We start from the raw sequence: 70,165 nt of genomic DNA on the forward strand, positions 1-70,165 counted from the left end.
ATGTAAGGTCAATTGATTTTTGACAAAGATGCCCAGAACATACACTGGGGAAAGAACAATCTGTTCAGCACATGATGCTGAGAAAACTGGATATCCTTAGGCAGAGAATAAAATTGAGCTCTTATTGTACTAGACTATTCTTGCGTTGCTATAAAGAAATATCTGAGACTGGGAATTTCTGGGTAATTTATAAAGAAAAGAGGTTTAATTGATTACAGCCTTTCAGGCTGTAGAGGAAGCATAGCGCTGGCATCATATTGGCTTCTGGTGAGGCCTGAGGAAGCTTACAATCATGAAGGGAGGCAAAGGGGGAGCTGGTGTACCAAATGATGAGAATGGGCATGGTGGTGGGGGGAGTGCCACACTCTTTTGAACAACAGGTCTCATGGGAACTCAGCCATTCATGAGGGATCTTCCCCATGATCCAATACCTCCCACCAGGTCCCACATTCTACACTGGAGGCCACATTCCAACATGAGATTTGGAGGGGATTCGCAGCCAAACCATGTTTTAAATTTTCAAGATATCACTTATTTTCCACCATATAGAAAAATTAACTCAAAATGAATTTAAGACTAAAATGTAAAGCCTGAAACTGTAAAAATCCTGGAAGAAAACATGGAGGACAGGATCCATGGCACTGGTCTTAGCAACTTTTTTTATATTAACACAAAACCGCAGGCGACAGAAGCAAAGATAGACAAATAAAATACATCAAACAAAAAAGATCTTCTGAGCAACCAGGAAAGCAATCCACAGAGTGAAGAGAAATGGGGCCTACATATCTACAAATCACATATCCGATAAGCATGTAACATCTAAAATATATAAGGCACTGAACTCAATAGCAAGAAAACAAATATCTGGATTAAAAAATGGACAAAGGACCCAAATACCAATTTCTCAAAAGAGGATGTATGAATGGCTGACAGGTATGTGAAAAGGTGCTCAACATCAGTAATCATCAGAGAAATGCAGATTAAAACCACCATGAAATAGCACCCGGCACTGGTTAGAGGGGCTGCTATAAAAATGAGGGAGGGTGACAGGTGCTGGTGAGGATGCAGACAAAGGGGACTCTAGAGCCCTGTTGATGGGAATGTAAGTCATCACAGCCATTATGGACAATGGAATGGAAGTTTCTTAAAGATTAACCATAAAATTACCATATGACCCGCCCATATCATGGTGTGTGTATACAGACCAAGGACATAAAATCAGTATGCTGCACCCTGTGTTTACTGCAGCACTGTTCACAATAGCCGAGATACGGAGTCAACCTAAGTGTCCAACAACATGAATAAAGAAAACATCAAATTTGGAAACAAAGGCTTAAATTCAGCCTTAAAAAAGAAGAAAATCTATTATTTGTGATAACATGAATGAACCTGGGAAAACTGTTATGTGAAATAAGCCAGACACACACACACACACACACACACACACACACACACACACACACAGGCCAGCAACAGATAATCTCACTTAAATCTGTGGAATCGAAAAAGGTAAGACCTGCAGAAGCAGAGAGTGGAGTGGAATGGTGCTACCAGGGGTCGAGGGCAGGGAGGCAGAGGCGCATGGAGGGGTGCTGTTGGGAGACATCGGTCAGCCGGTCAAAAACACAATGTTTCAGTTAGCCAGGGGGCAAAGGTCAAGAGACTGAGGATGCAACGTCAGGGCTACGGTTAATAACCATGTACTTGAAAATCTCCAAGACAGGAGACGATGCACCCTAAACAGAAACAATTCGTACCAGAGCTAATAAATGGACGATTTAGTTTGATTGTTGCAGAAATTATGTTTCAGACTTTATACACATATTTCAAAACATCCTGTTGCACAGGACAGATAAATGCAATTTTAAATGTCAACTAAAAGTTAATTAAATAAAAATTGTAAAAAGTAAAAAAATACATGTGGTTTAATTAATGCCAACTCATTCCCTCATTTTTTGCTATGAACCTTGCAAGGAGATGAATAATCCAAGGCTCTTGGATAAGATAAGGGCCCATCCATCTGACTCCTCTCAGCCCTAGAGGAGGAGGGAGAGTCTTTTTCCGTCCACCTGCCCCCATGCACCCACAATCAGTCCCCGCCTCCAGCCCTGACCTCTGCCCAGGGTTTCCAGGAAGGTCCAGGGCCAGTTCTCCCATGACGTGATCTGTTTCCAGGGCAGGTTCATGGGTGAGATAAAAAGACTGGGGCTGAACAGGGTGGAGGGAGCATTGGAATGGCACTCCGGGCAAAGGCAGAGGTGTGCATGGCAGTGCCTTGGCTGTCCCTGCAAGGGGCACGGGCACTGGGCACCAGAGCAGCTCAGGCCCCCAGGACGGTGCTGCCCTTTGAAGCCATGCCCCAACTTCCAGGCAACAGGTGGCTAAGGCTGCTGCAGATCTGGAGGGAGCAGGGTTATGAGCACCTGCACCTGGAGCTGCACCAGACCTTCCAGGAGCTGGGGCCCATTTTCAGGTAAAGCCCTCCCTGGCCCTGCTGGGAACACCCAGATCCCTGCCCCTGCTGCCCAGGACCCTGCCGAGCACACAGCACTGCCATTCCCAGCTGGTCCTGGGGCTCTGCATCCTTTGGAGGATAGGGAGGAAGGGCAGCACGTGCTGGTCTGTGGCTCTGCCAGTGCAGGCAATGGTGTGGAGCAAACCCCAGCTTGCTGCAGAGAGGGCAGGACTCAGAGACACTAAGGTAGAGAGGTTCCAGGGAGCCAGCAGGAGGGCTTCAGCTGTGAAGCCACTAATCCAGGAGTGGGGAGGGTGACAGCAGACTGCTGGATGGGGACTGCAGGGTGGGGCCAGGGAGGACATGACCCCATCTAGCAGAGCCTTGTGCTTGGCCCCACAGGTCTGAGTCGGGAGGACCACGCACGGTGTGGGTGATGCTGCCGGAGGATGTGGAGAGGCTGCAGCAGGTGGACAGCCTGCACCCCCGCCGGATGAGCCTGGAGCCCTGGGTGGCCTACAGACAACATCGTGGGCACAAATGTGGCGTGTTCTTGCTGTGAGGGGCGAGTCGGGAGCTGGGAGCTGGGGGAAGGGTGGGCAGCCTGGGAAGTGAGAGAGGCAGGAGCTGAATGTACGTCCGCCCTGGGCCCGTGTGGCAGGTGGTGAGAGTGAGCACCCAGCTCGGAGGACGGCCATCCCCTGGGGTCACATCTGTCCTGCAGCTGGGGAAGCCGGGCAATGGTGGAGAGATGGGCACGGGCACCTCCCCAGAGGAGAGGACACAGAGCAATGAGCCCTTCTGTGTAGGGAGAACCTGCTCTGCACCGACCTTGGCGACCGCTTTCTCTTGCGCCTGGGGACTTTCTTTCCACAGTCAGGAAACTGAGTCATCGAGAAGGGGGCTTCCACTGGCCCAGGTCACAGGCTGTGTGTGCTGAGCCTGGTGTCCACCAGGGCTGCAGCCTCCCCATAGGGCACCCTTGGCTCCTGCAGTCCTGGCAAACCTTGGTGATGGGGACAGTTCTGGCCAGGAGGCAGGTGGGGACACAGGTGGCTGGTGGCTCCGTTGCTCTCAGAAGCAAGGCATGAGGTGGGGCAGTTGATGGCACTGGGGAGATGTTTCCTGGGCCATGGAGAGGGTGGTGCCTGGTCAGGTGGGCAGGAAGAGGCTGGTGCTTGGAGTCGGTCACCTGCAGGGACATTGCCATTAGGACAGGGGAAGGACTGGACCAGGACGTCACAGTGGTGACAGCCCCCACTCCATGGCAGGAAGGAAATTCTTTTGGGAATAGTGGGGTTTAGGTAAAAGGGCACCCATGGGTGGGCGTTTTCACTGACGCTGGCCTACAGACCACATCTGGGAGGGAGTCAGGACCCGGGAAGGCAGGTCCAAGAGGCTGGGTGTGCATATGGGAAGGAAGGGGAGCTCTCCTGTGTGTGTGTGTCTTGCATCTGTGCACATGCCTGTGTGTTTCTCAGTATCTGCATTGGCACATGCATTGTGTGCGCATGCCTGTGTGCACGTGTCTGCCTGTGTGCACATGTCTGCGTGTGTGCACATGTCTGCGTGTGTGCACGTTTGCATGTGTGCATGTGTGATGTGCGGTGTGCATGTGTGATGTGTGGTATGCATCTGTGATGTGTGGTGTGATGTGTGATGTGTGGTGTGCATGTGTGATGTGTGGTGTGCATGTGTGGTGTGTGGTGTGATGTGTAATGTGTGGTGTTCACGTGTGATGTGTGGTGTTCACGTGTGATGTGTGGTGTGCACGTGTGATGTGTGGTGTGCACATGTGGTGTGCACGTGTGGTGTGTGGTGTGCATCTGTGATGTGTGTGTGCACGTGTGATGTGTGGTGTGCATGTGTGATGTGTGGTGTGCATGTGTGATGTGTGATGTGTGGTGTGCATGTGTGATGTGTGTGTGCATGTGTGATGTGTGGTGTGCATGTGTGATGTGTGGTGTGCACGTGTGATGTGTGTGTGCGTGTGTGATGTGTGTGTGATGTGTGGTGTGCATGTGTGATGTGTGGTGTGCATGTGTGATGTGTGTGTACATGCACAGATGCCTTCGTGTGTGTATTGGCAGGTGCTGGCATGGGTGTAGTGTCTGCACACATGTACATGTGTCTCTTCACACACGTGTGTTGAGGTCGTGCATGGGCACACACGTGTACATGTGTCTCTTCACACACATGTGTTGAGTTCCTGCATGGGCACACGTGTACATGTGTCGCTTCACACACATGTGTTGAGGTCGTGCATGGGCACACATGTGTGCATCTGTCTCTTCGCACACATGTGTTGAGTTCCTGCATGGGCACACATGTACATGTGTCTCTTAGCAACGTGTTGAGGTCCTGCATGGGCACACATGTACATGTGTCTCTTCACATATGTATGTTGAGGTCCTGCATGGGCACACACATGTACATGTCTCTTCACACACGTGCATTGAGGTCCTGCATGGGTACACGTGTACATATGTCTCTTCACACACGTGTGTTGTGGTCCTGCATGGGCACATGCGTGTACATGTGTCTCTTCACACATGTGTGTTGAGGCCCTGCATGGGCACACACACGTACATGTCTCTTTACACACATGTGTTGAGGTCCTACATTGGCACACGTGTACATGTGTCTTCACACATGTATGTTGTGGTCCTGCATGGGCACACACGTGTACATGTGTCTCTTCACACACATCTGTTGTGGTCCTGCATGGGCACACATGTGCATGTGCGTCTTCTGCCTGTCATTGCTGTCAACACCTGATAGCAGCCAGCTGGACATAAATAAAGGAAATCTGCAGGAATGTGGCTGAGAGGGGAACTTCCTCCCCACCATTCCCTGGGGACATCCGTGGAGTCCTCATCACTGTGACTGTGGGTGAGGATGGCATGAAGCAGAGAGCTTGGTTCCTGCCCTGCAGAAGATGCAGATGCTTCACAGAGATAGGCAGAGGCTGCTGCCCCAGAGGCACTGTGCCAAGGGCAGGGAAGGGCAGGGAGGAGAGGGCAGCAGGGCTCTCCCCTAAGGACACTGTGTGGGCAAGGTGGGCAAAGCTTGACAATGGGTGTCACCTCCTTTCTTGGAGAAAAGCCCTCCCCTCACCGCTGAGAGGACCCATGTGGGTGAGATGGTGCCAGCCTTGGGACGTCAGGTCCCAGGAATGACCTCAGTTACCCCCTCAGAACCTGTGGGCAGAAGCTACCATCTCATCCCCTGTTTAGAACTGAGTGGCCTTTGCCCAGCACCTGCAGGCCACTCTGAGAAAAGGCTACAGCTGGAACAGAAGCAGGCAGCATCCTGCAGGGCCCCCAGTCAGCTCCCTGGACGCCGATTCCATCTGGGGACAAGGGGGATGGGATGCGGGTCGGGCCTGTGTCTTGCCGGGCGGCATCACAAGCTCTGCCCTGGCCTCTGTAGGAACGGGCCTGAATGGCGCTTCAACCGATTGCGGTTGAACCCCGATGTGCTGTCACCCAAGGCTCTGCAGAGGTTCCTCCCGATGGTGGATTCGGTGGCCAGGGACTTCTCCCAGGCCCTCAGGAACAAGGTGCTGCAGAACACCCAGGGCAGCCTGACCCTGGACATCCAATCCAGCATCTTCCACTACACCATAGAAGGTGTGGACCAGGTGGGAAGGTCCAGCCTCAGAGACCATGGAGTGGCCAGGGACGGGGATGGGGGTCTAGAAGGAGGAGGGAGGCAGCCTGGAGGCTGGGGCTGCCTTGGGCTCATAATGCCTCCTCCCCACAGCCAGCAACTTAGCCCTTTTTGGAGAGCGGCTGGGCCTGGTTGGCCACAGCCCCAGCTCTGCCAGCCTGAGCTTCCTCCATGCCCTGGAGGTCATGCTCAAATCCACCGTCCAGCTCATGTTCATGCCCAGGAGCCTGTCTCGCTGGACCAGCCCCAAGGTGTGGAAGGAGCACTTTGAGGCTTGGGACTGCATCTTCCAGTATGGTGAGGCCAGGGACCTGGCCAGGACTACGGGGCAGGGATGCCATGAGGGCCCAATTTCTCCCTCTGCACTGCCCAGAGGGGAATGAAGGCCACAGGGAGGGGCTGGGAATTCCTCATCATCCTGCCAGGGAGATTGGGAGCAAGGCTAGGGTGGGGCTGGACTGATCTGGAGAATTTGGGATGAGGGCAGGGGGACTTGGGTGTTGGGGAGGGTGGGCAAGAGGAGGACACTGAAGGATGCTTCCCAGCACCAAGGCCTGAGGGCAGTCTCCCCCTCACTGGACAGGTGATAACTGTATCCAGAAAATCTATCAGGAACTGGCCCTCAGCCACCCTCAACACTACACGGGCATCGTGGCGAAGCTCCTGTTGAATGCGGAACTATCTCCAGATGCCATTAAGGCCAACTCGATGGAACTCACCGCAGGGAGTGTGGACACGGTCAGGCCGGCAACCAGCCCCATCCACAGAGGGCGATGCCCAGCTTGTGTCTCGGGCAGTGCCCTGCAATGCCACACGGCACCCACATTCCCGTCCCCAAGCTACAGGCCCCACATTTCTTACTTGAGACTGTGATGCGATAAACACATTTGCAGGTTGCCTCAGTTGGAATAGGAGTTGCTTTCCCTGGAGGACTAAGGGAAAGGGGTTTGGATGGGTGTTAGAATTTGAAGTCTTGGGTTCGAGGGTAGTGTTGTGCTCAGGGCATGCATGTCCCCGCTCCACAGAGGGGGCTGTCCTGGGAGGGGTGTCTCGGGGGCTGAGTCCTGTGCAAGGTGTGACTCTGCAGCCATGGCTTCTGCAGACGGTGTTTCCCTTGCTGATGACGCTCTTTGAGCTGGCTCGGAACCCCGACGTGCAGCAGGCCCTGCGCCAGGAGAGCCTGGCCGCCGCAGCCAGCATCAGTGAACATCCCCAGAAGGCAATCACCGAGCTGCCCCTGCTGCGGGCGGCTATCAAGGAGAGCTTGAGGTGGGTGCTGGCTGAGCCCTCCCTCTGGCCCCGGCCCCCTGCTGGAGAGCAGCCGCCACTGGGGGGTGGCAGACAGTAGCTGGGGCTGATAAGCAGCGACGCCCAGCAGCCCATTCCCCTGCACATGCTCTTCCTCTCCCTCAAGAACAGGGACCTCTTCTTCCTCTGGAATCCCTCTTCAACACCCTGGGGATTAATGTGGGGCTGTGCTTCTGGGCTTGGGGCTGCTCAGATTAGGGGAGGTTTGGCCGGGCTCAGTAGGTGCACGAAGCTCTTCCTCACGACCTGGGCTTCCCGTGGGCTGGGCACATTCAGGAGTCTTGGGTAGGAAGGCAGCAGAGGGCACGGGACGCCCTGTCCAGCTGAGGGCTCTTTTAATGGATGCCCCTACCTCCAGGCTCTACCCTGTGGGCCCCTTTTTGGAGCGAGTGGTGAGCTCAGACTTGGTGCTGCAGAACTACCACATCCCCGCTGGGGTGAGTGAGCCCCACACCCCTTCAGCTGAGAACCTCCCTCCCCAGTCTTTTCCTGATCCCTGCTCTGCACCATCCGCAGATGTTGGTGCGTGTGTCCCTCTACTCTCTGGGTCACAACCCCGCCTTGTTCCCGAGACCTGAGCGCTATAGCCCCCAGCGCTGGCTAGACATGAAGGGCTCTGGCAGGAACTTCCAGTACATGCCCTTCGGCTTTGGCATACGCCAGTGCCTGGGAAGGCGCCTGGCAGAGACGGAGATGCTGCTGCTGCTGCACCACGTGAGCAGATGGGGCGTGGCGGGGGCGGGGCCTGGGCAGCAGAGGCGGGGCCTGGGCAGGGCCTGTGCGTCGTTGGCGGGGGTTTGGGCAATGTGGGATGAGCCTGGGCAGAGTGGACGTGGCCTGTAGGTCCTGCAGTGGGCAGGGCGGGTACTGGGAGAACCTGGGCTAGACTGAGGCTGTGTAGGTCCTGGGCAGGAGTTGGTATGGTGAGGAGGGTAGATCTGGGCGACGTTACTGCTAAACAGGCTCAGGCTGGGACTGGGGGAGTTGGGTAGAGCCTGTACAGGGTAGTGGGGCTTGGACAAGGCCTGGGCTGTAAGGCGGGGCTGGTCAGGAATGGGACACATTGGGGCCCAGGCTGCTGCCCCCCCTGCAGCATAATCACTGCAACTTTGAGGGTCTGAGGAGGCTGCCCCCCCTGCAGCATAATCACTGAAATTTTGAGGGTCTGAGGAGGCTGCCCCATGTCCATGGGCTGCTGACCAGGCCAGCTGGAAACCCAGCTTCTGTCCTAGGTGCTGAAACACCTCCAAGTGGAGACACTAACCCAAGAGGATATAAAGATGGTCTACAGCTTCATATTGAGGCCCAGCACGTACCCCCTCCTCACCTTCAGGACTCTGCACCCAGGGTCCCAGCCTGGCCACCAGCCTCCCTCTGCCTGACTGAGGCCACCCCACTTCTCTCCCATGTGCACAACTTTCTGAGCCACCCCTCTGTCTAGCCAGCCTCAGCACAAATGGAATTCCTGAGGGCCTCCAGGACCTGGGCTTGCTAGGTTAAGCAGCAAGGCCACGGTACAGGTGGGACGATCTTGCTGGCAGGGCCTTGTCCCCAGCCCCACCTGGCCCCTTCTCCAGCAAGCAGTGTCCTCTGGGCAGTTTGGCCCCATCCCTCCAGGCTCCGCGTGTGGCCATGCAAGGGTGCTGTGATTTTATCCCTTGGCTTCCTGCCTAGTCTCACATGTACCTGTCCCTCTCCCCCTGGTCAGCGCCTCTGTGCAGACTGTGTCAGAGTCAGTAAGCAGGATCCCAGCATCTCAGAGTCAAGTTCCCTCCTGCAGCCTGCCTTGGCTCGAGCATGCCCTGAGAGCTCTGAAAGTTGTCACCTTGGAATAGGGTGCTGCAGGGTAGAGTAAAAAGGCCCCTGTGGTCCCTTGTCCTGACACATCCCCAGTTTCGAGTGACACAACTGAGTCTCGAGGGACCTATGTCCCTACAGCTGATCATGTCAGCCTCATGCCCCAGGCCTCGTCTTCCATGGACCAGGCCTTGTTCCAGCAGCTGGCGTTGGGTCCTCTGCTTCCTGTGCTGTCCCCTGGGGAAGGTCCCGAGGATGCTGTGAGGAGAGGGAAGAGTCTTGTAGGGTGAGAAGCTTGGGCGTGGTTCCAGAAATGTTTCTGCCAACAGGAGAGACAGGATTGGGCCAACAGGGACTCGGATGCCTTTTATTCACTCGTTCCTGGTTGATACAGAGCTATGCCATGTGCCAGGACCTGGGGTGGGCACAGGAAGGTTGCGCCACAGTGCTCCTGTGCAGGGAGAGGAAGTGCCCAGGGTGAGAGTGTGTCAGCCAGACTGTCCTTATCCCCAAGGATTTTCATCAGGGCAAAGGTCACAGCCACCAGCTCCTGGTGGCCGATGAGGATCAGAGCTTTTGTTTCCCCATGAAAGTGGAAATTCCTAGGCCATCATTCCAGGTGTGGTCAGTAGTTCCAGGACGCCCTGCGGGACTCAGCAGTACAGGGAGAGGAACTGCCCCAGGTTGGGAGGACACCTAGCTAGAGTTCTTGGTGTTAATCTACTCAGGCTGCTCTAAGAAAATGCCATAGCCTGGGTTGTTGACAAACACTAGAAATCTATTTCTTATGGTTGTGAAGGCTTAGAAGGGTAGGATGGAGGTGTCAGCAGGTTCTGTGGCTGGCGAGGATCCACCCCTTGGTTCATAGCTAAAACCTTGCTGTTTCCTCACATCGGGGGAGAGGGCAAGACAAGCCCCCTGGGGCCTCTGATAAAAGGATGCCAATCCCATTCATGAGGGCACTGCCTTCATTTCCTCCCCTCCTCAATGGACTTGCCCTGCCATTACCATTACCTTGTGACTAGATTTCAGCCTAAGAATTCTGGAGAGCAGACACAGAAATTCAGATTAAACTATCTTGCTTCCGTTTCCCTAAAATCTACATCCTTCTCATATACAAAATACATACATTTCTCCCCAGTAGCCCCAAATGTCTTAGCTCATTTTACCATCAACTTTAAAATTGTAATCCGAAGTATAATTTAAATGTTATCTGAGTCAAATATGGATAAAATTCAGGGTACAGTTACCCTGAGTCAAACTGCTCTTGCTGTAAACCTATGAAATCAAACATGTTACGTGCTTCCAAAATACAGTGGTTGGAGAGGTGTAGGGTAAACATTCCCATTCCAGAAAGGAGAACCAGGAAAGAAGAAAGGAGTAAAAAGTTTCAGGCAACTGCAAGTGGAATGTGACAAACAACATTAAACCTTGTACCTCGAGAGTAATCTCCTTCGACTGGATGTTCTATCTTCTGAACATGGTGGCATAGGGGCTGGTTCCCCCAGGGCTCCAGGATGTTCTGCCCCTGCTACAGCTTTGCTGGGTGCAGCCCACAGTGCAGCTCTCGTGAGTTGGAGTTGCATTCCTGCAGGTCTCCCATACTGGAATCATTCACTGGTAGCTCCATCCTACTGGGCTCCTGGGCTGCCCTGCCCTGCTGGCTCCACTAGCCATGGCTCTCCAGCAGCCCTCTGCTTCAGTCTTGTGCCTGAAGTTCTGGGCCACTCCATCCTTTGAGATCTAGGCGGAGGCTTCCACACCCCACAGCTCATGCAACCTGCACTCCAGCAGACCTGATCCCATGTTGACACCACCAAGGCTTACTACCTGTGCCCTCTGGAGGGGCACCCATGGCACATGGCACACCTAAGCTCACTGGAGCCTACTTGGGGTGGTCAGTGAGCAGGAATGCAGAATGTGGGGAGAGAGCCTTGAGGTAGCACAAGGAAGTGAGTGCCAAGGTCTTACGGAAAAATTCAGTCCATCCTTTAAAAACAGTCTATCCCCCAGCCTCTTGCACTGTGGGTGAGTGGTGAGAGTGGCAGCCCCCGCTGTTTCTAAAGTGCCTCCAGGGTCATTTTTCCATTGTCTGGATGAACAACACCTGGCTGACCTGTGCTAATCTTACCAAATGGTCACTCGGCCACACCCTTGGTGTTCTCTCCAGAACATGCTTTCTCATATTTTGCAACATGGACTGGCAATTTCCCAAATTGTGCAGTTCTGCTTCCCTTTTGATTAAAAAAAATCTATCTTCAAATGATTTCTCTCTTGTTCTATTTTACTACAAGCATTCAAGAGTACCAAGTCGTACCTTAAACACTTGGCTTAGAAATGTTTTCAGCAAATATCTTATTTAATTACTCACCAGTTCTATTTTACATAAAACACCAGGACATAAAGTCAATTCAGCCAAGTTCTTTGCCACTTTACAACAAGGACTACCTTTCTCCAGTTTCCAATAACAGGTTCCTTATTTCTGATTTCTGTTTGAGACCCCTAAGAACGGCTTTTATCGTCCATATTTCTAGTAACGTTCTGTCCATGACCACTTAGATATCCTCTAAGGAGATGGAGGCTTTCTCTACAGCACTCCTCCTCTTGTTCTGAGGCCTTACCGGAATCATCCTTCAGGGTCTGCTCGTGGTGACACAGGCTTTCTCTAGCATGCACTTCAAAACCCTTGTAGTCTCTACCCAATGACCCAGCAGCACCCCCATTTTTCAGTACCAATCTCTGTCTTCATTTATTCAAGCTGCTATAACCAAGTACCACAAACTGGGTGACGCAGAAACAGCAGTGATTTGTGGCTCACAGATCTGTAGCCTGAGAAGTCTGGGATGAAGGTGCTGGCAGATTTCGTGTCTGGTGAGAGTCTATTGACATGATTTTCATAGACAGGACATTCTTACTGTGTCCTCACATGATGGAAAGAAACAAAGAAGCTCTCTGGGGACTATTTTGTATGGTTGTGTTCACTTTCAATAGCATTTTGCAATTTTTCTTGCATATATTTCCTGTACATGTATCCAGCAGCGGAATTTCTAAAAAAGAAAAAAAGGACTGGTAACAGGGTTTGGAGGAGCCAGGACCCAGACATCCAGGATAGTAGGCAGGGTCTTTTTTGAAAGAGAGCCCAATCCAGCCCTGCTCACAGGAGCTCACATGTCTCAGCCCTTTCACTGATGGAGAGGGACTGTTGGGCTCTCCTCTTCTTTAAGAGTTGTCCTTGGAAACATCCACCCCTGGGTGGAAGGGAATTCCCTGGCTCCAGCCTTCCCACTCTCCTAGGTGAAGGTGTGTGACTGTTGTGTGGAGAGGAGCACAGCCTGAGGCAGCACGGGGCAAGGTGTCCCTGGGGATGGCAGAAACTCTGCTTTGCTGAAGAACCTGTAATGGCCTCCTTGAGGGAGCTGCCTTGCAAGACATTGTTGATTTGTCTCAGAACCTCCTCCACCATCGTCTTTCCTTCTAGACCTAAAGCTACACTTAAGTACCAGCAGGCCCCAAAAGATGAGGTAAAAATGCAATCCAGGAGGAGCTGTGCTGTGGCATTTCCAATGCATGCAGATGCATCAGGGGAACAACAATGGAAATGAATATTCAGTGAGTAGGGTCATGGTGGAAGAAAAGAAAAGGTAGATTCGGACTGAATTTATTGATATGGGCCCTCTAAGCAGAGATTCTGGACAGCTTGAGAGTTAGAAATGGGCTCTAACAGTTTGGTTGGTTGCTGAAATATGAACAAAAGATGGCCTATGTGAAATGAATGGCGGGACAATCTTAGTTCACCATCAAGGAACATATCCGAAGACCGAAGGAGATTAAAATGATAAAGCAGATTTATCATGTAAGAGCTGCACCAATTCATGGTGGCCGCCCTTCCCTGGAGGCCCAAGGACACATCTTTCACCATGACTGTCAGAAATAAGTGTATGAAGGGAGTTTTTTACCCTGGAAGAGCTCTGTGGACACTCTTCTCTGTAGGTCAGACGTCATAGTGGGAACTGCTGTCACTTAACTGGGATCCTTAAAGGCAGTGGAAATAAATGTGGTGGGAGGGGCATGGAAGGGCCACGTGGCAATCCTTAATAACCAGATAAACTGGTACGGCTGCAATAGTGAACAGCACGGTCAAAGTTGCCACCAGGAGAGTCTGCCTGGCAGAGGCCCATGGCACTGGCTTGTTGATCACGGTGTTCCCAGATGCCAAATAAATAGACGTGGAGTCCACTCAATCCTTATCTGATCTGTATAAGCAGAGGAGTTCCAGGTCAAGTGGACGGAAGTTGAACCTGAATCATGAAAGCAGAGCCATGGCCCCTGAATCAGTTCCCACTCTGTGCCAGTTTACACATCCAGAAGTGCTTGAATGAAAGGTAGGTCAGTTCCTCTTGAGGAAAGACCCCACTACACTGCCACCCATTTATACTGTCAGTCTTTCTGCCATCCTCCCCCGGAGAGGCTCACATCCTTTTACCAGGGTGGCTTTGCACTGGGGAAAAAGACGTCATCAGACTTCTCAGGGGTTTCTAAACACAGGCTCCGAATTGACACTAATTTCAGGAGACCCCAAATGTAAGGGATTGTAGAACTGATGACTAAAAACCCATCCAGGGCTTGTTTCCCTCAGTTCCAGAATGCATTATTGGAATAGACACATCAGGTCCTGACCACAAGGGTCTCTTGACCTGTGGACCAAGAGCTATTATGGTAGGAAAAGCCGAATGGAAGCCACTAGAATTGCTTCTGCCGAGGAAAACAGGAAATAAAAAGCAATATTGCATTTGCAAAAAAAATTACTTCAAACTGTTGGTGTCACTATCAAGGACTGGAAGAGTGGAGGGAGGATGATTCCCACCCTGCTGCCATTCAGCTGATTGTCTGGACTGCGCAGAAGACAGACGGCTCTTACGGAACGGCAGTAAAGTACTGTGAACTTAGCCAGACGGGGACTTCAGTGTGATTTCTGTACTTGAAATCATTTCATTATTGTAGCAAATTAATATGTCTCCTGGGACCTGGTTGCTCTGATTTCAATGTCCCCTCCAGAACTCATGTTGAGACATAACCCAGAAGTGGCAGTGTTGACTGGTGGTACCTCTGGGAGGTGATGACACTATGAAGGGTTGTGCCCCCATTAATATTATTAATCCATTCCTGGCTGTCATACAAGGGAAACTGGTGACTTTATAAGAAGACGAAGAGAGACCTGAGTTAACACATGCAAACACACTTAGCCCCTCGCCGTGTGATGCCCTGTACCACTCTGGAACCCTGCAGAGAATCTCCACCAGCGATAAGACTCTCACCAGATTCACCTCGAGCTCACACCTCTCAGTCTCCATAACTGTGAAAATAATTTTTTAAAATTTACAAACTATCCCACTTCAGATATTCTATTACAAACAACAGAAAATAGACTAAGGCACTGGTATAAAGGTATTGACTGACAAATGTGTTTTTCCTCAATTTCTGTTAGTAATGACCACCAGAAGGAATTTGCTTTCAGCTGGTAAAAGCAGCCACACACCTTTTCTGTCCTAACAGCTATGATAATTGTATATGCTAGTTGAATAGACTACAGTATCCAGTAACTCATTCGAACATGATTTATGAGTATTAGTCTGTTCATACCTTCCTACAAAAAGGTACCTGAGGCTGGGTCATTTATTTTTTTTTTAAGTGGTTCATTTGCCTCATGGTTCTGCAGGCTGTACAGAAAGCACAGAAGCTTCTGCTCAGCTTCTGGAGGGGCCTCAGGAAACTTACAGCTGTGACGGAAGGTGAAGAGGAAGCAGGCGTGTCTTACACAGTTGGAGCAGGAGTAAGAGAGCAGGCAGAGGTGCTTGCCACTTATAATAAGTAGATCTCATGAGAACTCACTCCGTGTATGGTACCAAAGGGGGATGGTGCCAAACCGTTCATGAGAATTCCACCCCCGCGATCCAGTCACCTCCCACCAGGCCCCACCTTCAGTACTGAGGATTACAACTGAACATGAGATGTGGGTGGGAAAACAGAGCCAAACCGTATCACTATGTGTTGAGAAGGTACTTTGCAGATGTGGTTAACGTCAACGGTAAACTGACTCTAAGTAAAGAAGATCAGGGTCACTCTCAAAAATGGGGTGGATTTTATCCAATCAGTTAAAAGGGCTTAAAAGCAAAATTAATGTTTCCTGGAGAAGAAATTCTACCTCAAGACTACAGCATCGACTCCTGACCAAGAGGTTCCAACCTACTGACCTGGCCTACAGATTTTGAACTTATCAACCCCCAAAACCATGTGAACACACACACACACACACACACACACACACACACACACACAGAGAGAGAGAAAGAGAGAGAGAGAGAGAGAGAGAGAAAGGGAATATATATGAGAGAGACAGCCATTGGAACTATTGGTTCTGTTTCTCTAGAGGACCTTCACTAATACACTTGGTGATATGGTTTGGCTGTGTCCCCACCCAAATCTCATCTCAAATTGTCATCCAAACATGTCAAGGGAGGGACCTGGTGAGAGATGACTGGCTCATGAGAGCACTTTCTCCCATGCTGTTCTCATGACAGTGAGTGAGTTCTCACAAGATGTGCTTGTGACAGTGTCTGGTGGTTCCTTTGTTTCTCTCTCTCCTGCCGCCTCGTGAAGAAGGACCTTGCTTCCCCTTCCCCTTTGCCTTAATTGTAAGCTTCCTGAGACCTCCCAGCCATGCAGAAGTGTGAGTCAATTAAACTCTTTATAAATTACTCAGTCTCAGGCAGTTCTTTATAGCAGTGTGAAAACAAACTAATATAGCTGGGTGTAGGAAAAGGCTTTTCAATAAATAAAAGAAAAGCTTGATAAATCTGACAACAGAAAAAAACCTTTTGCATTGCAAAATATAAACAAATCAAAAGATAACTGATGAACTAGTAGAAAATATTTGCAAAATACATTACAGATAAAGTGCTAATGTCCTTAAAATATAAAGTGCTTAAAGATGACTGACTAGGAGCAGCTACTGGGGACCTTTCTCCCAGAGAGAACTCAAAATAATGAGTACAGAGTATAGCACAGAGGCATCACTCAAACCTGTGTGGAATCCCACAGGCTTTGATCCCTGAACAGCCTAAGGCCAGCTGCTGCTGCCATGCCAAAGAGGGAGGCTGGGCACTTTCGCATGCCCCAGAGATAGATGCTGCAACTGTGGTATGGAGGAGCAGGCAGACTATGCACTGCATGGCTCCCTACTTCTGCTGCTCCCCGCCAAATTGCATATGCCTGCATTGGCAACAGGGCACCAGCACAGCCACCCTGTAGCTCAGCGTTTCCCTGAGATCCCAACCCCTGGAAAACACTGATAAGCCCTGAGGGTCATGCAGTAGTCACTGCCACTGCTGCCTCCACCCCTGCCACCCATGGCCCAGGGAAGGAGCAGGGAGGCCAGGCACCTGCACAGGCCCCAAACAGCGAAATCTAGCACTGCTTCTGTGGGAGGGAAGTGCGACGGGCCACACACTCCACAGCTGCCAGTCTCCAGTGAACCAGCTCAGTGGTCTGCCCTCCCTAGTGGAAGGGCCACAGCACAAGCCTCTGCTCTCGCCTGACCTTTTCAGCTGCAGCTTGGAGCCCTTCTGACAGCCCAGCCCCCACAGGCCTATTATCTGCTCTCAGGCTCTCAGTGTTCTGCCTGCTCCCACCTAAGAGTTTGGATGGCGAGCAGGGACCAGTCGACCCCTCCCTGTAACAGCCAGCACCTGAACTCTGGGCCAGCCGTATCCCTGTCCAGTCACTTCAGCACTCCATTCACTGGCTGTCTAGGGACCTGGGAATTAGAGAATTATGTAGCCTATTGTGACCCAATAGGTCACAGTATTCTGACCCAACCAGCTGACATCACTGCAACTGAAACATGCCCACACAGGCTGAAAGGCAGAGACCTTTCAGTGACAGTGAAGGGCCCCTGCCACCTGTCTGTACATCTCTAGATAAAGGAGTAGCAGTTATCACCCTGGGGAACAGGTGAGCCACAAATCTGTCTGTATCGGGCTGAGTCAAGGTTATATCCCAAAACGGCTCCCACAGAGAGCTGTGGGACAGGCGTTTCCATGGTCTCCGCTCCACTGTGGCCTGGAGACAGACACTGGTGTTCATCTGAACTGAAAGCCATGAGCCCTGGCACATGGTATGATAGGGACACAGACTGCATTCCTGCCTGTCTAGGACATAGAGCTGGTGTAGTCCCCCAGGTGCCTGTGCTTGCCTTTGGGGTATTCATGGGCAAGCTAGGGGGTCCAGCTCTGCCTAACTGTGCCCACCATCCACAGATAGTTCAGGGCAGCAGGCACTCCACTGTCCCATCACCTGAAACAACAGAGTGCCTCACAGTAAAGAAAGGCCTGGTTCATTCCCATCCACTTGTGCTGCAGCTGGTTCTTGCCCTTTACTACCACGCCCTGGCCTGTGGGTCAGACTGCACAGCTCTGGCCAAAGTGCAGGGGGCTACAGAAGGAAAGCCAAAAGACCCTGTCCCAGGCACTCTGCAGTCACAACCCTGAGGGTGGGGGAAATAATAGAGGAATAAAAAACAATTGGAATAACAATAAATTCAAAAATAAGAGTGTAAGCTCCTCCAAATGAGAAGCAAGCAGCATAAGAACTCTGCACCATGAAAGACAGGAATGTGTAGCCAAAGGATCACACTTGCTCTTTATCAGTGGCCCCCACCAAAATGAAAACTCCAAAATGATAGATAAATGGGTCAAAGTATGGGTTGTAAGGATGCTCAATGAGACCCCAGAGAAGGTTGAAAACCAACACAAATGAACCATGGAAACCTTCCAGGAAGTGGAAGAAAGGTAACTGTTTTAAAAACAAAAACCCAACAGAACTTCTAGAAAAGAAAAGTTCATTTTAGGAATTTCAAAGTACAGCTGGAAGCTTTTTAACATAGACTAGACCAAGCAGAAGGAAGAAGATCTGAGCTTGAAGACCAGTCCTTTGAATTAACTCAGTCAGATAAAAATAAAGAAAAAGAATTATAATGAACAAAGTCCTTGTCCGAGATTATGTAAAGTGACCAAGCCTACATTTCTGAAAGAGAAGAAAAAGTAAGCAACCTGGAAAACATATTTGAGGAAATAATTCAGGAAAATTTCCCTAATCTTGCTAAAGAGATAGACATCTAGGACAACAAATTCAGAGAACACCTGTGAGATATTATACAAGACAAACATCAGCAAGGCATATAGTCATCAGACTATCTGATGTCAACACCAGAAACAAAATGTCAAGGGCAGCTAGAAAGATGGGTCAAATCACCTGCAAAGGAAAATCCATCAGACGCACAGCAGACTTCTCAGCAGAAACCCTACAGGCCAGAAGAGACTGGGGGCCAGTTCTTAGCTTCCTTAGTGAAAAAAAAAATGCCAGCCAAGAATTTTATAGTACTGCCTAGCTAAGCTTCATAAGTGAAGGAGAAATAATTCCAGACAAGCAAACGCTAAGGGAATTTGTCACCACCAGACCACAAGAAGTACTCAGAGGAGTTCTAAATGGAGACAAAAGGACAACACCTACCAGCATAGACAGACATACGAGTGCAAAGCTCACAGATCCTATAAAGCAGTTCACAATTTAAACTCCAACACAACTAGCTAACAACACCATGATAGGAACAAAACCTCACATACCAACATTAACATTGAATGTAAATAGCTTAAGTGCTCTACTTAAAAGATAAAGCGGAAAATTCGCTTAAAAAAATAAGACCCAATCATTTGCTGCCTACAAGAGACCCACCTACTGGCTAAAGACGCCTTCCTACTCAAAGTTAAAAGCTGGAAAAAGATATGTCATGCAAATGAAAAACAAAAGCAAGTGGGAATAGCCATGCTCATATCAGATGAAACAGACTTTAAACCAACAACAGTTAAAAAAAAAGACAAAGAAGGGCATCATGTAAGATAAAGGGTTCAATACAAGAAGATGTAACTACCCTAAACATACACGTGCCCAACACCAGAGCATCCAGACTCATAGAGTAAATACTAGTAGACCTAAGAAAACAGGTTGATAGCAATACAAGTACAGTGGGACTTCAACACCTCACTGACACCACTGGACAGATCATTGAGGCAAAAAATCAAGAAACACAGGACTTGACTTTGACTATAGACTAAATGAATCTAGTAGATAACTGTAGAACATCCTACCCAGTAAACACAGAATATACATTCTCATCTAGCATGGAATATTCTCCAAAATCGACCATATGCTTGGCCATGAAGCAAGTCTCAACATTAAAAATAAAACATCAAGTATTCTCAGAATACAGTGGAATAAAATTATAAATCAATATCCAGAGGAACTTTCAAAACTACATATGTACATGGAAACTAAACAACTTGTTCAAGAATGATTCTTGGATAAACAACAAAATTGAGACAGAAATAAAAAAATTCTTTGAAACAAATGAAAGTAGAGATAAAACATACCAAACCTCTGTGGTACAGCAAAAACAGAGCTATGACGAAACTTTATAGAATTAAATGCCTACATTAAAAAGAAAGAAAGATCTCAAATTAACATCCTAATATCACACCTCAAGGAAAGAGAACAAGAAGGATCTGAGTGTGAGAACATTTCCGTACTGCGTGCAGGACCTGCCCAGCTCTTTTCTGCAGCTCTCCTGGGTGCAGGGTCTGCCTCACTCTTTTCTGCAGCTCTCCTGGGTGCAGGGTCTGCCCAGCTCTTTTCTGCAGCTCTCCTGGGTGCAGGACCTGCCCAGCTCTTTTCTGCAGCTCTCCTGGGTGCAGGATCTGCCCAGCTCTTTTCTGCAGCTCTCCTGGGTGCAGGGTCTGCCCAGCTCTTTTCTGCAGCTCTCCTGGGTGCAGGGGCTGCCCAGCTCTTTTCTGCAGCTCTCCTGGGTGCAGGACCTGCCCAGCTCTTTTCTGCAGCTGTCCTGGGTGCAGGGTCTGCCTCGCTCTTTTCTGCAGCTGTCCTGGGTGCAGGACCTGCCCAGCTCTTTTCTGCAGCTGTCCTGGGTGCAGGACCTGCCCAGCTCTTTTCTGCAGCTCTCCTGGGTGCAGGATCTGCCCAGCTCTTTTCTGCAGCTCTCCTGGGTGCAGGGTCTGCCCAGCTCTTTTCTGCAGCTCTCCTGGGTGCAGGACCTGCCCAGCTCTTTTCTGCAGCTCTCCTGGGTGCAGGATCTGCCCAGCTCTTTTCTGCAGCTCTCCTGGGTGCAGGGTCTGCCCAGCTCTTTTCTGCAGCTCTCCTGGGTGCAGGGGCTGCCCAGCTCTTTTCTGCAGCTCTCCTGGGTGCAGGGGCTGCCCAGCTCTTTTCTGCAACTCTCCTGGGTGCAGGACCTGCCTCACTCTTTTCTGCAGCTCTCCTGGGTGCAGGACCTGCCCAGCTCTTTTCTGCAGCTCTCCTGGGTGCAGGGTCTGCCTCGCTCTTTTCTGCAGCTCTCCTGGGTGCAGGGTCTGCCCAGCTCTTTTTTGCAGCTGTCCTGGGTGCAGGACCTGCCTCGCTCTTTTCTGCAGCTCTCCTGGGTGCAGGACCTGCCCAGCTCTTTTCTGCAGCTCTCCTGGGTGCAGGGTCTGCCCAGCTCTTTTCTGCAACTCTCCTGGGTGCAGGACCTGCCTCGCTCTTTTCTGCAGCTCTCCTGGGTGCAGGACCTGCCCAGCTCTTTTCTGCAGCTCTCCTGGGTGCAGGGTCTGCCTTGCTCTTTTCTGCAGCTCTCCTGGGTGCAGGGTCTGCCCAGCTCTTTTCTGCAGCTCTCCTGGGTGCAGGACCTGCCCAGCTCTTTTCTGCAGCTCTCCTGGGTGCAGGGTCTGCCCAGCTCTTTTCTGCAGCTCTCCTGGGTGCAGGACCTGCCCAGCTCTTTTCTGCAGCTCTCCTGGGTGCAGGGGCTGCCCAGCTCTTTTCTGCAGCTCTCCTGGGTGCAGGGTCTGCCTCGCTCTTTTCTGCAGCTCTCTTGGGTGCAGGGTCTGCCCAGCTCTTTTCTGCAGCTCTCCTGGGTGCAGGGTCTGCCTCGCTCTTTTCTGCAGCTCTCCTGGGTGCAGGGTCTGCCCAGCTCTTTTCTGCAGCTGTCCTGGGTGCAGGACCTGCCCAGCTCTTTTCTGCAGCTCTCCTGGGTGCAGGGGCTGCCCAGCTCTTTTCTGCAGCTCTCCTGGGTGCAGGGTCTGCCCAGCTCTTTTCTGCAGCTCTCCTGGGTGCAGGACCTGCCTCGCTCTTTTCTGCAGCTCTCCTGGGTGCAGGACCTGCCCAGCTCTTTTCTGCAGCTCTCCTGGGTGCAGGGTCTGCCTCGCTCTTTTCTGCAACTCTCCTGGGTGCAGGACCTGCCTCGCTCTTTTCTGCAGCTCTCCTGGGTGCAGGACCTGCCCAGCTCTTTTCTGCAGCTCTCCTGGGTGCAGGGTCTGCCTCGCTCTTTTCTGCAGCTCTCCTGGGTGCAGGGTCTGCCCAGCTCTTTTCTGCAGCTCTCCTGGGTGCAGGACCTGCCTCGCTCTTTTCTGCAGCTTTCCTGGGTGCAGGACCTGCCCAGCTCTTTTCTGCAGCTCTCCTGGGTGCAGGTTCTGCCCAGCTCTTTTCTGCAACTCTCCTGGGTGCAGGACCTGCCTCGCTCTTTTCTGCAGCTCTCCTGGGTGCAGGGTCTGCCTCGCTCTTTTCTGCAGCTCTCCTGGGTGCAGGGTCTGCCTCGCTCTTTTCTGCAGCTCTCCTGGGTGCAGGGTCTGCCCAGCTCTTTTCTGCAGCTCTCCTGGGTGCAGGACCTGCCCAGCTCTTTTCTGCAGCTCTCCTGGGTGCAGGGTCTGCCCAGCTCTTTTCTGCAGCTCTCCTGGGTGCAGGACCTGCCCAGCTGTTTTCTGCAGCTCTCCTGGGTGCAGGGTCTGCCCAGCTCTTTTCTGCAGCTCTCCTGGGTGCAGGGTCTGCCTCGCTCTTTTCTGCAGCTCTCTTGGGTGCAGGGTCTGCCCAGCTCTTTTCTGCAGCTCTCCTGGGTGCAGGACCTGCCCAGCTCTTTTCTGCAGCTCTCCTGGGTGCAGGACCTGCCCAGCTCTTTTCTGCAGCTCTCCTGGGTGCAGAGTCTGCCTCGCTCTTTTCTGCAGCTCTCCTGGCCATCTGCCCTAATCAAAATCTAGCAGAAGAAAAGAAATAACAAGAATGAGCGGAGCTAAGTGAGACTAAGACAAAATGGAATGATATACAGGATCCACAAAATGAAAAGTTGGTTCTGGCTGGGTGTGGTGGCTCATGCCTATAATCCCAGCTCTTTGGGAGGTCAAGGCAGGCAGATTACCTGAGGTCGAGAGTTTGAGACCAGCCTGACCAACATGGAGAAACCCCATCTCTACTAAAAAATACAAAATTAGCCAGGCATGGTGGTGCATGCCTGTAATCCCAGCTACTTGAAAGGCTGAGGCAGAAGAATCACTTGTACCCAGGAGGTGGAGGTTGCAGTGAGCCAAGATCATGCCATTGCACTCCAGCCTGGGCAACAACAGCAAAACTCCACCTCAAACAATAAAAACAACAACAACAAAATCCAGACAAGCTGGTTATTTGAAATGACAAATAAAATTAATGACCACTAGCTAGATTAACCAAGAAAAATAGAAGATTCAAATAAGCACAATCAAAAATGACAAGGCTGACATTGCAACTGATACCACAAAAAACAAAAGGTGATTGGAGAGCGCTTTGAATACCTCTGTGCACACGAAGTAGAAAATGCAGAGGAAATGGATAAATTCCTAGAAGCATACAACCTTCCAAGATTAAACCAGAATGAAATATAACTACTGAACAGGCCAGGCACGGTGGCTCAAGCCTGTAATCCCAGCACTTTGGGAGGCTGAGGCGGGTGGATCACAAGGTCTAGAGATCGAGACCAACCTGGTCAACATGGTGAAACCCCGTCTCTACTAAAAATACAAAAAATTAGCTGGGCGTGCTGGTGCATGCCTGTAATCCCAGCTACTCAGGAGGCTGAGGCAGGAGAATTGCCTGAACCCAGGAGGCAGAGGTTGCGGTGAGCCGAGATCGCGCCATTGCACTCCAGCCTGGGCAACAAGAGCGAAACTCCGTCTCAAAAACAACAACAACAACAACAACAACAAACTACTGAACAGACCAATAAGGAGTAATAAAATCAAATTCATAATAAAAAAAAGTCTTCCAACAACAACAAAAAAAGCCCAGGACCAGGCATAGTCACAACCAAATTTTCCCAGATGTATTAAGAACTAGGACCAAAGTTACTGAAACGATTCCAAACAGTCTAGGAGGAGAGACTCTATGGAATGCTTTTCTGCATCTATTGAGACGCTCATACGACTTTCATTCTTAGTTCTGTTTATGTGGTAAGTTGTATTTATTGATTCGTGTATGCTGAGCCATCCTTCCATCCCTGAAATAAGGTCCACTTGATTGTGATGACTTTTTCATGCACTGTTGAATTTTGGCATCACAGAATGAGTTAGGGAGGAATCAGCCGAGGACACAAAGAAACTACAGGCCAGTATCTCCAACAAACAGAGAAGCCAACATTTTCAACAAAATACTAGCAAACTGAATCCGACAGCACATCGAAAAGACAATTCATCCCTTTATTCCAGGGACGCAATGATGGCTCAGTATGTGCAAATCAATAAATGTGATTCACCACATAAAGAGAACCAAGAACCGGCAGGCCTGCAGACTTCCTGCGTCTCTAAAGTCTGGCGCTGCCCATCACTGCTCTCAGTGGCCCCTGATATTTACCCAGTTTCAACAACCAGGAAACCCTAAGATCTGCTCTGCTGGGCTCTGCCTCAGCTCCTCTTGCTACTGACTCCAACCTTCCAAAGCCAGAGCCTGGACACTCCAGGGGGACCCACCAAAGCCCCAGGGACCCTCCGCCTAGACCCCTGGGTAGGGGAACATGCTTGGCCTCTTGCCCCCTGCCTCCCTGCTGATGCTGACACTCAGGGGCCCCGTCTTCCCTTGAGAGGACAGATCAGCAGTACCTGGCACTGCCTGTCCATCCTCCCTTGGAGAGGCACTCACTCCAAGTCTACTGGGGCAGGGCACCTGGCCATGGAAGAGGTTGACAGGGTTCCCGATGCCCTGGGAATGGCATCTCCAGGCACCATGACGCAGCTTGGAGCCTGCACCACCACATTGGGCCAGGGCTTGATGTGATCAGCCCAGGGTTGTAACACCCGAGGGCTGAACTGCCCTGCGGTGGCCGTGGCCTGGGGCCAGCCTAGAGGAAGGGGCCCTTTCATGCTCACTGCTCACACAGCTGTGTCCCCGGGACCGCACAGGCCCAGGGAGGTGCTTGTCACCCCACACAGCACTGCAGAGTCCCCAGGCAAAGCTCCCACAAGCAGGAAAGCGTCTGTTTGGATCCCATCGTCTTGCCTGCGTCAGATGAAGCGGGATGGAGTTAGGAAAGCTTTCAGCTTGCCCCATCCCACGGGCAGAGAGGGCCGGTCATGGCGGGAGACTTCCAGCCATGTGGGCGATGCCGCCTGGCCATAATCACTGTGTTGTCCAGAAAGCAGGAGAGGAGCAGGTGCGTGGTCCGTCCCCTGACTGGCGGTCACCCCTCAGCATTCTTGTCAGGGCTGCAGAGCTTGGGGGCTGTCGTAGGGACCTCCAGTTGGCTCCTCCTCTGGGTCACGCTACAGGGATGTCCAGAGGCCCCTTGTGTGTTTTTCTGGTGACTGGAGCCAGGCTGTGGGGACCTGAAGACGGCTTGCATTTGGTGGGGTGCTTACGGGTGGTTGGTTTCGGGAGCGTGTAGGCTGTGGCCTCGTCCGTTTACGTTTGTAACACCTGAGTCAAGTCCTTCCAACTGCAGGAGGGGCCGTGGCGGGCACCACAAGGCTGAGTGGGGAATTCACTGGGGGGCAGAGCTGAAAGGGAAGCTGGAGGCAGCCGCCAGTGCAGTTGGGAAAAGAAGCTTCCATTCCGGGACACAGGAGTGGACAGCAAGGGGGCGTGAGGCCTGGGCTGGGGTCTGTGGGGAGCCAGACGAGGTGCTGGGAGGGTTTTAGCAGGGAAGGGCTGGGATCTGCTTGTTATGCTCATTTACTGTGGCAGTTCCCCACTCCCCATTCTTCTTTGGGACTCTCAGAGGCCTGAGCGCCTGTAGCAGCTGTGATGTGCTGTGTGTCCCCCTGCGCCTCCCACGTCCTATCAGAGCTGTCTTTGGGCAGAACATTCCAGCGGCTTCCCAGCATGTCCTTGGTGTGGTGGTGCAATCTCCCCGGGATGCCACCTAGTCCTCCTGCCGTCCCTGCCTGTGTGCACCCCTCCCATCAGCTGGGTCTGTTCTCATCTGTTTTGGGGGTTTCTGAGCCTGTGGCCATGAGCCAGCATTGCCCATCCCTCCTCAGCCCATCCACAAGGAGGCTGGGGCTACAGTGGACCCCAGAAGGTCCCTCCTATCCAGAGGGAACTGTGGGTGCAACTGAGGCATGGAGATGCCAGCATCAGCACCCTTGTCTTGCTCTGGACTCTCTGGCTTCCCAGATGCCCTGACTTTGAGACCAGGATGCCAGTCCCAGAACTTACTTCCTGTGGGCCTCAGTCATGTCACTGTGCTGACGCAGTGATGAGGTGCAGGTCCCAAGCCTCCCTCCCCATCTCACCTCCAGGCCCTTCTCCCTTCCTGTAGGTCTGTCTGCTCCCCGCTGGGGTCTGCCTCCTGGGGACAAAATGGTCGACAAGGCTGACCTGGGACATTTCCTCTGACTCAGCTGGAGGGTGAGGGCCCAGTGAAGCCCCAGAGGCAGCAGAGACGGCAAGCAGAGGGCACCCGGGCAGTCCAGCAGCCCCCACTCTGATGTTCCTCCCCAGTGAGGAGTTGCCAGAGACACCTGGAGAAGATCCTGGGGCTGTGCTCACAGGACAAGGCCAGGGCAAGCTGTCCTCGAATAGAGTAGACACCCACAAGGTGCACTGTGGAGAAAGGAGCTCCTTCTCTGGGGAAGACCAGGCCCTCACTTTCAGGGACTCCTGTGAACCAGGCTGGGCCAGCCCTCAGGCCTGCAGCAAAACTGTCCACCTCCTCTGGGTCTGTGGGTCCTTCTCATTCTGGTCCTTTCTGCTCCCAAACTTGGTATGATATTTTGCAGCCATGATATTTTGAAGAGTTCTCAGATTCCTCTCCCAGCTCTGAGAAGGAACTCAGACTTCAGCCCTGACCCAGCATCCTCCCATCTACCTGCCCCAGGCTGAGTTCCAGTAGCCCTAGGCCAGAAGCCTGAGCACCAGCAGCCTTTGGAGCAGCTATGCCATCCACCTGCAGCTGAGTCTCATCCCAGCCAGGAGGACCGGGAGTGTTAGGGCCACTACACAAAGCAGGAGCCCCTCCTCTGTAGCCGTGGACATAATATCTCCTTTTGTGCAGTGATTTTACTCCCAGGGCCATGGTGTTGGTGACAGCGGTATCACTAATGCAAACAAAAATGGGTGGGCATGGTGGCTCACACCTGTAATCCCAGCAACTTGGGAGGCCAAAGCAGGAAGATCACTTGAACCCAAGAGTTCCAGAACAGGCTGGGCAAAAAAAACAAGGCCCCATCTCTACCAAAAATTAAAAATTAGCCAGACACAGTGGTGGCACCTATAGTCCAAGCTACTCAGGAGGCTGAGGCAGGAGGATCACTTGAGCCCAGGAATTTGAGGCTGCAGTGAGCTGTGATGGCCACTGGACTCCAGCCTGGGTGACAGAATGAGACCCTGTCTGAAATCAAAAACAAATACAAAGAAGAAAAAGGAAAGAAGTAGAAAATGGAGGAAACAGCAACCAAAATGCCTCCATGCACACACGAGGTGAGTTTTCACCGGTGTGGAAATGAATTCTTTCAGAGTCACATGAAGATGACAGTGATCAACAGTGCAGAGACTCACAGTGCAGCCTTGAAGGCAAAGAGTGAATGTCGGGAGATTGCGTCCCATGTGGTTCACATTCATTAAGTGAACCGCTTACAAAGGAAGCAAAAGCCAGAGAGAGAGTGAGATTGGGTGCAGGTGCCTGTCCTGGGGAGTGGGGAGGCTGGTCTCTGTGTACGTGGAGGTAGTGGGACTTACTGCCTGTATGGCAGGGCTTGGGTTGGGTGGAGTGTTTGTGATGTCACAAAGACAGTGTCTTTGTGCAGAAGGAGGGGTCCTCCCCTGGTGCCTTGCATCATTGTCCCAGTTCCATTTCCTCTGCCCTGTCAAATTCTCTGGGCCTTCTCAGACCCCACCCCACACGAGCTTCCTTCAAAGTTTATATGTTGCACTGAGTCCAGCAATATATAAGCAGAAACATATACCACAGACAAGTGGGATGTATCCCAGGAAGATAAGGTTAGTTTAACATCCAAAATTAATGATTGTAACAAACCATATCAGTAGAATAAAACAACAAAAATCACATTCTCATCTCAACAGGATGCAGAAAGTGCATCTGACAAAACCTACCACCAGTTTCATTTTAAAAAACTAAACAAACTACAAATAGGAGCTTCTTCAACTTCATAAAATATATTTATGGAAACCTCACAGCTAACCTCCCACTGAATTGTAAAAGCTAGCTGCTTTCCTCCTAGGTTAGATTAGGAGCAAGGGCGTCTTCTCACCACTACTATTCAACACTGTATTAGAGGTTCTAGCCAGAACAAGTCGGCAATACAAATAAACAGAAGTCAGCCAGATGGGAAAAGAAAAAGTGAAACTCTCTTTTCAAACTTCACATGATCTTTTACCTAGAATATCCTAAGAAGCCCAATAAAAACAGTATTATTTCTAACAAGAGTAGCTCAACAAGATTTCAGGGTACAAGATCAATATGCAAAAATCATTTGTATTTTCTCTACTTGTAATGAAGACTTAAAAAATGAAATTAAGAAAATAATTTCATTCTCAGTTGCACCAAAAGGAATAGAACACTTAGGAATGCATTTAACAAGAGAAGTTCAACACTTATGTTCTGAAAACTACAGAACACTATTGAAGGAAGTTAGAGAGCTAAATAACTGAAACAGCATCCCATCCATGTTCACGAGTCAGAAGACATGATGTTGCTGAGATGACAGTACCCCTCAAATTGATCTGCAGATCCAACATAATCCCTATGCCAGCTCCAAAGAATCCCCAGAGAATCTCTCCTTCGTAGACATTGAGAAGCTGATTCTCAAATTCACATGGAATTGCAAGAGATCTGCAATGCCAAAATAGTTTTGAAAAATAATAAAGTAGAAAGACTCACACTTCCCAATTTTAAAATTTACTACGAAGTAGCAATAATCAAGACTGTGAAATATTAGCACAAGGACAGATATCTAGATCAACAGAACAGAATTGTGAGTCCAGAAATAAAACCATACCTCTATGGTCACCTGACTTTTTTACAAAGGTGCCAAGACCATCCACTGGGGACAGAATAGTCTTTCCAACAAACGGTAATGAAACTTTATGTGGAAAAGAATGAAGTTGGGTCCTTACCTCAGACCATATATGAAAATTAATTTGAAATTGATCAAAGATCTAATTGAGGGACTGTGTTAACTTCTCTTCCCAGATCTAACTTCTCTTCCCAAGTCCACAAGGGGCATGATTTCAAAGGCAAGAACTTCCCAGCACCATACCTCCATCTACCATCTCCATCTGGGAGCCTAGAGTTCTTTGTCTAACTTTTGCATGCGTGGGAAAGGTGAGCTCCCTTTGTTTAGAAAACCCGCGAAAAGCTATGGGAGGACTGTGGGCGGGGCAACCAATCCAGCATCAGAGTCAAAAATCAATCACTCCAGAGGAAGTTTGGAAGAACTCTTCTCACTGGACGAGGCCTTGAACTGGGCAGGAGTAACTCCTAGATTAAAAGTCTCCCTGCCCCATACCTGTGCGGACTCCATCTCTGGATCCCTTCCCATGACAACGTGGGAGTTGCCCCTCTCTTTCTCTCCCTGCTTCTCTCTCTCTGTGCCTAATAAATCGCTTTACTGCAAGACTCTTTGAGTCTGATATGTACTTGAACGAGCCCACTGCACCTCCAGGGCCTCTCCCCCCATTCCTGGGGCAGTGGGGGCAAGAACCGAAAACACCCAGTTACATAATCATAATAGCAAAAGTATAACAGTCTTGGAAGGAAACATAGAGGTAATCCTTAACGACCTTGGCTTTGGCAAAGATCATGGCACCAATAATATGAACAACAAAAGAAAAGATAGAGAGTTTGGACTTCACCAAAATTGAAAACATCTGTGCTTCAGCGGATACTCTCAAAAGTTATAGGACAACTCACAGAATGGGAGACAGTATTTGCTAATCATTTATCTGCTCAGGGACTTGTATCATGAATATATAAAGTGCTCTTATAACCAAGGAAGACAGACAAATGGCCAAAAGACACATGCAAAGATACTCAATATCACTAGTCATATGGGAAATGCAAATCAAACCCACAATGAGGTGGTACATCACATCTACCAGAAAAACTAAAATCAAAAACATGAGATAATAACAAGTGCTAGAACCCTCAAATACGGCTGCTGGGACTATAAAATGGTGCAGCCACTCTGGAAAACTGTCTCCTAGTCTCTTAATTACATAGAGAGTTACCACAGAACCCAACAATTGCACAACTAGAAATATACCTAAGAGAATACACATCCAAGTTTCCAAGATGGCAGTGTACAAGCAAGTTGGCTTCCCTCCCACCTCAAAGAAAACCAAAATCAAACATATAGCACTGAGAGTGTCACCAGCAATATCCCAGAACTCAAATATGAGGATGAGATAGTTCCTGGGCCACAGAAAAGTAGAAAAACTCAGAGCAGATGGTAAGACAATGGGATTGATACCCACAATTCCCCTCTCCCCAATCTGCTCAGCACCCAATGTGCAGAACACTTTCCTCCAACTCACAGTTTCTACACTGGAGAAAGCGACATGGAGGCAGACAACCAGCTTCCCTCCCATTTTGGGTTTCCTGGCAGGAGACCTGCCCCTACCTCAACCCAGGGGAAACATCAGGAGTGCCTGAAGGGAAAAATATTTCTGAGGAACGTCAGAGACAAAAGGGGAAATGGGACTACCATCCTTATAACTGAAAACTCTGCTGTGTAACTCAGCCAAAGGAGACAGCAAATCAGGGTGACTGTTCACAGTGCCACGCTGGAGGAAGTAAGTTCCACAGGACCCAGGCATGCAGCCCTGGCCAGCCTTCCCACACTACCAGGATATCACCTTGGAGCCTCCCTCTTTGGGACTGGCAGCACTTTACTGCTAACTAGAACCAAGGCAAAGTTGGGCTTATGTTGCCATGTAGTGCAGAAAAGGGGGCAGCAACCTAGCAGGAAAAAAGAAACACATAAATCACAAAGATCTCTAAGCAAACATATCCAATAGAAACCAGGCTGGGTGTGGTGGCTTATACCTATGATTCCAGCACAGCTTGGGCACCATGGCAAAACCTCATCTCTACAAAAAAAAATTTAAAAATTAGCTGGGCATTGTGTCATATGCCAGTGGTCTAAACTACTCAGGAGTCTGAGGTGGGGGATCACCCAAGGCTGGGAGGTGGAGTTGCAGTGAGCCATGATCACTACTACACTCCAGCCTGGGTGATAGAGCGACATCCCGTCTCAAAATAAATAAATAAAAATTTAAAAACCCCAAACAAACAAACAAACAAACATAAAGAAGCCAGCCAGAGAAGTCTGAAATAAATACATAATTATTCTGTGCAAGGACATAGACATACAATCACAAGAAACAACAGCAAACAGGGAACCAAGACCTTCCCAAGCAAACACAGCACGGAACCAGTAACTGACCCTAAAGAGACACAATATGTGAATTCTCTGACCGAGCGTTCAGAATAGTTTAAGGAAACTCAGTGATCTTCAAGATAACAAAGAAAGGCAATTCAGAAATTTATCAGAAATATTTAACAAAGAGATTAAAATAATTTAAAAAATCAAACAGAAACCTTGGAACTGAGAGATATAGTTGCTGAACAGAAAAATTCCTTATGGGCTCTCAACAGCAAAATGAAAAAAGTAGAGGTAAGAATCAGTGAGCCTGAAGACAGGCTATTTGAAAGTACACAGACAAAGGAGAAAAAAGAGAGAAGAATGAAAATGAATGAAGAACCTGTAAGATACAGAAAATTACCTCGAAAGGCTAAACGTAAGAATTACTGGTGTACAAGAAGGAGCTAGCCAAGGGCTAGGGGTAGGAAGCTGATTCAAAAAATAATAACTGAAAACTTTTCAAAACTTGAGGAAAAGATAAATATTCAGGTACAGGAAGGTTAGAAAACACGAAAGAGATCTCACGCAAGTAAGACCACCCTGACACATATGACAATCAAACTCTCAAAGGTCAAGGACAAAGAGAGGACCCTAAAGGTGGCAAGAAAAATAAGACATATAAAGGAGCTCCAGGTCACCTGGCAACCGAATTCTTAAGAGAAACTCTACATGCCAGGAGTGGGTGGTATGACATTTTCAAAGTGTTCAACAGAAAAAAAAATCCCCAACTGTCATCCAAGAATAATGTATCCAGCAAAACTGTACTTCAAATATGAAGGAGAAATAAAGTCTCTCCCAAACAAACAAAAGCTGAGAGAATTCACACCACCACAGCTGTCCTGTAAGAAACGTTAAAGGGAGCTCTTCAATCTGAAAGAAAAAAAAAAACACTCAAGTACAAAACAAAAACACCTGAACTTTATGTATAAAACCCAGTGGTAAAATTAAGTACAGACAAACCAAAATATTGCAACGCTGTAATTGCAGTGTGCAACCCACGCATAACTTCAGTATGAAGTCCAAAGACAAAACTACCAAAATCAATGATAGCCACAGCAACCGATTCCTGAGCAAGGGAGAAAAAAACAGATGTGAATAGAGACTCCACTAGAGTACTCAAGTCCATGCAGGCAAACAAATGTTCATGAACATTGCCACTAAACAATAATTTTATTTATTTTTCTCTTACAACAAACCATAAATGGGCCACCTAGAGGAGCAGTGGATAAGTGTCCCTGGCTTACACTGGAATAATGGGGAGCAACATTTCTCTGTGGAACGGTCGAAGAGGGTCAGACCCTCTGAGGAGGGGTCCTCATGACAGGATACTGCTGCCTATGACAGAGGCAAAGCTCAGGAGTAGTTTTGACTCCCCCAACCGCACAGTTCCTTCTGGAAGCTCCTCTTCAATGATTACATCAGGTACTAAGTCCCTTTCAAGATTAGTAGGTCCTCCTGCATTGCAAGTCATGGAATTACAACAGCGAACCCAATAGAAGCTATTCACTTTGGTCTGTTTTCTTGGGGCTTCAGGAGGCTGTTCAGCTGGGTATACGAATGTGCAGTTGTTTGTACAGTTCTTATAAACAAGTAGTTCACGAGGGTTTATACCTAAAAAAAGGAGCAGCAATGAAAATAATTGATTTCATTTTTCTGCTTGTAAATATTGAAGCACATACACCTCACATTCAACCATAACTAGCTCCATGTCCACATTCTACACTCCCAGGTGTGACAACACTATCTAGAATACTTGACTGAGAGAGAATATCCAAGTCCACTAGCGGGTCTCATCACTCCAAGAATATCTTCTGGAGATAGTTTTCTACCTAAGCTGTCATCTTTAGGCCTCTGGCCCTTCCGAAATGATATTATGGTACCTTGTCATGTAGCTACACACAATGAAACGTCCTGTTCATTTTTTGTGGTAAGAATTCTAGGCTGGGCACAGTGGCTCATGCCTGTAATCCCAATACTTTGTGAGGCTGAGGTGAGCGGATCACAAGGTCAGGAGTTTGAGACTAGCCTGGCCAACATGGTGAAACCTTGTCTCTACTAAAAATATAAAAAATTAGTCGGGCATGGTGGCATGCACCTGTAGTCCCAGCTACCCGGGAGGCCGAGGCAGGAGAATCCCTTGAGCCCAGGAGGCGGAGGCTGTGGCGAGTGCAATCATGACATTGCACTCCAGCCTGGGTGACAGAGCAAGACTCTGTCTCAAAAAAAAGAAAGAAAAAAGAATTCTAGAGCTCTAGAAATTTAATGCAGACTAGAAATCATATTTCACTTATGGTCCAGAGATCACATGGACCTTTAACAGAGGTGCCCATGTTAGTGTGTCCTTATCCAAATTTTCTGCAGTTGGCAAGATGCTTCTAGGGTAAACTCCTTCCTGGGACCCTCAGCCTGGTGATTTAATCTCCTGGACCAACATATAAATGCTCTTGAGCCCTTGGTGCCAACCTCCTCCCCAGCACAGACTTGATGCAACATTCCAACTAGGGTTCCACAGCTAATGTGACTGATAACCATCACTAGAGGGCTTGTCCAGTGGCCTCAGCTAACCAATGCCACCTGACCAAAGCTCCATGTAACACCTCCTTCAAGAATCCCTAGGTTAAATACCTTGGCCCTTATCATTACTTCCATTCCCCTTGAAGTCTATCCAGTGTTTACACAAATAGTTTATTCTGGAACTTACCATAATTGATTTATCCATTCATGGCTCTAGGTCTTGTCTCCTCCATAACACCAGAAAGAACTAATGAATATGAACCAGTCACTTGTTTCGTTATTTTCCATTTTAAAAGTTTATTGGAGTTCAACAGTCTACAGAAATGTGCCTGACCGTAAGTCAACAACTTGATGGATTTTCAGAGTGCCGACAACCAATATTCAGCAAGCAGCTTCAGACACAGAGCTGCACGAGAACTCCAGGACTCTCCACTCTGTTCCTCCATGCAGACACTACCATAAGGAGCTCAGGACATAGACAGGAAATGCATGGGCTTCTAAACCTAAAGACTAGTTCTTTCTGTTTGGTTGAAAGTATACATTACGTCTGCTTTTGTGTATGACTTCTTTTGCTTTACTCTGTGTTTATGAAATTGATCCCTATTGTTGAACACTGCTGTATACTGTTCATCCTCATAATTGTGTAGCATTACATTGGTGAACATACCACAATTTATTGTTGGTGGTTTCTGTCTACTCCAAATAGTGCTGCAATGAATATTCTTGTCTTGTATTTTCCTTGAGGTGAGCCTGTAAAATTTCTTTTTTAATATTAGCTATGTACCTAGGATTAGAATTGCTGAATCTGAGTCTCTGATATGCAGCTTCAGCAGACAATGTCAAATTGTTTTCCACACTGGGTTGAACCTATCTATGGTCTGCGGGATAGTGCACACTTCAGAACCCTCACAACATTTAGTATGATCGTTTTAGGACATTGAGTCATTTCTTGTGGTGTTATCATGTTGTGGTTTTAAGCTGCGTTTCTTTCAAGAAGAACAACACTGAATAACTTTTCTTACATATGTTACACATTCAGATACCATTTTCTGGCAAATTTCCTTTAAGTCTCTTGTTTCAATTTCTATTGGATGATCAGCTTTTTATTAATTAATTCGTAGGAAGAAGTTCATTATATTGTGAATACAAGTCCTTTTGTAGATACATGTTTTGAAATGCTTTCTCCTCATCTGTGGCTTGCAGTTTTACTATTTCACACACACACACACACACATCTTCTTAGGAACAGAAGTTGTGAAATTAAAGGTAAAATGTATCAATTTCATTCTTATGTGACTAGCACTATTTTGCTCCATTTTTTGAATTCTTAATTCCTAAAAGTCACAAATACAGCATTTTATATTTTTCTCTAAAAACTTTGTTGGTTTAATATTTACATTGAGATCCACAAACCACCTCAAACTGCTCCTTTTATATGGCACAAATATTGCGTAGAAATATCTAACATATCCACCACTACTCAGTGCAAAGAATTGTCTTTACCCACTGCACTGCAGGGTCAACTTTGTTAGAGATTAAGAAAGCAGATGCATGTGGCTTTTTCGGAATTATTTCCCTTCTAGTGTTGTATTTTTCAATCCTGACCACAGGACCCAACACTCAACTGCTTTGATTAAGGAAGTTATACGAATAATCTTTACAGTTCAGAGCGCAAGTCCTTGGGCTTTTCTCATTTTCTCCAAGACTGCTTTGGCTATTCCTAGCCCTTCATGTTTTCAATAAGCATTTGGCACCAACTTGTCAAAACAGAAACACACCCCTGCTGAAACTCTGATTGAAATTCTTTTGAATTTGTAGGTGACTTGGAGAATAGATATCCTTACTCTGTTGGGTCTCATGATCCATAAGCATAGTGTACAAATCCACATGTTTAAGTCTTTAATGGTGTTTTAAGTCTTCAATAGTGTTTTTGCAGTTTCAGTATTGAAATCTTGCACAAATCTAGTTAGATTTGTGGTACTTGATTCTGTGATATTTTAAAGAACAACATTCCTTGGAAATTTTCATTTTCAATTTGTTTCTTGATGTACAAAAAGACAATTGATCTTGTAAACTGATTTTTGAATCCTTATCTTGTATCCAGGATCTTTCCTAAAGATAATTGTTATTTGAAGTTTGTTGTCTCTGATGAATAGTAAGCAGTTTAAATTCCTTCTTTCTACTCACTATGTGTCTTAATTCTTCCTGTTGCCTAACTGAACTACCTAAGAACTCCAGTTCCTTTGGGAATAGAAGCGGTAATGGTAGACATTTCCCTCAGAGATTTAGAAAGGGTGTGGTATTTTATCAAAACATTTCAGCATCTACAATCATCTCTGCCCTTTTCTTGGTTAATATGGTGAATTAAACTGGTGGGTTTCAAATTGTAAACCACATTGCAATTGTTATTGAATCCACAAGATACTGGGGTTATGGTGTGTGTGTGTGTGTGTACCTTTTATTTTAAGATAGTTCTAGGTTGTTAGAAAAGTTGTAGAGACAGTACAGAGTTCCTACATGCCTCATGCTCAGGCCCCTTTTCTCACACTGCCTACATTACCATGGCACACTTTTCACAACTATTAAACAAATACTGATAAATTCTCACTAATACAATTCCATATGTTATTCAGATTTCATTGATTTTTCCTTACTGCCCTTTTCCTTTTCCAGGATCCCATCGAAGATACTGCATGGCATTACATGTGCTTACATACATCAAGGATTTGGCTGGTTTTGTTAGTATATTTGCATCTGTAGTCATATCGAACGGTAGCCTATAATTTCCCTTTTTAAATAGTCTTTGCTGGTGTTTGGTATTAGGGTTAAGCTTCCATCATAAATGAACTGGGAAGCAATTAATCCTTGTTGATGATCTGGAAGAGCATGTGTAAGACTGCTGCTATTTCTCCCACAAATATTTTGAAGAATTTGCCAATGAAGCCATCTGGGCCTAGTAATTTCTAGGTTGGTAGGTTTTCCATAAAGGATTCCATTTCATTAACAGGACACTTCAGCATTACAATTTTGTTGTAGGTCAGATATGGTTGTGTTTTTCACATTTTTGTTTAGTTCATCAAGATCTCAAATTTAGCACAGGAGGGCTATTTAGAGGAGACTCCTATTTTCTTTATAAGGCTTGTAAAGTTTGACAGTGACTCTCTCTTTATTTCTGATATTGGAAATGTGTATTTTAGTTTTCTTTTACTCTCTTATTACATTTCACCAACACTGTGACTATTTCCAAAGAACCCACTATTGGCTTTGTTGATTTTATATATTCTTTTTTTTTTCTACCTTAAAGATTTCTGCAATCCATTTGATATTTCTTCCTTTCTCATGTATTTGGGTGGATCTTCCATTCTTTTTCCAGGTCTTGAATGGAAGCTCAGATGCTTCACCCTCTACGATGTCACTGTGGTGGTATAGATTTTGCTCTAAACACTCCTTTGCCACTTCCCACTCACTGGACATGTCCCATCTTCATAATCATTCAGATCTTAGTATTTCCTAATTTCTGTTGTGGCTTCTCTTTTGTGTAACTGATTATCTAGGAATGCTCTGCTTAATGCCGTGCACTTGAGAGGCTTTCTAGTTCACCATTATTTCTAGCTTAATTCCACTGTAATAGAGAAAGAAATCTAAATAATTTCAATCCCTTGACTCTGCTGACGCATGTATTATGTCATTCATTTTGTGAAAGTCAATGTTGTAAACATCCCATGTGAACTTGAAAAGATTGTGCATTGGGTGATTTCTGGCTTCTGATATGTTGATTATTCCCATTGTTAATGGTAATGTTCAAACCTTCAACAGTAGAGGTGGGCAAGGCAGAGCCCACGAGACAAATCCAGCCCACTCAGTGTGTGTGTATACAGCAACATGTTATTAATGGCTGCTTCCGCCCCTACAAAGACAGAGCCAGGTGGTTTCAACAGAGACAAGATGGCCTATGAAGCTGAAACCATTTACTAACTGGACCTTCACAGAAGAAGCCTGGCAACCTCTGTCTATAGCTATAATGAGTTTTGTCTCCACACTATAGCATCTAGTAGCTACAGTGAGAGGGGTATTAGCGACAGCTACAGGACTGTGGATTTGCCTACATTTCTAAGTTCTGTAGAGTTGTTTTCTTCTTTTCTTTTTCAGACAAGATCTTCCCACTTTGGTGCCCAGGCTGGAGTGGCACAATCGTGGCTCACTGCAGCCTCAGCCTCCCTAGGCTCAAGTGATGTTCCCACCCCAGCCTCCTGAGTAGCTGGGACCACAGGTGCATGCCACTACACGTGGCTAATTTTTCTATTTTTTGTAGACATGGAATTTAGCCATGTTACCCAGGCTGGTCTCAAACTCCTGGGCCCAAGTGATCCTCCCACCTCAACTTCCCGAAGTGCTGCGGTTACAGGCATGAGCCACTGTGCCCAGCTTCTGTGTTCACATTTTAAGCATATCTCTTGTAGGCAGAAAACACAGATTTTTGTTTACTCTGAAAGTCCTAGGCTGCTAATTGTAGCCTTTTAAATGTTAATATAATTAATGATGTATAAGCTATTTAACTTGCTTTTCATTAAATGTTTTAAGATAATTTTGTATTGAAATAGAGTTGTAAGAAATAGTAGCCCACGTGGGCCCTCTATTCAGTGAGTGAGGGCCCACATGGCTAACACCTTGCAGAGCTACCACAGAGCATCACAGGAGTACTGTCATTTCTATCACGCTATATTAATGAGACCATACAGCATGTAACCTTTGGAGACTGCCTTTTGTCACTCAGCATAAATTCTTGCAGGTTCTTTCGAGTTGTGTGCATCTATAGCGCATTCCTTTCTGGTGCTGAGCAGTATCCCGTGGTGTGGATATACCATGGTTCATGTAAGCCTCTACCCATTGGAAGATATCTAGAATGTTTTCAGTTTTGGGGTACTAAGAAATAAAGCTGCTATGAACACCCATGTACATGTTTTGGTGTGAACATAAGTTTTTAGTTCTCTGGAAAAAAAACACCTACGAGTGCGATTTTGGAGATGTACGGTAGTTTCATTTTTAGTTCCTATAGAAACTGCCCCACTTTTCCATATTGGGTGCATCAGTTTCCATTCCCACTAAAAGTGCACGAACAATCTGGTTTCTCTGAATCCTCACTAACACTTGGTGTTGCCATTATTTTTCATTTTGGTCATTCTGATTGGTGATATCTAACTGTGGTTTCAATTTGCACTTTCCTCAATCGGTCAATGATGTTGATAATTTATTCATGTGATTATTTGCCATCTGTGAATATATTTTGGTGAAATGCACTTTATGTTTCTTGCCTATTTTCTGATGAGACTGGCTGCATTTTGACTACTGAATTTTGAGAGTTCTTCATGTGTTTGGTATATTAGTTCCTTGTTGAACATGTGGTTACAGGTATTTTCTCCCAGTCTGTAGACTATCCTTTCATTCTGTCAACAAGGTCATGCAGAGATGGAAAGAAAACGATGTAAAATGGGCTGCAGTTCAGTGTTAAAAGCTTGCCTTTTGTGGACCATGCTTTGGTGTCAAGTCTAAGATTCCTTGCTTAGTACTTGATGCTAAAGATTTTCTCTTACGTGTTTTTATTCCTAGAAATTTTAGTTTTACCTTTTTACATTTAAGCCCATGATCCATTTTGAGTTCATTTTTGTGTAAGCCTCGAGGTCAAGGTTCATTTTTGCCTATGGATGTTGAGGAAGCCATCCTTCCTCATTTGACAGTTTTGGCACCTTGGCCAAAAATCAGTTGGGTATATTTGTGTAGAGTGATTTCTAGGTTCTCAGTTATGTTCTGCAGATCTATGTGTCTGTCCCTCCACTCACTGATGTTGGCTGTGGGTGGAAGCTCAATCCCCGACACTCAAAATGCTTCTTTCCATGGAGGTCCTTTGCTTACCATCCTGCCCAGCCCCAGAAATCAGCAAATCTCCTGAAAGGAAAAATGCCCCAGCATTCCAGCATTCCCAATTTCTTGTGCCAGTATCCCTCAGGGTTCATTCAGGAAAATGGAGCTCCTAAAGCAGTATAGGTCTAGGTTATTAAATACAAGTGTTGCAGCTGCCATGACTGTGGGGGAGCCAAGAAAGGAAGTCAGTGAGGTGAGGCTGAAGATCAGAGGAACAGTCCGGAGCTAAGCCCACTTACACTGGGACGGCTGGAACAGGGCAATATCAAAGGCCATGCACCTTTGTCTTCTCGAGTAAGGTTGTGCAGAGGGGTCTCTTGCAGAGATGTTTAAACTGCTCCACTGGAGCACCGATCACCTCAGCAGGCCAGTGGCCAAATACCTGCTGGAGTCTTAGGAACTGCTTTCAGTCAAAGGCTCAGAAGTGAAGATGGAGGCGGATACAAGTGAGGGCAGACTGAAGTCCACCAGTGGCCATCACTGTATAAAACCATCATGATCTTCCAGAAGAGTGATCTCTGCTTCACCCATACCTTGCAAATCTCACTCAAGTTCCTCTTTTTGACAAGTATTGCCCCATGAAAGAGTTGTGGAAAAGACAGTTCTCAGTCTCATTTAGAGGCAGTAATCCCCAAACGACAAAACCATGCCATCAAGGTCCCCAGCAGTGGCTACTGTGGAGACAAAGCCCAGATTCTCAGCCTCCTGCCCATGTCCCAAATCAGCAGTTGGTCTGAAGAAGAGGTGTGTATTAGTCTGTTCTCACACTGCTATAAAGAACTGCCTGAGCCTGGGCAATTTATAAAGAGGTTTAATTGACTCACAGTTCCACATGGCCAGGGAAGCCTCAGGAGACTTACAATCATGGCAGAAGGGGTAGTAAACACATCCTTCACAAGATAGCAGGAAGGAGAAGTGCCAAGGAAAGGCCCCTTATAAAATCTCAGATCTTGTGAGAACTCACTTACCATCATAATAACAACATGAGGGCAACCAACTCCATGATTCGATTATCTCCCACCAGTTTTTCCCATGATACATAGGGATTATGGGAGCTACAATTCAAGATGAGATCTGGGTGGGGACATAGCCAAACCATATCGAGGTGGTAATCAGGGAATTATTTTTGCACAAAGCTTAGAACACAGAATGACATGTGAAGTTGTAAACACAACCACAGACACTGTGGACAAAAGGGCTGAAGGAAAGGTCCTGAGCAGGGCCACAGACAAGGCCTCCATGTGTGCACCAGGATGTACACTGGCTGCACCCTCCCTGCTTGCTTCATTGGTCACTGGGCCTCTGGCCATACATCTGCTGCAGGTGAGGGCCCTGAGGAGAGGGGCCACCTTTCTCTGAGCACCAGAGGGCTCTGAGGAAGAAGGAAGAGCATTCTGGAAGTGCAGGCTCTGCCCTGAATGTATGCTTGGCCTTCCCATCTGTTGTGGTGGGCTTTGCCCTGAGGGGTCCGTGGTGCATCCACTGCTTGGACCTACTGAGCTGGAAGCACTCTCTAGACTACTGGAAATCGAATGACCATTGAGGACTAGCCCAGGCAGCATGGGGTGTCTACACACACAACCAGGGACAGTGGAAGTTCTGAGATCCAGCAATGCTCCTACCCACTGGAGACACTGCAGATGCATGGACAGACTGTCCTACCTTGCAGAGTACCTGCCGCTACAAGATGATGCATGCTGGCCTATCGTGAGGCTGAGACCAAGGCATGCAGACGCAGTCAGGGCAGGCGACGTGAGGGAAGGGGAAACAGCTGGGTGCAGAGAAGAAAGCAGACTGGCGCTGCCCGCCGAAACTACCCAGGTAGGAGACTAATCCGCAATGTGTGAAAATGACATAGAGGTACTTACGAATGGAGACTGTCATACAGCGCCTAATATCATACGGACATACTCTAATGTTGGGACAGTTGAAGTCGTTTATGACCCCACAGTCATGGCACTTCAAATTATAGGTCCCTGAGAAGAGAGAAAGGGACATCAGGCTTCTGTTCCCCCATGCCCTTTCCACCCATTACCAGCTCACTGTACCCTCCCCCAGTGGCCAGTCCTTCCCCTCTGCTTCCAAGGACTTCTAACCTGCACGTCTCAGCCCCTATGCAGTCTGAGTCTGGCCCAGACTAGCTCCTGGGAGGGAGCCAGGCACCAGGAGAGCTTTCCCTGCTATTCAACGCAGGCTCCAGTGAGCACCCCTCATAGCTCATAGCATATGGGATTGCTATGCTCTGCAGACCAGGCCCACCTCACCAAGGAAGACTGGACACTCATAGAAGCCAGCATCCTCCTGGGTTTCCCTGGACACAGCCCCTCCTGCCTGGCCCTGATGGGGAAGAGCCACATCAAAGTTTCCTCTTGGTCCCTGGTCAGCTGCTCTGCCATCCTAACCCTCTCCTTGCTCATGACTGCTCCTGGACTGCCCTAGTGCCCACCCCTGATTACACAGACAATGCAGGCCCCAGCTGGCTGAGACGTGCTCCGTGTTCCAGCCAATCATTCCAGTGACCCCCAGAAGCTCCAGGTGAATTGTCCTCTCCTGTACAGTGAGAGGGAATAATACTTACACTGAGGACTAATGCTGACATTGGCTGCCACCAGTGGGAGCCCCATGGCTAGGAGCAAGGCAAAGAGAAGCATCACTTCGTGCAGGAGCCTGGATCCGAAGGTGAGGAGACAACACGTTAGTGAGCCATGGCTCCTTGGCCAGCTCTATGCCCCTGGCCTCAATGGCCTCATGGGTCTCCCCAACTCTGCCCACTTGAATGCCTCCCTCACTGGGCCAACAGCTCCTCAGGTAAGGCACCGGGGTTGGGCAGGTCTCACTCACACACAAGGCTTCACCAGGCCTGTGCTGTCATCTCAGACAAACTCGCCGTCACTCCTTGAGTCAGGGGGGTCCTGGGGCTGCTTCACATGGCAGCTCACCCAAGGGCCCCCATGTTCCAAAATATTTTTCTGTATCTACTGGTTGATTCTGAAACTCAAAAGCAACTTGTGAAATGTTCTGAAACACTGCCCATTGATGAGCTTCCTGCTCTCACATGTGACTCAACAACACGAGGGCTAAGATGACTACAGGAACAGGAGAAGGACAGAACATGGCAGAAGCCAAACTTGAAGGCATCCCGGTGTCATTACAAGAGAACTACCCTCCCGAAATCAAGTGTTCCTTCACCCTGGGTATCACAAGCCAGCAGCTAATTACTGAGAAGGGGAGGGTCTGGGGCACCTCACAACTGAGTCCTGATGCCAGCACTGTGGGCTCAGAAATGCCCCTCAGGTCACCAACCAGTTGCCACAACTGAGACATTTTCAGGCAGGGACCCAACTGCACCCTTACTCCTGCAAATGCACCATCTCCATCCCTACTCCCTCTTCAGCAGCCCTACTCAAGGGAGAAGCTCTATCTCCCTTGTTAGGAACAGGTCAGTTCTCAGTACTCAGTGGGGCACCTCCCTGGGCACAGCTGCTGACTGCACACCAGCAGCCTGCCTGCTGACTCCTCTCATGCTGAGGCCTCACCTGGAGGGAGTCAGAGCCTGATTTGTAGCTCCCCACCACCGCAGGAGCAGCTGGGGCCACAGAATCAGAAGCTGACTGTGTAGCAAGAAGCCACACCCCAGGGATAGGGACCATCAGGATCCAGTACCCACTTTGCCCCACCCTGTGTACTAAGTCCAGCTTCAGTGGGGAAGGCTGAGATTTTATGTGCCTCCAGCCCTAGGTCATTAAGTTTGGGAAGAAAGATGAGTTGGTACCTCTTGGAAGCAGGAGACCAAGACTGAGGGCCTGTCAGTGCCCATACTTGGAAGCGGCTCCTCACTCACCAGGCCGGTCAGCTTCCCTAGGTGTCAGGTCTTTCTGACAAACACCTTCCATCCTGAAGCTATCTTAGGGTCCCCAGTCAGTTTCCTCATTAGCATACAAAAAGACATCTTAATCATTCCAGAGATCCCCAGGGTCTTAGTGGCTCTTGTGTGAGGAATCAGACAGAATTTTCCCCAAAATCGGAGGGAAACTAGTTCCAGGTCATCCTGCTTCTTGGATGCTTAAGTTCCTCATATAAAATGGCTTAGTATTCACAGATAATCTGTGCATATCCTCCTGTATACTTTAACCATCTCTAGATTATAATGTCTGATACAATGTACATGCCATGCAAATAGTTATAATACTGTATTGGTCTTTTATTTATATTTTTAATTGTTGTACTGTTATTTATTTTTTCCCTAAATATTTTTGTTCTGTGGTTGGTTGAATCCTTGGATGTGGAGGCTGCAGAAACAGAAGGTCAAATGCACGAAGACCAAACATTTCAACAACAACAAAAAATGCCCCTATCACCCCATTACTGAGGAAATCACAAAAGTTTTAGGAGCTCTGTGCCAGGAACTGCAGATAACGACCAAATATATCTGTCATAATATCACAGACTGCTAATCAATACAACAGAAACGGAAGTAAAACCACAGTTCACTAAAACGCTGGTATGAGCATACACACACTTTAACATAACTATAACGAGAATATGAAACAGGAAAAGATAAAATTGATTTAAAAAATATAAAAACTATCAACAACAGATAAATAAAAGGTATCAAAAGAATCAAATGGACATCCTAGAAAAGAAAAATAAACTATTAGAAATTTTTAAATCACTTGGATGACATGTATACCCAACTGGACTCAGCAAAAGAGGAAATTAGAAAATGTAAAATCAGGTCTATAAAAAGTATCCAAACTGATACCCAGAAAAAGGAAAAGAAGAAACTGAACAGAACCAGGGCAAAGAGACACCGGATGAGAGTCACCTATGGAACACACACATAACTGGGGTGCCATGAGTGGACAAGGAAAGAGAGGAAATATTTTATGAAATATTGGCAGATAAATTTTCCAATATGAATGAAAAGGATCACCCCAAAAACTTGAAAAGTTCTGCAGGCCCAAAGCAGAATAAGTGCAAGGAAAAGCAATCTTAGACATGCCACACTTGAACCATTGTAAGCAAGATGAAAAAAGTGAAGCTCCTAGAAGCAGCCAGAGGAGGCAGACAGTGTCTGAAATAGCAACAACCCACATGATGGCAGGTCTTCCAACACAAACCATGAAAAACAGAAAACAGAAGAATAATATAGCTTCAACAGCAAGGGAAGAAGGAAGTTTTACCAAGCGTTCTATTCCACTGACGTGAAAATACATTCGGAAATGAGGACATAATTAAGATGGCTTCAGACAAAAAGCTGGAATATTTTACCAGCAGATCTACTACAAGAAATACTGAGTTTATAACATATTTTGAAATAAAATATATGACAATATCCCAAAGGAAAGGAGGCTACAGAACTGAAGGGCAGAAACTGTTACGTCAGCGTCGGCGAGTGAAGACTTCGGGTGAAAAGCATCACAGGAGTCCACGAGGACAGACTTCGGAGCCGAACGCAGGTTCAGACTCCGAGTGCACTTGCTGACTGTCACCCCGAGAAGGACAACTGGAAAACCTTCATCTGCTTGGGAATTTAGAACTCACTTCCGATAAGAAGTGGACCCCCAAATCCTTCTCAATAGAAGTCAAGAATATTTTGGGCAAAGTAATCCTAAAGCATGAAAAATAGAAACCTGGCGGAAGTGGCCTGAGGGACCCTGAAGGCAAAGCAGGGTCCGTCGGAAGAGGAACGAAGGCTGGAAACGGATGCCCCTTCTCTCCGTGGAAAGCCAGGAGCCACGAAAGAACGAGGAGCGGAATGTGGAAGGGGCTGCGCCCCCGAGAGAACCCGTTCTGGCAAATCACTGGCAGTGTGGGGGTTGGGCGGCCCCAGGGACACCCAGAGGAAGAAGGCTCAAGAACAGAACGGGGCTCCCACCCCAGACTCCCGAGGGAAGCCGAGCTCCAAAGGGAGGGGGACCCTGGGACCCCTGAGAGGAGCACATTTGGGGACCGTCTCCCTAGGACCCTTGAAAGGAGAATTCGGGGGTCTCCCTGGGACCCTGAGGGGAGCGGAGTTCCGGCGGGGTCTCCCTGGGACCCTGAGGGGAGCGAGTTCCGGGGGGTCTCCCTAGTACTCTGAGGTGAGCAGAGTTGGGGGGGTCTCCCTGGGACCCCGAGGGGAGCGGAGTTCCGGGGGGGTCTCCCTGGGACCCCGAGGGGAGCGGAGTTCCGGGGGGTCTCCCTGGGACCCTGAGGGGAGCGGAGTTCCGGGGGGGTCTCCCTGGGACCCTGAGGGGAGCGGAGTTCCGGGGGGGGTCTCCCTGGGACCCTGAGGGGAGCAGAGTTCCGGGGGGTCTCCCTGGTACTGAGGTGGGCAGAGTTGGGGGGTCTCCCTGGGACCCCGAGGGGAGCGGAGTTCCGGGGGGGTCTCCCTGGGACCCTGAGGGGAGCGGAGTTGGGGGGTCTCCCTGGTACTCTGAGGTGAGCAGAGTTGGGGGGGGTCTCCCTGGGACCCTGAGGGGAGTGGAGTTGGGGGGTCTCCCTGGGACCCCGAGGGGAGCGGAGTTGGGGGGGTCTCCCTGGGACCCCGAGGGGAGCGGAGTTGGGGGGTCTCCCTGGGACACTGAGGGGCGTTTAGTTCCCAAGGGAGTAGGGGCCCCTCCCCGGGAGGTGCGGCACAGCCGGGCGGCTTCGGGGGGCCCAGGCAGTGCGGAGGCGGCTCCCGGCTGGGCGGCCTCAGCTGGGCCCTGAGCAGGCTCTGGTACCGGGCCTGGGTCCGGACCCGCCTCAGAAACCGACCTGCGCCTCTCGGAGCCTGCTGCGATCCCGGCATCCCGCGCGGCCGCCCAGCCCCGCCCCCTTTCTGGAACCCTCGGGGGCTCCGCCCTCCCGCCGAGCCCTCCCAGCCGCGTCCCGGGCCCCGGGCCTCCAGCCGGCCGCCAGTGCCCAGACGTTGGCAGGGGCCCCCTGGGGCTCCAGGTGAAAATATTTCCCACAGAATCTGCACACCCTGGCTCCGTCCACGCTCCCCTCAGGAAAGCCACAGGGAACGTTCTAGAAGCCCGCGGTCCTGGCTTCTGGGACCGGGCAGCGACCACCCTCGGCCGCCGGTGGGCACCGCCCAGGCCCGCCTTGCCCTCGAGGCCCGCGCGCATCCGCCGCGCTCCCGGACCCTCCCGCCAGGTGGTCCTGCCCCACCGTCACCGCCGGGGACCCCCGGGAGCCCCTGCGCGCAGCCGTGACGCGCCGCCGCCGGGGCCCGAACCGACGCAGCCAGCGCCAGCCGAGCCGCGGTTGCGGGGAGCCCGCCTGGCCTTTGCGCGCGCCCCTGCGCCGTTGCCTCCAGGCTGCGTGTGGCCGGGAGAGCGGGCGGCTTGTCCTGTCGAAGCCAGCGGACGCGGAGGGGCGAGTTTCTGAAATGGAGACGCTTTATCCGGGAGGAAAATCACTGCAGCTGGGGATAAGGGGAGGCTGCCGGCCTGCGGCACGTCCAGAAACCGAGGAGGCTTTTGCTAATCCGCAGTGGCCCAGCCTGTCATCTCAGCACTTTGGCAGGCGGAGGCGGGCAGATCACTGGAGGTCGGGAGTTCAAGACCAGCGTGGCCCACATGGTGAAACTCCATCTGCACTAAAAATAGAAAAATTACCGGTGCGTGGTGGCGCATGCCTGTAGCCCCAGATACGCGGGAGGCTGAGGCAGGAGAATCGCCTGGACCCGGGAGGCGGAGGTCGTAGTGAGCCCAGATCGCGCCTTTGCATTCCAGCCTGTATGACACTGGCACTTCATCTCAAAAACAACAAGAAAAGAAGCCATGTCTCTGTTTTATAAAGAAGGGGAGTACACATGGCGGCCTGAGTTTCCTTGGCACTGGTAAGATTGGGGGAGCTGGCAAGCTCTGCTTGATGAGTGGCGGCGGTGGGTACAGCGGGGCTTGGAGTGGCGGCAGGTGGTCTCAGTAGCCATCAGATAAAGCTGGTTTCAGGTGACCGCAGGCAGTTTCAGCAGCCAGGCCTCAGAGCATTACATTCTTGGAGCGGTGTTTTCTACCCTGAGTGCCGAGTGGGCTCCCCACCCGCTCTCTGCTTTACTTGGGTGTGACAAGGATGCCCCAAGCTGTATGTCAGCTTTCACACGAATCCCCAGCTCGGACAGGTCTCCCTTTCTAGGCCTTGACCTTCCCCTGGAACCTCATCCCACACGCCTGTTCCACCCGGGCCACTGCCTTATGATGGGGACTCATGGTGTGACTGTGGCCGGCTCCTTCTAGGGGTCTTCTGGGGTCTGCCACACTGTGGGGGTTCTAGTTGGCCTTCTCTGACTCCCCAGGGTCCCTCCCACCACAGCCCTTGGAGGCGCTTCCATGGGAAAACCGGCTTGATCTTTAGGGTTCCTGGAGATTCTGCGCTACCTCGGTCCCCTGTGAGCCGAGACAGCACTCTGGTTAGCATTCCCTCCTGGGGTCCCTCTCTGTAGGCAGCCTGGCTTTCAGCTGCTGCCCAAACTGTATCTGCAATGCCAACAGCTCCTCTGGGAAGGGCTCGCCCCCTTTGGAATTTCAGTTCACATGGGCCTTGGGCTTCCACATCTGTTGAAGGGCCTTTCAAATGTGATGTTTAAGTCTGCATTGATTTCCTGGTTGTCGTATTCTGAGTAGCCACAGCCTGCTGCATCCCATGCAGAAGTGGAAGCCACATGATTTTCCCCCGACTTTTCTAAACCTTGGACCTCAAAGGTCCAGTCACTACTCTATGGGGATTCCTTGGTGATCTAATTTGGAGATTCTGTTTCTTCTGCCTTTGCTCCTGGGGGTTAATCATTTCTGTGCCTCTGTCCCACATTTGTATTTGTCATTAGTCAACCAGAGGCTGAGGGTCTGAGTGCAGGTATGGCCCCCTGCAGTGATGGTTTCTGTTGACTTCCCAGGATGAGGATGACTCATGACCACTTACAAGTGGCTTTTCTGCCTGAGGTTTATGATTACACAGTCATGTAGGTTCTAACCCAGGCTGACTGACTATTCCATGGCCTTATTCCCTGCCTAGTATTGGAGGGATAAAAATCTCTGGATGCCTGATCTGAGGGGCCTAAGGCAGGATGTCTTTATTTCCCAGGTGAGAAGATAGGAGGGGTTGCCAGCATAATCTTTATGTGGAATGGTGGTAACCTGGAAGACACAAACTTCACCAAGAAGTGAAACAAGCAAGGGCCAAAGATTACTGATAATGAGATAAATATCAAAGATCCTAGGAAGGGCAGAGACCACGTGAGAATTAGGAGGGTGCTTTTTTCTTTTTTGACGGAATGTGGAGTGCAATGGCATGGTCTCAGCTCACTGCAACTTCTGCAGGAAGGCGCTTTTAATAGTTGCCCAGATAGGGTTAGAATCACAGCCTTAATTATATTTATGCAGTTGGGCACACGCTCATATATTTCACCTGCATCTTCTTCTATTTGACCTGAGGTGCTTATGAGTGCAGCAGGTTTTATTGATTATAGCCCATACTCCTTGTTCAACCAGTAAGAATAAAACGCTCATGCTGATCTATCCTCCATCATTATATCTACAAAGGAAGCAAGGGAGAGTATAATGTATCTAAAGTGTCTCCTGTTTTATGAGATAGTGTGTGGAATGAAGACGCAAAGCTTTGAAGAGTTTCCTCGTGACAGGCAGATTTTCCCATGGGGCCAGTAAGCCAATAGCAGCCTCAACCCCAGCCAATATAAGGCGAATTGCCTGCTTAACTCTCAGGTGAGTGATGGTATATAATTGTATAGTATAGGGCTTTGCCTGTCTTATTGGATGTACATGGACCCCTGAACCAAATGTTATCAATACCTGGTAACCATTGGGTTCATGATCCCAAATGAGAGACAAATTACTTACACGCTGACTGAATAGGTGACCACATGGCCATAGGTACCCACTGGGATGCAAACCTGTATGGGATGGGAGTTGTTAAGGAGGCACTTAGGGTGTGAGTTATCTGTTTACTTCTGAAACGACAGCTTTAGATATCCTGAGGGTTCACAAGTGCAGCCCATGGTGTCTTTCTCAGGTGCCTGTGGGGACTCATAAGAAACAGGCTTAATCTTGGACAGGTGTACCCAGCTAGTGAGTCCTTGAAGTTTAACTGCAATCAAGGTGCTTAACAATACCTGATGAGGCCCTCCATGTTGGATGTAATTGATTCTCAGGGTGTAGGACACAGCAAATTCCTTTTCAAAGTTTAGCCTGTTAACTTCCTTTAAAATTCAAGGGGCAGAAAAATTAAGTACAATGAGTTCTGAGTTCCTCTTCATTTTTGTAAATATTAAGATTTTATTTTATTTTATTTTTTTACCTTTAATCCATCTTGGGTTGGAGATTTAATTTTTTTCTGACAATTATACTTTATTGGATTTTGGTCTTTTCTTTTTTTTAAATGTATTTATTATACTTTAAGTTCTGGGGCACATGTGCAGATCGTGCAGGTTTGTTACATAGGTATACACACTCCATGGTGGTGGTTTACTGCATCCATTGCCCCGTCATCTACATTAGGCATTTCTCCTAATGCTATCCCTCCCCAATCTTCCCACCTCCTGACATTCCTCCCCTGGCCCCCCACCCCCCAGGCCCGCCCTGGTGTGTGATGTTCCCCTCCCTGTGTCTGCATGTTCTCATTGTTCAACACCCACTTCTAAGTGAGAACATGCAGTGTTTGGTTTTCAGTTCTTGTGTCAGTTTCCTGAGAATGGTGGTTTCCAGTTTCATCCATGTCCTTGCAAAGGACATGACTGAGTTCCTCTTTAAAGAACCAGTATGTCAGTATGTTCCACTTCCCTGTTCTTTGTTTTCCTTTTTAAAGTTTAACTTACTCGTTCTTTATGCCTCCTTGCTCTAGTTTCAGTAAACAGCCCCCTCCTAGACTCTATCACCCGGTCTGTCCTTAAGTGTCCTTAGGCGTCCTTAGGCATCCTGTTTTATAACCGTCCTTCCTGCTGAAACTACTCACCTTGCCACTCTGGCTCATACCCTTGCTCTCTTTAAAATAGCCAACTGGAATTAGCTTAGACTGTGTGGTCCAACCCTAGCCAACAGGGAAAAGACACAGCAGTAGGGACTAGCCGCTTTAGGAACGAGGCCCCTTGCCCCTTCCTTGTCCTGTGTGCTCTCACCATTGCTGCACCCATGAGACACACCCTTCTATAGAAGTAAATTGCCTTGCTGAGAAAATTTTTGCCTGAGTGCTGTTTTCACTTTGTGGCACCAAGCATTTACTTCTAACAAGGGGATCCTTCTTTCCAAGTTTTTAATAAGATGGAGCCTCTTGGTTGAACAGAGGAGCTATAAACATTCATGGAGGTCGTCCTGATGTAAACACATTTAAAAAACATCTGTAACATACAACTCTGTCTCCCCTGGGGTGCAGAGTTCATCCCTGCCTGCCTGGCAGGGTCTTAGATCTAGTCTGTTCTGTCAGTCTTATGACCTCTATTTTAATATTAATGCTGGTCGTTTGTGCCTGAATTACAAGGTGGAGGAACAGTATAGTGAGGCTTGTCCCCACCCCCCACTACTGGCTCCACTTCCCATCCTGGCCTAGTTTTTCAAGTTTCTTTCCCTTTGGCTTTTGGCCAAAGGGGGGCCCAATTTGCTGGGGATGGGGGTGCTTAGGATTTTATTTATTTATTTAGGTTCATATTCCTCCTTTTTTGTCAAGGTATGCCAGAGGCAGTGTCAATGGCCACGCTTCTATTTTGTCCCATGTCGACACTGGAGAGTGTGCAACCTGCCCTGGGCCCATCATGCCCCTCAGTGGAACTCCTGTGACCAAGGGACTTTGAGTCAAAAGACTTAGAGCCAATGAAATACTCTAGGCCAGATGGGAGTGGAGGTGGGCAGAAACTCATTAACCCTAAAATCCCTTTCAGCAACATAACAACCAAAAATCAAAAGCCAAAAGGCAAGGTTACAAAATTGGCTTCTCTATACTTTCTATGCATGAGTCATAATCATTGTGCTTGTGGCAATTAGCTACACAAAACACAAGCATTTTGTTCAGCCATTTAGGCATTTGTGTGCCTGTCCTTGATTTGAAGGGTTTGAACTCATTTTATTCCTCAAAACTGGCCCTGACAATCCCTTATCACATTCCCTGGGACTGGTGAGACTGAATAGTTTCAAATTTTGGAGGTAAAACAAAACATAGAGAATGAACAACATTTTAAAGAAAAAGGTCATAAGCGCCACCTAGTTTTGAGAATGCCAGGAAAGGAGTTAGACATTTAAATTATTTAGTATAAAGGCATAGAACGAATTATATTATTCCCGATCAAGGCAGAATTATTAAATGAATCATAATGTTTTTGAATACAGGCCTGTCCCTGTGTCTCGTGAAAGCAATTTGCTTTGTCCCCTTTGCACAGGTCTAAAGACGAGGCTTTGGTTAACTTGAGTTTTTGTCCAATACTGGTGGGAGTCAGTGCCATCTTTAGATGTGCCCAGGAGTCTAGGCCCTGTGACGGGTTATTAACTGAACACAAGGTTTAGTTTATAACTCCCAATAAGGACAGTTTCAAGGGAGCTGGAGAGAATCCTTGTCTTCCAATATATACTTATCAGGCTGGAGGTGGTGATACTGGACTTTATGGTCTGCCTGGAAACTATAAAAAGATTTTATAACCTCACAGAGATTAATATTTGTAGGTTTAATAAGCCCCAGCAAGAACACTAAATCAGACTTAATTTAGGATTTTTATTTTGAGAACATTTGTTAAAGGTGTTAAAAGTTTCAAAACAATTGATCAAAACAGAATCACAGGTCATTGTAACAATAATTCATTTAACCATGAGTAATAATCAAAAAGACATTGCAAGCAATGCAGAAAGTCACGTAGATGTAAAAACCTTAAGCCTTTTAAATTTCAGTTTTTTTTTTGCAATAGAAAACCTAATAAAGACAACATAGAAATTATCTTGATAAAACATAAAATCTTACTTTAAAAGCCAGCTGAGAGGCTGGGTGTGGTGGCTCACACCTGTAGTCCTAGAAATTTGGGAGGCCAAGGTAAGTAGATCACTTGAGGTCAGGAGTTTGAGACCAGCCTGGCCAACATGGTGAAACCCCATTTCTACAAAAAAAAAAAAAAAAACAAACAACAAAATACAAAAATTAGCTGATCATGGTGGTGGGCACCTCTAGTCCCGGCTACTGGGGAGGCTGAGGCAAAAGAATGGCTTGAACCTGGGAGGTGGAAGTTTCAGAGAGCCAAGATTGCACCACTGCACTCTGGCCTGGGCAACAAAGTGAGACCCAGTCTCAAACAAACAAACAAAAGGTAAACAACAGCAACAACAACAACAACAAAAGTAAAACCAGCTGACAAGAAGGCAGAGAAAGCCTTTTGCAGTGCGACTGCCTCTTATGGGAAGCCCATTTAGATAAACTTGATGGAAGAAGTGCTTGAATGCAGTCGGACGCAGGAAGAGTGTTGAGGTTGTGAGCACATGTGGCTCTTAGGAACAGCAGGAGAAGTTTTCTGATTACACTGAAAATTTAGATGCAGCAAGAAAAACCAAGAGTATAAAATCAAGTTATGCTAGAAGAAAACATTGCTTTTGTAGACCTTCAAGATGAAACATTACAGCATCAGGCCATTACAGCAGTTTAAACCAAAGGACAAAAGGAGTGCAGGAGCTGACAAAAGCTGAAGAAGAGTCATCTTCTCAGGTCTGCTCAAGAGGAAAAAGCTGAAGGAGATGGTCATCATCTCAGGATTTCTCAGTGGAGGAAAAGCTGAAAAAGAGGGTCAGTCATCTCAGGCTTGCTCAGGGAGGGAAGGACTGAAAGCAGTGAAACAGAAAAAACAGAATGTTCTGAAATATGGATCTGAGAAGTTTTCAAGAGAAATAATTTATAAAATTGAAAGTAAAATTTCTTGTAATTTCATTAAGAGCAAGTCAGTACCTTAAGAAAATTTTGTTTTGACATAGGAGACCAATTTTTAGAAAGACTATTATCAATAGCTTCCTTTTAATAACAACCAACTTAATTACATACAAAATTCCTTTCATAAATTCGCCTTCATGAACTTTATCCAGATATACATGGACCATTGAAGACATGCTTGGACTTTCTGCCTTACCCAAACTTTCCCTTTTTCCTAAATAATTAGTCCTTTTTCTTTAGGACAAAAATTTACTATACAAGATCCTTTTTTATATGACATTTTTTTTTCTTTATAACCTTCCTTACCAAAAATACATCTTCATATCCATAACTTTTATTCACATCTCTTGCTCCCCTACATACTGGCTCCTTTCTACCTTGTTTTGTAAGTATTTTCAGTTTCATCATTTGAATTGACCTTTAGATAACTTCTGAATTAGACAAAATTATTTTTCTTCTCAGTAAGGCTAGTTCCTGGGAGTCTTTTGGCCTCCAGTGTTGCCCAGAGAGATGCTGAATTAAATAACCCGAAGAATGAAAATCATCAGGACCAGAAGGAAAACAACAGGTGTAAACTTGAGAGTATGCAAACTGAGGATGACGGGTGTTGCTAATGAGGAACAGACGCAGACTATGAAGGGAACGAGAGGGACCGAGCAGTACGTGCTGAGAAATATCCCTCTGAGCCTCAAGTGTGCTTTTCATTGGGGTGGCACTGCAGCCCTGGGACCCGAAAGGCTGAAAAGCCCCAGTTGTGGCTGACCTGAAGGATCCCCAGCTCCAGGCTCCCCAGTAGACAGAGCCCAAAGGACCCCTTGCCTCTGGGCAGGGGCCGCTAACCCCCAGTCCCTTGGGGAACATAAAGGAGCATGAGCGTCCCTGCATCTCTCAGGGCTTGGAAGGCTGAGCAAGAAATAGGGGTTCACCATGTTGGCCAGGCTCGTCTCATTGCGTACAGAAAACGGGAGCCAGAAGGGAAGGGAAGGGGCAGCTAAGGGCGCTCGCTTATCCATGAGTCTGAAAACCGAGGAGGCAAGAGTTCCTGCACTGTTTGGCAGATGTTAGCGCTTTCTAGATAAGACCACTCCACAATTCTAGAAACGTGTTTCCTGTAGCATAAACTTTTCTTAATTGGAAATCACCCAGATATCCAACAGGCAATCCATGGAAAGCTGTGGACCAAAGTTTTGGTAAAGTAGTCTTTTTTTTTTTTTTTTTTTTTTTGAGACGGAGTTTCGCTCTTGTTACCCAGGTTGGAGTGCAATGGCGCGATCTCGGCTCACCGCACCCTCTGCCTCCTGGGTTCAGGCAATTCTCCTGCCTCAGCCTCCCGAGTAGCTGGGATTATAGGCATGCGCCACTATGCCCAGCTAATTTTTTTTGTGTTTTTAGTAGAGACGGGGATTCACCATGTTAACCAGGATGGTCTCGTGATCCACCCGCCTCAGCCTCCCAAAGTGCTGGGATTACAGGCATGAGCCACAGCACCTGGCCCCGGTAAAGTAGTCTTTATGGAAGTTTTGTTTTAAAGAAGCATTTTTCATCATTTTTTTCTTCAGTATTAAATGAGATTCTAATGTTTACATTTGGCCAGAACTGGCTGAACTGTATAAGAAGAACAAAATCTCCAAGTAGCCTTGAATTAGTAATACCACAAGCAGTCTCACCTCAACACCATGAGATAAGCAGGATCACTGCCCAGCAGCAGATTAGTAACAGCAGATCCAAAGCAGGCAGAAAAGAACAGGGAGAAACATAAAGAGCATTAGAATCTGCCACGTGAAGGTAGAAACCTCTGGGCCAGCCATTCGGGCTGCCTCAAGGCTGCAATACAGCAAAGCAGTGAGCTGTGAGATGATGAGAAGTGGAGCTTTCCCATCCCTGGCAGAGGGGACAAGGCGGATTTGTTCAGATCACATACTGGCAAACATCTTGCAAAGCGACTTCCGTTCTTCCAGATATACTCCAGGATGTCTAACCTTGTGGGCTGAGCCTCTAACCTGAGTTTCTAGACAAGCATCCTTGCTTAAGTGTGACTTAGCATGCCAGGAGGGACCCCATTTACCAGAGGTGGCCAGTTGGTACTGCAGACGAAACTTCCCTGGCATACGGTCGTGCATCAGCAGAAAGATGTGACTGGAAGAGGGTTTTGGGTCTCGTGCAGGAAGGAATTCAGGTGAGTCGCAGAGTGCAGTGAGAAGAGATTGATGACTGAAAGCTACTCAGATGCAGAGTAGGGCATCCTCAGAGAGCAAGAGGAGGAACACGCTGTCTTAGTTTTAATCTCCTCCTGTATAGGGGTCTGATGTACGTAGAAAGCAAAGGTTAGCTCATCTATGTCTACGTGTGGGTGGGTTGACGGCATGACAAACTTATTATTTGTTGATTTAAAGCCAGCCATCCTTGGCATTTTAGTTAGTAAGTACATCAAAGCATGACTGTAATTATTTTAAAAGCACATATGTTATGAGAGATGGGGCATCTGGACATTCTGTTGCTGTAGGAGTTTGTCCTTGCGGGCATTATGAAACTCCTTCCATAGCTGCAAACATCTGTGACCATGGGTTGTGACTGGCAAGGAATGTGCCTTGTTACTCTTAAAATGGAAGTGGCTTTGAAATGGTGTCACCCTGGCTTTTCCGTAATCTCATCTAAAGCAATGTACAAATTCAGTGTGATCCCTGTCAAAATTTCAGTGGTATTTCTCACAGAAATAGAAAAAAGATCCAGCCGGGCATGGTGGCTCATGCCTGTAATCTCAGCACTTTGGGAGGCTGACGTGGTCATGTTATCTGAGATCGGGAGTTCCACTTCATGGATAAAGAATGTTAAGTTGAGGAAGGAGAAGGCCATGTAACCTATACTGCAAAAACCCGGTCTGCCAGAGCCCATAGCCAGGCACCTCAGCACAGTGTGGCCACGGCAGGGGACCCTCAGGCCCTACCCTCCTCCTGTCTGGTCCGTGGAATCCGACTCCCTGAAGCCGCTGGGCCTCCCTGGCCCTGCTCTTGATGAGGTGCAGTGGGGCAGCTAAGTGCTGGAAGGCCCTCATCTCCAGGGGCAGGATAGCTACCTTCCTCCCTCCTGTACCAGCCTCAGCCAGTCGTGGGGGAACCCCCCAGGGGCTGGACCAAGCCTGGTGCACTCTGGGGTTGGTGTGTGAGTGCAGTCAAAATAGCGTGTAGGTGCGTGCACAAGTGTATGTGTGCCTGCAGTGTATTCATGTGCAAATGTGAGTGTGAGTTATGTGAGTAAATGTCAATGTGCATGTATGCTCAAATGTTGGAGAGTGAATCTCTGTGCATGTGTGAAAGAGGATGTGTTATGTGTGAGTGCACACGTGTGAGCCAATGTGTCATTGTGATGTGTGTGCCTGTGTGTGTACATGTGTGAGTATATGTACATTTGTGCATATGCTTGTGTGAGTGGATGTCTGTGTGTGTACTGTGTGAATGCATTGTGTGTGTGAGGGTGCATTTGTGGCAGTGTGTGTGCATGTGTGCCTGTGCTTGTTTGTGAGTGTGTGTGGGGTAATGTGTGTACATATGTGCATGTGCTTGTGTGTGTGTGCTTGTGGATGTGTGGCTATGTACACGTGTGTGTGCATGTGCTTGTGTATGTACATGTGTGGATGTGTACATGTGTGCATTAGCTTGTGTGTGTGTACATGTGTGGGTATGTGTATGTGTGTGCATGTGCTTGTGTGTGAGTGTGCATGTGTGTGGATGTGGGGCAGTGTGTGTACGTGTCCATAAGCATATGAGTGTGCATGTGTGGATGTGTGTACATGTGTGCAAATGCTTGTGTGTAGACTGGGTATGTGTGTACATGTGTGAACGTCCTCGTGTGTGTGTGGATGTGCATGTACTTGTGTGTGTGCACGTGTGGATGTGTGGGTCTGTATACATGTGCTTGTGTGTGTGTGCATGTGTGTGGATGTGTGGGTATGTGTGTACGTGTGTGCATGTGGTTGTGTGTGAGGGTGTATGGCTGTGTGTGTGGGTATGTGTGTGCACGCACTTTGTGTGTGTGTGCACGCACATGTGTGGATGCGTGGGTATGTATGTGCGGGTGCTTGTGTGTGAGTGTGCATGTGTATGTGCGGGTATGCATGTACATGTGTGGATGTGTGGGTGTGTACGTGTGTGTATGTGCTTGTGTGTGCATGCATGTGTGGATGTGTGGGTATGTATGTGTGTGCATGTGCATGTGTGTACACGTGTCTGGCCCCCTCACGTGTGCATGCGTAGGTATGTGGGTATATGTGTGCATGTGTATGCACATGATGTGTGGGCGCGTGTGTGTGCATATGTGTGGGTATGTACATGTGTGCATGTACTTGCATGTGAGCACGTCTGTGTGTGTACTGTGTGTGTATTATGTATGTGTGTAAAACGAGAAACAGGTGCAGGGCTAAGGCCAGGGGAGTCTGCAGGGCAGATGGGGGCTGCCGTGTGGAGGGGCTTTGAGTGTCCTGGATGCCGTGGCTCACACCGGATGCCAAAGCAAGATTCCACATGCAAGAGCATTTTTTCAGAAACCCCCGTAAAGGATGAGAGGGAACAGGAGTGGGAGGCCGGAGCTGTGGGGCACCACATAGCTCTGACAGTTGTGGAGGGAGGGGGGCCTCCTGGATGGCGGGGCCTCCTGACATTCTGAGATGTCAGCCAGCCTCAGAGACACCCCAGCCAAAGCTGCCCTAGGAGGAGGCCATGGAGGAGTAGCCCCCACCACACCCTCTCATTGGCTGGGAGCACCATGGGGCCGGCGATGGGGCCATGGAGGAGTAGCCCCCACCATACCCTGTCATTGGCTGGGAGCACCATGGGGCTGGCGATGGGGCCGGCGATGGGGCCGGCGATGGGGCCGGCTCCTCCTCTGGCTGAAGGACCCCAGGTTGCACTGCTGCGGCTGCCCAGTGGGAGGTGCTAGTGGTTCAGTTATGAGTCTGGCTCCATTCCTGCCCTCTGTGCTGGCTTTGGAAGCAACTCTGCAAGCCACATTTCTGCTTAGCCAGCAGGGGCTTCAAGAGGGAGCCTGGGTGATGGTGACCTGGAGGCTGTCCCTGGGCACTCCTGTTAGATGACAAGGTAACTCATCTAACTCATAGCCAGGCTCTGCCCGGGGGGTGCTGGACTTTCCATCCCACGTTGCTGTCAGAAAATTTCAAGGCAGTCTTCTTGGAGACGGAAGCCCATGCAGATGTTCCTGCCCTGGCTCGTGAGCTCCTAATGACCCTTCCTGGCCCACCTCCAGCACCCCAGCCCTAGGCCCTGCAGGAGCAGGCCATGGCTCAGCCCCAGTCTGCAGGGAAGGCAAGCTGAGCTGTCCCAGCTGCTCCCTGAAGCCTGCTGGGAGCTGAGAGGGAAGTCTAGACACCCTTGTTTATCCAGTTTGCCACCTCCTTGCTCCTGGAAAATACCAGCCACGCCCCATGCCTGGGAACACAGGCATCCCTGCATCGTGGCTCCTGGCTGACCGGATCAGCTGGAAATGTGCACCCTGCCTGCCTGGAACCCAGACTGAGTCATCTGTGTCCTCCACCTCGCTGCCCCAGTCTCCGCACCCAAAGTATCCTGCACAGCTCAGGGAGGGGCCAGCGTGGACACACCTGGCCAAGCATTCGTGGTGCGGCCATGTGCCACACTCAGTGAGCCAGAGCCCACAGGCTGGGATCCTTCAAAATGGATTTCCAAACGCTGGTGTCCTCCCTGCTCCAGGGAGGAAGGGGTTGCAGGGACAAGGTTCTGGGTGAGAAGGAAAGATGGGAAGAAGCAGGCTGGCCAAGAGCAGGTGCTGGGGCACCTTGCAATGCCCAGCCTTCTCCTGGTCGCTCCCTGGCTCATGATCCTTGAAGAGCCCACCCGCTGGAACCCCCAGCTGCCCTTTGACCCCTTTGTCAAGTGCTCTGTGTCTCTGAGCAAACTGGCCTTCCTTTGCGTCCCCAAACTCTGTTCCCAGATCCTAATACATCTTCCAGTCGCTGTCACCAGGGCCAGGGCTCAGAACGTGAGCAGTGGCAGCCGAAATAACGGAAAGGGCCAGAATCCAGTCTAAAAGAGTTTATTCACGTGCTAAGCTGACAATGACCATCCAGGTAACACAGACCCCAAAACAATGAGGTCAGTACTCTGAAGCTGGAAAGTTAAGGTCTTGCTTTTATATACAGTTAAAACAAAGACATGTAACAGCCATACAATTTTTTTTTTCATACAAGGCCAGTTTATGAGTTACAGCAATTTGATTACAACTTGTTCTCCTTTTTCTGTTTCAAAGTCTGTTTAACATTCCGTCGCAGAAAATGTGATAGTCGGGAAGTCTTTGTCTAGGAGAAGTAAAGGGGGTCAGTCTATAAAGAAGATCAACAGTGAGGAGGGAAGCGGTCTTCTCTGTCACCCTGTGGTCTTTTACAGCACACTGTAAATGAGAGAAACAAAGGTTACAGCTGCCTATTACATGATTCGGGTCCTATAGTCACATTCCTGTAAGTCTCAAAATACTTTAACGTCCCAACAGCTTTGATTTTGAATTGCTTAATTTTTACAGCAGGATGAGCTTTCGTGCATTTCCAGAGTCAGGTCAGAGTGTGGGGCCACGCTCAGGGCTCAGCCTGTGACCACAGTCAGAGACCAGTGTGTGGCCAGAGTTACACACAGCATGAGACCATGACCCTCAGTGTGGGAACAGGTCCCCGTATGTGATCAGAATCAGGGCTCATGTGTGTCCAGAGTCAAAACACAGAGTGGAAGCATGATCAGGGCTCCTGTGTAACCAGGGTCAGGGCTAAGTGTGTGTCCAGGGTCAGGGGTAAGTGTGTGTCTAGGGTCAGGGGTAAGTGTGTGTCCAGGGTCAGGGCTGTGTGTGTCCAGGGTCAGGGGTCAGTGTGTGTCCAGGGTCAGGGGTAAGTGTGTGTCCAGGGTCAGGGATAAGTGTGTGTCCAGGGTCAGGGGTAAGTGTGTGTCCAGGGTCAGGGGTAAGTGTGTGTCCAGGGTCAGGGGTAAGTATGTGTCCAGGGTCAGGGGTAAGTATGTGTCCAGGGTCAGGGATAAGTATGTGTCCAGAGTCAGGGGTAAGTGTGTGTCCAGGGTCAGGGGTAAGTATGTGTCCAGAGTCAGGGGTAAGTGTGTGTCCAGGGTCAGGGGTAAGTATGTGTCCAGGGTCAGGGGTAAGTATGTGTCCAGGGTCAGGGATAAGTATGTGTCCAGAGTCAGGGGTAAGTGTGTGTCCAGGGTCAGGGATCAGGGTTTGACCAGGGTGAGAACATCTACTATGGAATGATAATTGAAGGGCATGAACAGTGACCCTAGCTTCATTATCTCAGCATTTTATCTCCTGAGACAAGCCATTCCCTGGTCGTCTTCAAGCTACCGAAGGCACAAGGTTACTGCCTGCATGGCAAAACCAGCCTCAAGATGTGGTCTTCTAGGGGCCAGGGCAGCAGCTTCTCTAAGCAAGACCAGCCCATGTGGCCAAGGAAGTGTGGTGATTGCCTAAATAGCTCTGCCAGGCACACGAACCCCACCATGGAGCCCCTCACTTCTAAAGGCATTGCCACATTTTTGATAGAAGCTTGTTACTTTTATAATTGTTTTAGATTTACAGAAAAGTTGACAAAGATAGTACAGACAGTTCCTATATTCCCCACACCCAGATATCCCTGTTTATTCCCCTCCCCCTCCCCCTCCCCCTCCTCCTTTCTTCTTTTATGAGACAAGGTCTCACTCTGTTGCCTAGGCTGAAGTGCAGTGGTGCAATCACAGTTCACTGCAGCCTCAATGTCCAGGGCTCAAGTGATCCTCCCACCTCAGCTTGCCAAGTGGCTGGGACTACATGTATGCACCCCCTAATTTGTTATTTTTTGTAGAGATGGGATCTCACTCTCTTGCCCAGCCTGGTCTCAAACTCCTGAGCTAAGCAATCTTCCCATCTTGGCCTCCCAAAGTGCTGGGATTATGGGTGTAAGCCACCTTACCCAGCGGAAATCCCAATTTAAACATCTTATATTCCTGTGGTCCATTTGTCACAATTAATGAACCAATATTGACACGTTCTTATGAGCTGAATCCACACTTTATTCAGATTGGTTTCATTCTCCCCTAATGCCTTTTCCTCCTCCATTACACCATCCAGGAGCCTGCATGGCACGTCCTCACCAGATTTCCCTTGGCTCCTCTGGGCTGTGACAGTTTCTCAGGCTTCCCTTATTTTTGGTGACCTTGACAGCTTCAGGAGTATTGGTTGAATATTTTGTGGAGTGTGTCTCAGTTTGCCTGGTGTTTTCTTTGTGGTTAGACTGGGATGATAGTTTTGAGAAGACTGAAGCAGAAATGAAGCACTGTTTCCGTCATGCCACGTCAAGGGCATGCACTGACTCTGGGATTCACCACTGCAGGTGCTGACCTTGCCTGCTTTGATGGGGCTGTAAATGCCAGGCTCCTCTCCTGGTAATGTTTCTTCCCTGATATGGTTTGGCTGTGTCCCCACCCAAATCTCATCTTGAAGTCCCACATATTGTGGGAGGTAATTGAATCATGGGAGCAGGTCTTTCCCATGCTGCTGTCATTATAGAGAATAAGTCTCATGAGATCTGTTGATTTTAAAATTGGGAGTTTCCCTGCACAAAGTCTCTCTGTTTGCCTGCTGCCATCCTTGTAAGACCTGACTTGCTCCTCCTTGCCTTCCGTCATGATTGTGAGGCTTCCCTGGCTACATGAAACTGTAAGTCCATTAAAAGTCTGTCTTTTGTTAATTGCCCAGTCTCTGGTATGTCTTTTTAGCAGGGTGAAAACAGACTAATACATTCCCCCACCCCATTTCCATGCTGTCTCAATTGAAAGGAAGTCACTGAGTGCAGCCACATCTGAGGAGTGGCAATTAAAGCCCCACCTTCTCAAGCAAAGTATCTATATAATTTATTTGGAATTCTTACACAGAAGGTTGGTCTTTTCTCTCCTATATCTTTCTTTCTTCAATCATTTATTGATATTGATATGAGCTCATAAACATTTATTTTATGCACAGGGTTAAAATGCAATACTATTATGTATTTTGCTGTTCAAATTGTTCCATCTCTGGCCATTGGAAGGGTTTTCAGTTGCCTGATCTATTCCTTTCACAATCGCACCATTAGGGGTCTTATTTTTTAGGATTTTCTTCTTTTGTGGCCCCACATGGTCCTCCACAACCCAGATGTCCTTCAGCAGATGAACCGATAGACAAATGTGCTCTGTCCACATGGAGTATGTTCCAGAATCAAGTGCTGACATAGGCCATGGGGCTGCGAGCCTTGAGAGCCTGGTGCTCAGGGAGAGGCAGACCAGAGGCCACACAGCGTATGATCCCCTTCACATGCAAAATGCAGAATAGACAACTTCACTTCACATGCAAAATGCAGAAGAGACAAGTTCACATGCAGAGTGCAGAATAGACAAGTTTGCATGGAGAGAAAGTGGAGCAGGGGAGTGGGCACTGACTGCTGAAGGGCACAGGTTCCTTTTCGGAGTAGTAGAAACTTTCCAAAATTAGATTGTGGTGATGGTTGCACAACTCTGTGAATATGCAGTACTAAAAACCACTGAATGGTTCACTTTAAATGGGTGAATTTCATGACATGTGTCTCCATAAAGAAGTCTGGTTTTTGTTTTGCTGTGTTTTTAAAGGTATTTCAGGCTCATCTTGGTGCTCCCCCACCCCTGTGTTGGAAATAGATGGTTGGTGCTGCAAAGAAAAATCAGCCCTGAGACAAAGGATCTTTCAGCAACACAATTTTTACTTCCTGGGCTGCAGGAAGAGGACTCTCGCTAGGCATCTTGCCACAGGAGTACAATAAACAAAGGAAAACAGACACATTTGTTCCTTATGCATCTGGGGTCGTCCTTACTGCTGTGTCTGATCTCCATTGGCTGGAGCCAGACCTCACAATGTAAACCAAAACCCAATTGGATAACAACTTAAAACTTTTGTAAACAGGTAGAAGCAGTGGAGAGCTGGGGCATGCCTGTGAGCACGTCCAGCACAGATATCCTGGTTAAAGCACAAGGACGTAGAATGTGCTACGTGCCTGTAAGCACGGCAGGTCCAACATAGGATAGGGCTTAACAAAGAAGTTCTTAGCACACTTACTCTTTAACAAGAAAGGAAACTTGAAAGAGGAAATTTTCTACTTCCCACACCTAGAATCAGCCCTTTCTCCAGGGAGCCCTCATTCCTGTGAGTGGAGGAGAATGTTGGGACTCAGGATGTGGGTGCTGGGTGGGCACTGCTGGCTTCTGGCTGGGTTTTTGTCCCCCGATCCGCGCTAAGCCCAAGCTTCCTATGCTTGTCAGCATCACGGTCACTCTTTTCCTTCAGACAAACAAATGCAGGCTCAGAGAGACTAGGGGGCTGGCCCAGCACCCCACAGCACAGGCCTGAGTGGGCTGAGACCTGAACCCTGGCTGGTGGCTGTAGATACCTTTTGAAATGCCCCCGTCTCTCCCTGAGGAAGGAACTGGGATTCCTTGTGTCCTCTCTCTGGTTTAAGCCCAGGCTATGAACTTCTGAGTGACCCTGTGTTCCCCTGGCACAGGGGCCGTCACGGGCACATGGGTATGGGAGCCCCACAGCAGCATCCGAGTCCCCAGCACAGCTCCTTTCCTGCACTGGCTGCCAGCCGAGGGGCCTTGGTTGAAATCCTGACTCCTCCAGGAGTCAGTTTCCCCTGTGTGAATTGGGCAGGGAGGTGGCACTGGCTACCCTCCTAGGATCTTCCTCTATGTGGGGCTAGGGGGCCCCAGTGGGTGTGAGGGGCCCTGGGCAGTCTCAAGGGGGCACTGTGGGGCTCAGCAGGCATCAGGTGGAGGAGCAGTGGCCCGACTGGGCCTTGAGCTGTGACCTGTGAAGTGCCTCCTCACTGTGAGGCCAGCACAGGGACACCCTCTGCCCATTGGCTAAAGGCTGCAGTGAGGTGAATGCAGGTTTCCAGCTGCCCAGCTGGGCACGCAGAGGACAAGGTCCTGAGACTCTCTAGAGACTCAGTATGGCTGGCATGTGCCCACTGCAATTCTAGGGCCTGGGTCTAATGCCTCTCCAGCCCCTGTCCCCATCACTGGCTAGAGAGAGACAAGGTTGACAGAAAGGGAAGGATGGAAGGAGGGGAAAAGGGAGGGAAAGAAAGAGGGAGGGAAACAGGGATTGGTGGAGGACGGGAAAGAGGGAAAGAGGGAGGGTGAATGGAGGGGAACAGATGGGTGGAGGAACGGGGAAGGAGTACAGAGAAAGCTGGAGGGTGGGAAACATGGAGAGAAGGCGGTGGTTGGATGGGTGAAGGGAGGAAAATAGGGAGGGATGGAGGAGGGGAAGGAGGGAGGTGTGGAGAGAAAACAGGAGGGTAGGATAGAGGGAGGGGTGGAGGAGGGCTAGAGGGAGGGAAGGCTTTCAGAGGGAGGGAGCAGGACTCACCCACTGGTTCACTCAGGTCTGGGGCTCCTAACCAGGTCCCAGGTCCCAGGTCCCAGGTCCCAGGTCCCTTCCTGGAGTTGGCTGGAGCTCCTATGGGCTGGCAGGGCCCCAGCAGGACCTCACCCTGCCCTTGTTCCTTCACCTGCCTGGCTCATCCCTGCAGCCCCTCTCAGCCACCCTAGGGAGTGGAGTCTAATGCCAGGCTGGGGAGGCCCCACTAATTATGGCCTTGAGAGAAAGTCTGGGCTGTATTTGGAGAACACTCAGCTTGTAAAAAGCCTGATTAAAGAGGAGTGACCCAAGCCCTCCCCGAGGCAGAGGAAACCAGGGCAGCTGGCAGTGGGGGGCCAGGCTGCATGTCAACGCCCACCTCCAGCCCAGCCCAGGGCAGCCCCTGCCCTCAGCTCTTCCCTCAGAACCTCCCCCTGAGAGCCCAGAAGGACAGCCCTTCTCCCACAGCCCACCCTGTGGGGGCTGCAGAATCTTTGCTCCTAAAAGACCCTTTGAGAAACCATTGTGTTCAGCATTTCTCAGATCCTTCTGTGGAAGGAAAAACAGCTTTCACAGACCCCCAAGAATATAGAAGACAGCGTGAGAGCTGTGTTGTGCGTGGGGTAAAATCCAGCTGACACCCGGACTGAGTTTCTGGGATTCACTGCGCCCTGGTGTGCCGTCTACATACGTGAGCCCTCTACTCTCAAGATCCCACCTCTCCACTCTTGTCCTCAGAAATGCAGCCCAGCCCACCTGGGCCTTCCCCAGGAAGCAAACTGTGACCCCATTGGCATCATCTGGCTGTGACTATTTCTGTTCAGGTGGGTCCCACCACACACACAGACACACACACATACACTCTTGCATACACACATGCTCACTTTCACACACTCATACACATGCACTCACACTTGCATGCTCACACACTACTAACACACCTTCATACACTCATTTACACACACATTCACACTAACAGCATCACACGTTGACACATTCAGTCTTACATTCACACAGTCACACACATTCACTCACACATGCGTGCATACTCACACTCATTCACACTATACTAACACAGTCACACATTCTCACACAGTCACACACACTGTCACTGTCTCAGTCACAGTCACACACACACAGTCACACTCTCACATGCACCCATTCATCCAGCCCCTGTCCTGCCAGTGCAGTGAGAAGGGGCCCAGCCTTGCGTGGACTGGCTGCTCCTCAGGACAGGAGTAGGGCTCTCTTCCCAGCCCCCGACTGCTGGGGCCACCCTGCTCCTTCCCTCTCACAGATCAGAGCCCTGTGGCACTGGGAAGGGCGCATCACAGTCCACGCCATCCACAGTGGCACTGGCAGCTCACCATGCCTTTTTCACTGGGGCAGGGCCCTGCTGGGAAGCTGGAGAAATGCTCCCCGTCTCCAGGTTCCCACCCGGGACCTCCTGGCAGCTGTGCCTGGAGCCCCTCCCTCTTCCCTCAGAGGCTGTGCCAAGGCCTGCAACGTGCAGTCATCCCATCACAGCACGGGTCTCAGTTCCTCACACCGAGGTCTGGGCTAAGGACTGAGGTGTCTGCAAAGGCACCTGCCCCAGAGTCCAGCTGTCCCAAAGCAGCTTTGCAGCTCTCACGCTGCTGTGACCCATGGTCAGGAAGCTGTGAAGCCCAGAGGTGACCCAGAGTGAATGGAGCAAGAGGAGCTGAATGGAACGGGCCCTTCCTTTTCACTGGAGGCCAAGGCAACGGGGGCCCACATGCCATGTGTCCCCAAATAGAAACGTTTTCAAAGAAGCTAAAAATAGTTAAAATAAAATGCTGTTGACAAGTATGCCATCCATGCCACAGGGAACATCTGGTGTTCATTCCAATTCCAGACTCCTTGGTCTTCGAGCTGGGACATGGTTGCGTGGAGAGCCAGTCCCAGCCCTGGAGCCTGTCTGCCCCCCAAATCCGGCAAGGCCCCCACATGGATCCAGTCCCACCTTCCAGCTTTGGGGTGGGTACCCAGCAGCTTGGCCTGTCTTCCGAGGGTGGATGGAAAAGGGGCCTCTTGGGCTCCCAGGTCTGTGGAGAGATCTGGAACGGGACTCTGGCCCTCGAGGGCACCCCTAGGGCACAGGCCCAGACATGGGGTCTAAGAGCGCTCCAGACAAGGGTGATCTTGCTGAGGGGACGGCGGGGGAGACACGTGTCAGACTGGGGAAAGGTCTGAAGGTGAGTGTAAGTGGCCATGCAAGGGTGGAGGGAACTGGAGCCAGTCCCCATGGAGTGCAGACAGGGTGAGGAAGGGGAGGTGGAAGGAGACCAGAAGGGGAGCCATCCTGAGGCAGGGAAACGTCGGGGGTTGGAGGAGACTCCCAGGAGATGTGAGCTGCTGCCCCTCAGCCTCCAGAATCCCTGCGACACCCCAAGGATAGCAATGGAGATAGCCCAGTGCAAACAGGCCAAGTCCTGCCCCCCGAGGATATCCCTGTCACCCCACAGTCCCCCAGGCCTGGCCTGGGATCAGATGGGCAGTGACTCAGACGGGACCGGGCTGCCCTGCGCACCCTGGCTCTGCCACTGGCCCAAACTAAGCCTACCCTAGACAGACAACCCCACCCCCAGGAGCTTGCCAGCAATGCATGGTTCCAGGCCCCACCCAGGCATCCACAGGCAGCATTTCAGCCGGATCCTAGACGACTCGTGTGCACACTAAAGATGAAGCAGCACTGGCCCCAGCCAGCTTCCAGCCTCCAGTGCCTTGGTTTCCCCATCAGAATGGGTCTGGTGGCCCTGCTGACCCTGGTGCAAGGGCAAGCACAGCGGGGAGGGGGTGCACATACTCAGAAGCTCTCTCGGCAGTCCTCCAGCTGTGGGGAGGGGGCTGTACATACTCAAGCCCTCTGTGCAGCCCCCCAGGCTGTGAGGAAGGGGGTGCACATACTCAGAAGCACCCTGCCTGTCCCCCCAGGCTGTGGGGAGGGGGCTGTACATAGTCAGAAGTGCCCTGCCTGTCCCCCCAGGTTGCAGAGGGAGAACCATGGCCCTCTGAGAACTTCCAGGACAAGGCCCAAGCTGCAGGGAATAGGGGCCAGAGGCTCAGGACCCAGGTACAGCAGCGGGGTGGGGAGGGGGCACGGGTACCTTCTGAGAGTCCTGGAAGTGGGGCAGAGGGAGGCCCAGGGGCATGAGTCAGGCTGGCCTGCTCTCCCCAGTGTACCTTCCAGCTAAATTACCAGGTCTGGCTCAGACCTCAGCCATCATATAAAGGCGCCCTGGCACGGTGGCTCCCAGTCCCTGGTGGATAACCCTGCAATGAGGCTCCTCCTGGCGCTGCTGCTTCTGGCTGCCCTGTGTGCTGCCCTGGGTAAGACGCTGGCCACACCATGGGAGGGACAGGGAGAGGTGACTCCTGGGCTGGGCACCAAGGGACTGGGCGCTGGCAGGCAAGCTCTACCCAGGATCACAAGCCTGGACTAGGGGCTGCAGGGAGTTGGGGGAAACCCTTCATGGAGCCTCTTTGCCAGGCTTGGAGGCTTCTTATCGGCACAGCTTCGGGTGTCTTTCTGTGGGGAAAGCCCGGGAGCTGGTCCTGGGTTCCAGCCGGGGTGACTGACTGCCCCCTCTTCCCAAGACAGAGGGGAATTCTTGAGATGCTGGATTCTCAGTGCTCAAAAGGGCGAGTCTTAGGAATATCAGGGCTAGTTCACTCTGCTTCTAGCCCCACTGTACCCTGACCTTGATGACCTGGCTTTAGGGCCTGAAATGGGGCCAGGAAGAGTTGGGGTGTGGGTGGGAGGTGACAGAGCATGTGATTATCAGCCAAATAATTATCATCTAGGGATAATTAGCCCCATCAGCTTCCCCTGAGCATGGGGGGAGGGTGGAAGGAAGAGGGGGCACCTTGGGGAGCAGCCCCCACTTGAGGAGGGACCTGCAGTGGGAAGGCTGGAAAGACAGATGGTGGGGCATCAGGAAAGGGCAGGAGTCCAGGTCTGACTGCCCAAGCTTGAGTGCCCTGCTCAGGTACCTTCAGCACCTATGTCAGGGCACAGCCTTGGAGAGAAGGGGCCCGGGGTGCTGAGTCAGGATGTGGGGACACCGGCCTGGGACACCTGTGTTCTCGGGGCTCAGCTTTTCTGGGAGTTTGGCCCATATGATCATGTTGCTCAGACAGCACGTGATGGGAGCTGGTCATCGCTCCCAGGATTGAATGAGGAGACCCCTTCTTTCCCATCACAGCCCGAGGGTGTGGGGACTGTCAAGGTCCCTGCAGAGAAGTGGCGGTCATGTAAAGTCCTTGTTCAGAGGAACCCAGGAGTCTTTCCCAGCCCCATTGGCACCAGGAACCCAGCTGCAGGCGGGGGGAGCAAGAATGGTCAGTCAGGGTCAGACCGCGAGCACACGGATATCGCTGTGTGTGTGGAAGATGCCATCACCCCACTCAGTGGGCAGCTGCTCTGAGGTCAGAGCAGGGTGCTTTGCCCAGGGAACTGCTACAGGATGTCCCTATCAGGATCCCCTACAGGAAGCCTACAGGGCACCCCTGCAGAAAACCCATACAGAACACCTCTAAAAGACACCCCTACAGAACACCCCTAAAATAAACCCCTACAGAACATCCCTAAAATACACCCCTACAGAACATCCCTAAAAGACATTCCTACAGAACACCCGCTAAAGTACCCATCTACAGGACGACCCCTAAAGGACACATCTATAGGACATTCCCTACAGAGCGCCCCTACAGGACACCCCTACAGGACACCCTTACAGCACACCCCTACAGGACACTCCTACAGGACACCCCTACAGGGCACCCCTACAGGACACTCCTACAGGGCACCCGTACAGGACACCCCTACAGGACTCACCTACAGGACACTCCCTACAGGGCACCTTTCTCACTGTCTCTACCCCTAAGTCCTAGCACAAAAGGCTCAAATATGCCTTTCCAGGCAGCACAGCCTCCACATCAGGATGTGGTATTTCTGGCTTCTCCACCCACTGTCACCCCCTGTCACAGCTCCTGGGGCCTCACACCCTGAACAATCTGGCTGTCCCTCTTTCCTGCTGCACCTTCTCAAATGTCTCTCCTCAGAATACAAATAGAAATCCATCCATCCATGTACCTATGGGGCCACCCACTCCAGGAAGCCTTCCCAGATCTCCCTGCCCTCTATCAAAACTGCGTTCCCTCCTGGCCAGGTGTCTCCCCAGGGCATCCGTTGTACCTTGCCCTTCTTCCACTCAGGGCCATGTGACGTGATGGTACTTCTGTCAGCCCTGCCCATGGAGCCCATGGACCCAGTCCTTAATGTTGTTGTAAGCTGGGGGTAACCACACAACACACAGATGCCAGCCAGGAACACAGCCCACCCACATTCCTCCCACTTGCAGCTTGGCCCAGGGTCTGGCTGCAGATCCCCACATGGCTG

At 49.4% G+C, this 70,165-nt stretch overlaps 2 protein-coding genes and 2 long non-coding RNA genes across 6 annotated transcripts in view; 3 read left to right on the forward strand and 1 right to left on the reverse strand.

Moving 5' to 3' along the window:
* Window positions 1-2,220: 2,220 nt before the first annotated feature.
* Window positions 2,221-10,680, forward strand: CYP11B1 (cytochrome P450, family 11, subfamily B, polypeptide 1). The gene is made up of 9 exons (XM_008983129.5): window positions 2,221-2,473; window positions 2,858-3,013; window positions 5,888-6,087; window positions 6,221-6,424; window positions 6,711-6,865; window positions 7,230-7,396; window positions 7,794-7,872; window positions 7,952-8,149; window positions 8,668-10,680. The coding sequence occupies exons 1-9, from the start codon at window positions 2,235-2,237 to the stop codon at window positions 8,815-8,817; spliced, it is 1,548 nt and encodes a 515-aa protein (XP_008981377.1). The 5' UTR covers window positions 2,221-2,234; the 3' UTR covers window positions 8,818-10,680.
* Window positions 10,681-17,157: 6,477 nt separating this feature from the next.
* LOC144579747 (uncharacterized) lies at window positions 17,158-29,198 on the forward strand. The gene is made up of 3 exons (XR_013528058.1): window positions 17,158-17,242; window positions 28,773-28,904; window positions 29,002-29,198. It is a non-coding gene; the product is annotated as an uncharacterized LOC144579747 (long non-coding RNA).
* Window positions 29,199-32,156: 2,958 nt separating this feature from the next.
* Window positions 32,157-46,208, reverse strand: GML (glycosylphosphatidylinositol anchored molecule like). Of its 3 annotated transcripts, none has more exons than XM_008983131.5 (4): window positions 46,180-46,208; window positions 42,017-42,105; window positions 41,307-41,414; window positions 32,157-32,616 (listed from the first exon to the last, which is right to left on the reverse strand). In XM_008983131.5, the coding sequence occupies exons 2-4, from the start codon at window positions 42,087-42,089 to the stop codon at window positions 32,321-32,323; spliced, it is 477 nt and encodes a 158-aa protein (XP_008981379.1). In that variant the 5' UTR covers window positions 42,090-42,105; window positions 46,180-46,208; the 3' UTR covers window positions 32,157-32,320. The 3 variants fall into 3 exon arrangements, with proteins under 3 accessions (XP_008981379.1, XP_035132554.1, XP_035132553.1); XM_035276663.3 differs by lacking the exon at window positions 46,180-46,208 and adding an exon at window positions 45,072-45,178; XM_035276662.3 differs by lacking the exon at window positions 46,180-46,208 and adding an exon at window positions 42,280-42,418.
* Window positions 46,209-68,019: 21,811 nt separating this feature from the next.
* LOC118148554 (uncharacterized) overlaps window positions 68,020-70,165 on the forward strand; it is a 10,680-nt gene continuing 8,534 nt past the window's right edge. The window contains exon 1 of the long non-coding RNA XR_013528059.1: window positions 68,020-68,094. This is a non-coding gene — a long non-coding RNA (uncharacterized LOC118148554). The remainder of the gene's footprint in view (window positions 68,095-70,165) is intronic.

This window comes from Callithrix jacchus, chromosome 16 (genome assembly GCF_049354715.1).
Source record: "Callithrix jacchus isolate 240 chromosome 16, calJac240_pri, whole genome shotgun sequence".
NCBI lineage: Eukaryota > Metazoa > Chordata > Mammalia > Primates > Cebidae > Callithrix > Callithrix jacchus.

Excerpts from the sequence above, each read along its gene's own strand:
- CYP11B1 (XM_008983129.5), top strand. The coding sequence starts at position 2,235 with ATGGCACTCCGGGCAAAGGCAGAGGTGTGCATGGCAGTGCCTTGGCTG. Across the intron at positions 3,014-5,887 it reads AAATGTGGCGTGTTCTTGCT|GAACGGGCCTGAATGGCGCT; the intron begins GTGAGGGGCGAG and ends TGGCCTCTGTAG. Across the intron at positions 6,425-6,710 it reads GGACTGCATCTTCCAGTATG|GTGATAACTGTATCCAGAAA; the intron begins GTGAGGCCAGGG and ends CTCACTGGACAG.
- GML (XM_008983131.5), bottom strand. The coding sequence starts at position 42,089 with ATGCTTCTCTTTGCCTTGCTCCTAGCCATGGGGCTCCCACTGGTGGCA. Across the intron at positions 41,415-42,016 it reads TGTCAGCATTAGTCCTCAGT|GGACCTATAATTTGAAGTGC; the intron begins GTAAGTATTATT and ends CTCTCTTCTCAG. Across the intron at positions 32,617-41,306 it reads CTGTATGACAGTCTCCATTC|GTATAAACCCTCGTGAACTA; the intron begins GTAAGTACCTCT and ends TCCTTTTTTTAG.